This window comes from Lactuca sativa, chromosome 4 (assembly GCF_002870075.4).
Source record: "Lactuca sativa cultivar Salinas chromosome 4, Lsat_Salinas_v11, whole genome shotgun sequence".
Classification (NCBI taxonomy): domain Eukaryota; kingdom Viridiplantae; phylum Streptophyta; class Magnoliopsida; order Asterales; family Asteraceae; genus Lactuca; species Lactuca sativa.
Window position 1 is genome coordinate 107,591,481 of NC_056626.2, and position 72,089 is coordinate 107,663,569.

At 35.8% G+C, this 72,089-nt stretch overlaps 3 protein-coding genes across 3 annotated transcripts; 2 read left to right on the plus strand and 1 right to left on the minus strand.

The window, feature by feature from the left end:
- Positions 1-30,843: 30,843 nt before the first annotated feature.
- On the plus strand, positions 30,844-31,685 carry LOC111886259 (25S rRNA (cytosine-C(5))-methyltransferase NSUN5). The gene is made up of 4 exons (XM_052771374.1): positions 30,844-30,971; positions 31,062-31,150; positions 31,231-31,329; positions 31,410-31,685. The coding sequence occupies exons 1-4, from the start codon at positions 30,950-30,952 to the stop codon at positions 31,470-31,472; spliced, it is 273 nt and encodes a 90-aa protein (XP_052627334.1). The 5' UTR covers positions 30,844-30,949; the 3' UTR covers positions 31,473-31,685.
- LOC111886212 (bZIP transcription factor 29) lies at positions 31,500-32,413 on the plus strand. The gene is made up of 3 exons (XM_052770957.1): positions 31,500-31,605; positions 31,690-32,197; positions 32,308-32,413. The coding sequence occupies exons 1-3, from the start codon at positions 31,500-31,502 to the stop codon at positions 32,411-32,413; spliced, it is 720 nt and encodes a 239-aa protein (XP_052626917.1).
- Positions 32,414-61,549: 29,136 nt separating this feature from the next.
- Positions 61,550-65,795, minus strand: LOC111886240 (uncharacterized). The gene is made up of 3 exons (XM_023882474.3): positions 65,301-65,795; positions 62,514-62,629; positions 61,550-62,060 (listed from the first exon to the last, which is right to left on the minus strand). Exons 1-3 carry the CDS (start codon positions 65,478-65,480, stop codon positions 61,661-61,663), a joined length of 696 nt encoding a protein of 231 aa, XP_023738242.1. The 5' UTR covers positions 65,481-65,795; the 3' UTR covers positions 61,550-61,660.
- Positions 65,796-72,089: the final 6,294 nt, after the last annotated feature.

A 72,089-nucleotide genomic window follows, 5' to 3' on the forward strand; every position in this document is an offset into this window, starting at 1 on the left:
TCGGGATTTGAGACTTAGTTATTGGTGGTCGTGCATGAAAAAGGAGATAGCCTGGTATGTTGAGAGGTGTTTGACCTATCGGATGGTCAAGGCCGATCACTAGAGGCCGCATGGAAAGCTTCAGCCTTTGGAGGTTCACATGTGGAAATATGAGCAGATCACCATGGATTTCATCACCACGTTACCTCGGATGACTAATGGATTTGATGTAATATTGGTTATAGTGGACCATCTGACCAAGAGTGCCCATTTTGTAGCTATTCGGGAGAGCTCTTCGGATGAGAAATTAGTTGATTTATATGTGCATGAGATTTTCGCTCGACCTGGGTACGAGGTTGCACTTTAGCACTGCTTATCATCCAAAGACCGACGTCCATAGCGAGTGGACCATTCACACACTTGAGGATATGTTGAGAGCTTGTTTCATATATTTTGGTTGGAGTTGGGACTCCTATGTTCCTCTTGTTGAGTTTTCTTACAACAATAACTATCACTCCAGTATCGGTGCACCGCCATTTAAGCTTCTCTATGGAAGGAAGTGTCGTACCCCAGTCTGTTGGGGAGTGGTCGGTCATAGGTTCATTGGAAAGAACAAGGTAGTTTTCCAGATGACAGAGCTTATTCAGTAGATCAGATAGAGGTCACAGACAACTCAGAGTTGGCAGAAGATTTATAGCGAAAGAAGTCGATCTAAGTTGTCTTTACAGGTCAACGATATGGTTTTACAAAAGGTATCAACCTGGAAGGGTGTAATACACTTCAGGAAGAGGTGCAAGTAGGGGCCACGATATATTGGGTCGCTTCGAGTATTAGGCAGGGTATCTTATCAGTAGGATTTGACTAAGGAGTTTAGTCAGATTCACTACACCTTCCATGCTTATCAGCTTCAGAAGTGCGTGGTTGATGATTCAGTAGTTGTTTCGTTGGATGATATTCAGATTGATGATCTTCTGAACTTCGTTAAGAGGCCGGTGCCAATTTTGGATAGGAATATGAAGGCCTTGCAACAACATGGTTTCATTGGTCAAAGTTTAGTGGCAGCATCGGAAGGGTTCCAAATGGATTTAGGAACACGAGGCAGAGATGCGAGAGCGCTACCCTGAGTTATTCGCAGCATCGAACTTTGAGGGTGACGTTTGATTCATGTGGGGTAGAATTGTAAAACCTTGATCCAGGTATTTTCCATTTATACCGTTAGTATGAAATTCAATTGCAAAATTGGTCCCTTGGCTCATTAAGTGAAAATGCATCTTGTACCTAGTACGTTGGGCGTACCCCGACTTACACCGGCCATAAGTGGTTGAGGGTTAAATCCTAGTTTTCAGAGTTTGAGCCCTATTTAAGCATCATTATCATCAAGACCTCTTCCCTCATCAGCCTCCATCTCCCAAATCGTCCCTTGCTAACCCTAATCTATTGTGTGATCATTTTGAACTTGAAAGTGTGTTTTTGGTGATCTTGAAGGAAGAACAAAGAAATGAAATCATCATGGAAGCTTAAGGCATCTTGGATCTAGAAGTATCTCATCCTCAAACATCATTTCAAGGTATAAAACTTAGATCTTGATCTTTTATTTGCTTACATCTGCTAGTCTAGAGTTTGTGTGCATTTTTCTTCCCATAGTTTTGATCTAATGGAGTATGAGCTACCCCATGTCCTTAAAATGTATTTTTGAGCTCATAGATTCATAAAAATGAAAGCTTTGACACTCTCGTTAAGCCATGCAAGAGACTTGGAGCTTTGGAGGAATTTTGGACCAAGGGTTTGAGTTTATACCCTCTTGTATACATGCAGATGAATAAAGTCAGAGATTTTATCCATTAAGACGTTCATTTTTACCTGGATCTAAAGTTTAGTGCTTTATTTTAACGAAATAAGAGCTTAATAGTGATTTATGGATTTAGCTCTGCTATGTTGGGCGTACCTGGAGGTACACTGCGCGTACCAGGGATCAAACCCTTGCCTAGAAAGGCACCGTCTATGTTTGTGGTAGAGGGGAGTACGTATGGCATACTCAGTCTAGGAGGAATCATTGGCTTTTTGAATTGTCATTTACCAGGATTTTGACCAAGTTTGACTTTGGGGTATTTTGGGTATTTTGAATTACAGTTTGAGACTAGGTCATTGTTTGTTGTATAGGTGACCTGTAGAGTCAATAGGTGGAGTTGTGATCTATTCTACTATCTTTTCATACAGTGAGGTTTATTTTCCTCACTGTGCTTGTGGTTAGAAGACACCAATGTCGTCCCTTTGGATTATATATTCTGTTATATTGGATTGATATTGTGACTGGTTATATGATATATTGGTATATTTGTATGATTACATGTGTTCACTGAGTGTGTGTAACACTAGTCAAAATATGTCAATAGACAATCACATGTGATTATGCCAATCATGTAATGTGATTATGTTAACCTAGTAATGTGGTAACAGTGTTATGTAGTTCATGATAAATTCTAATACAAATATGAACTTTCTTTATTATACGACTCAAAGTATACGTCCATACGATTCCAAAAATATAGAGAACGTCTGAATCTGACTTCGCATGAAGAACTTATGATAAACCGAACACAATAAATATCTATAATAAGAGGAATTTAAAACAGACTTAGAATTAGCTATTTATGTCTTAAAGAGAGTTGTAGTACTCATAAATACCTACACGTGCATATAAAGAACGTCAAAAACGGAGTTCGTATGCAAAAGTTATGGCCTTCCGAACCCAAAGTTAACTAAACTTACAATGTGAACAAGGGTTTATTTATGACGTGGGGAGTCATTTTGGCACATTTTCAGAATCTAGAAGGTGTGACGAGGCTACGAGGGGACAGGATCCAAACTCACGATGTGAACAAGGTGTTTTTCACGACATGAGGAGTCACATGGCCACCTTCCGAAGCTAGGGACACAAATGGCAAGTCTACGGGTTGATCATGCAAGAATCACGACGTGAGCCTTATGAAACTCATGATGTGAGAATTCAAAATCCATACTATAAATAGCAGGTCCGACATCAGCCATTCTTACACAAAAACTTCTTCCCTTTCTCTCCTTTGCTGAGGCCATTTTGCATCCCGAGCCCCGAAGATCTCGCACGCTAACCGTTTTGCTTAGATAACATAAAATCACGCTACTAGGGTGAGTTTCACGACCCTACTTTCTAATATTTCGGGGGAAAACGCATGTTAGTTATTGTATATATGTTATTATTATGTATATATGATAGTATATAGTTATGATAATCGAGATATGATTGTTCTAAATATAACATTTTGAATACATACAACTATTATTAACTTATCAGTATGTTAATTTACTAATGTAGATCTTGATTTATACTTAGGATTCTACATATATGTTGTGTGCGATATAATACCGAAGTAATATTCAAAAGTTCTAAATGTTAAGTTATATAGTATGTTGCTATTAATAGTTTTATGTCAAGATAAAATTGGATATGTTATATGTTGTTATTTTTACTTTTATGTCAAGATAAAACTGGATATGTTATCTGTTGTTATTGTTAGTTTTATGTTAAGATAAAATTGGATATGTTATATGTTGATTTGTTAGTTTTATGTCAAGATAAAGCATGGTATTGTTATTGATAGTTTCATGTTAAGATAAAACTAGAAACGTTATATGTTGTTATTATTGGTTTTAGGTCAAGATAAAACCTGATTTTTACTTCAAGATATAGCCGTTATACTGCCTAAATATTATGAAGTTAGGAGTAATGTTTAAACGCATAGTCTAGTAACTTAAGGTGTTAGACATGAAGATGCTTTTGTTGTTAGAGCTATAGGAAGTCGTCAAAGTCTACATGAGTAACTGTATTCATCAACTAAGATTGGGGATCTTAGCGGAAATCCTCTGAACTGTAACTGTTAATCCCGTGTGAGCGAGGAAGTCGTGTATAATTAGTATACGGGCTGACCACCCCACTTGTGACTGTTAGCTACAGTCAACCAAAAACAAGTGATGAACTATCCTTTTATTTGTTATTATTCCGGCGTCGATGAAGCATACGGTGTTGTTTCTCATGGTAAATCATGAGTGTGTTTGTTTCTCATGGTAAATCATGAGTGTATTGTTCTATCAGAGGTATTATGTCATAACAACGGTTACAGGCTCATGGTAGAAAATTGTAGAAATTTTATACCTTGTCGTATACAAGTATTAATGTTATGTATAATTTTTCCTCTACTTATACCTTAAGATTAAGAAATGTTTAGGTATAACACTTAATTGATAAGTATACTATTATACCTAATGTTGGAGAGTGAAAATGATACTTTCAAAACAATACTTTTGAATGTGTAAAAATGTATTATATTATGGAGTCAAAACCTGTGGACTCACCAACTTTATGTTGACGTATTTTAAAATGCATGTGTTTTTAGAGACTTGAAAAGTTGGTATATATTCGAACAAGAGAAGTTTTACTATTATCTTTCTGTTTATTAAGAAGTATGTCATATTCGGATTTTATGTAATAAATAGTAGGAAAGCAATAATGTAACTTTCAATCATCAATAAAGGTATGTATTTTCTTTAAGTATTGTTCAATGTATGTTATATAACTGTGATAAGAAAAATGACGTTACACTACCCGGTGTTTCCGCCGACGGCCGGGGTGTGACATATTGGTATCAGAGCTATTAACTATAGTGAACTAGTACTTTCTTAGGAAAGCACGTCTATAGTTTAGGACTTACTCTATTAGGTTTAGGTATATCCCTTAGCCTATAAATAAAAAATATTATTAATTATACTACTGAAGGACTACTTACGGGAGCGGTGACAAGGATAGACATGTCAATTTGGGATGCTGGATTTCAGAACGGCTATATGCTAAAATGATCCTGCCCTTTCGACAGTCCTGACTGGCCGGAGCCTTATCAGATAGACCTGAAGTAACAAACAATAGTAAAAGCGTGAATACAATAAATAAGAATATAGAGTCATATATAAAGACTCAGACCCGCGATGAGAATACACCTTAATACCCGGAATGTTTTTGATCTCAAGGATTTAGATCAAATATTCCAACTAAAGTTAATATGTGCATAGATCCTATCACAACTAGGTGTAGGTGCGCAACTACATTTTATTATGATCAGATCATATGAACTATTTAATTTGGGAGAAATATTTGATAGACTAAACTCTTGGAGATCCAAAATGTATAGGAATCCGGCAGGGCACATTCACGAAATGGATAATCATCGAGGATACGGATGAAGAAGATGAACTTTAATTCCCTATGATGTTAGGCGATCCTTACTATATTGTAACTTCAACCACCTTTCATACAATACCTTCTGACGATGGAGCACCTTTACCCTCCAACGAATGGGAAGAGAGTGAGCCAATGGAAGAAAGCGAATCCATGGAGGAGACAGAGTCGGTGGCATCATCTCTACGACCACTGAACACTCTTTACGGTAAAGTTCCAGGAGGAATAAAAATGAAACGCACTGCACGTAAATCTATACCGATATGCCAAAAGCTTAAGAAGAGTCAGAAGGCAACATCTTCAAGAAGTCATAGAGTTCAAGATGAACCTGCACGGATCGTACAAACAGTTGATAAATGGGTGGCGGAAGAAAAAGTTGCCAAGATGTATGAGACTGGTCATTCATCTCGACTACATCTCCCACATTCTTCTGAAGATAACACTTCGTCTAAATTGTTTGAGAAAAGTGTGAAAATTGAAGATAAGATGGAAATTTTCAAAGGGAGGGCTACTCATCTCTCTGGAAGAGTGCGAAGGCTAGAAGAACAATGGACACGAGATCAGGAATCAGTGATGGATGTCCATCATCGTATAAATTTTGCTTATAATGACATGATTACTCACGATGCCAGGATTGCAGAGTTAGAGCTCTACAATCAAACCTCAAGAAATGAAGAACGCACGGAAGTCTTGAGCAGAGAACTCAAGCACTTGAAGAGCAAGTGGTTATTGTCACTGACGTGCTGGGTCATCACTTAGGTTTCTGGTAGATAAGCTACAACTAGTGGTTATGTAAATAGAGAAAACCAGACTAGTTAAGGCGAAAAGGGGAAAGTTTATAGCAAGGATGTAGAAAACCTTGCAAATTTTGCAATGTTTATAGAAAATTTTCTCTTATAAACCTAAATAAACTGATGTAATCACTGGTAATAATATGAAGCATACGTTATAGTAATCATTATGTTCTCTATTATGTTTTACGCTGTGAATAATAACTAGAGTATTTAGTACTCGTTTATTAAATGATAAACAACACTCATAAAAATTCTTATTATTTATAATAGGAACTAAAACAAAATGCCTAGAAGGAGTAATCGGCTAAACCCTAACCGACCATCAGCACCACAACAACAACCACAACCACCGCCAAAAATAAACCCCTCAATAAGTACAGTGTAACTTGAAGAAATCATAGCTCCAAGAAATGTTGCGGCTCTATCGAATGTCACAAGAGATGGAGTTAGAAATAAAGGCCATGTAAGGACCGCTAGAACATGTACCTACAAAGATTTTATGAATTGTAGGCCAAAAATCTTTCATGGAAATGAAGGGGTAGTGAATTTGACAAGGTGGATAGAAAAGACAGAATCTGTCTATCAAATAAGCTTTTGTCCATATGATTGTAAAGTACGATTTACAGCATATATTTTCGTTGATGCAACACTTACATGGTGGAATATTCATGTGAATACAATGGGAATTGATACTGCAAATTCCATGAAATGGGAGGAGCTAAAAATGATGCTAGTAGAGGAGTATTGTTCTAGGGAGGAAATACATAAACTGGAACAAGAACTGTGGACCCTAACCATGCAGGGTTCAGATATAAAAGCTTATACCGCTAGATTTAATGATCTTGTTGTAATGTGTCCAGCACTTGTGACCCCTGAATATAAAAAGACTAAGTGATATATATGGGGTTTAGCATCGCAAATCAAAGGCATGGTGATCGCATCAAAGCCTACGACTTATGAAGGCACCAAGAGGATAGCTCATCAGCTAACCCTCACAGAGATCCAAGGAACAAAAATGGTCTCAAAGGCTGAGTCTCCCAAAGCTAGAACAAACAAGCGCAAGTTTAATAAGAAGAATCCAAAACAATCATCTGAGAAAAAACAAGAAGTGGCAACCAACTATGCAGCCACAACAGTAGTACCTACTCAACCAAAGTCTGCATGGTGCAACCACTGTGTGACAACCCGATATTTCAACTCTTTGTAATGACCTAAAAAGTCAAGTATTGTAACCACTTTTGAGTTAATGAAGTTAACTTTGATAATAAAATGTTCAAAAAGTTTCTATTTAATTTCCTACTATGTTTGATATCATTAAACCGTAATCGTACGTAAAAAGAATGCCCAAATCCGGCTTTGTATATTGAAGTTATGATTTTTCCAAAGTTCGGCTTAGCAACAGACAGCTAAAAACTCGAATCGGAGATCGAGCGACTTTTGGCCGGAAAGACCTAAACGAGAATCGAAGGTCTCGACAATGGTATTTCAGCGGTAAAAAGTCTGGCAAAAACCAACGTCAGATAAAGAAGTTACGAATTTCTCAAGAAATTCCTTAAACACGACATTTTAAAAATAAATAATAAAAATAATTTCGGAATTTGCCGACAGAATCTAAAGGAAAGTTGTAGAGCGTAGTCTCACCTACGCGTGGATATAAAGACCATCGGAAACGAATTTTGTATGAAGAAGATATGAATTTTAGAAGTTTATTAATTAAATAAAATATAAATTTAATTATAAATCTTTGGTATTATCCGAAGGGAGTCATCAGATAGGGCCGAGTTACGACCCGCGTAAGCTCGTACGCCCCGCGTACTCAAGGTCTCGGCCACGTCTCGGCCTATGTGAAGCTAGCCCCTGTCCCATCCGAAGTCCGAGGCAGTCGAGGATTCGGTCATGCATGACGTACGCGTACACCCTGCGTACCCTCGTACGCCCCGCGTACCGAGGCAGTTCCCAGCCCCTATAAAAGGGATGCGAGGGTTCCGAAGAAAGGGCTCCATTTCTCTCATTTCTTTTGAGTTCTTGCCTCGTTTTCTGTGCCCGTGCTAACCCGAAGCCTTGGTCATTTTGCTCAAGTCCCGAAGATCGTTTGTACTCCCGAGATTCCCGAGAATCCCGAGAAAATCCGTTTTCCCGAGACGAAATTCTGCCCGGTTTCCATCTCGCTTTCTTCAAACCTCCAGGTGAGTTCATACCCCTACAACCACACTTTAAATGCTGTTTAAATGCTTTTTAAACACTTTTAAGGGTGGGAATACAAGTAAACACACGACTAAAATCATGTGAAACATCGATATTTTGCTATACTTTTCATACTGTTGTTTTAACTATCTTATGAAGTCATTATCATGCAAAACACCTCACAACACAGCTTTACCCTCTTGGGATACAATATGTTTTATAAATACAAATAATGTTTTATTTATACGTTTACATACAAATACATCATATCAAGGTAACATTATTTACTAAATCATTTTATGCATTCAAAGAACTTATGATTTATGCTTTGTCAAACATTGTGAAAAAAAGGATAAACTTTGCATAAAAAACTACTACTTTAATACAGACTTAGTTGAGAATCCGTGATACGTGTACATCTTCAAATAATACCTTTTTGCTAACAGGTACCGCTACAAGTCCTGTCTATAACCAGAGTCTCCCATTCGGAGAACATGTCAAATGTGTATAGATCTATACGGGAAGTCATGATCCCGCGCCCTAACTGTAAGCTACAGTCCGTTCTTTGGGGTGACAGTTTTTCATAACGCTACGATGCCTGAAGAACGTCGCTACAGGCATATTATGTTTAGTATGGTTATAAAACTCTTCGGGTATAAAATTATTATAGTACTTCCGATTGATGAATGAGTAGCTATTAAAACTATTCTTCATCTAACAAACTGAAATCTTCTAATAGGTTTTATTAAATAAATCTATGCTTCAACCTTCTAAAGCATGTCATTTGCTTTCGGTTTTTAGTCTGGGACATTAGACTAACTATTACTTTAGGAAAATATGGGATTTTCCTGTATACAAAACAAACAACTAATAGGAAAATAAGGGATTTTCTTGATTCAACTATCTACATTTTTCAATACAAATATTCTCATGCATTTCATACTTCTATAAGAGAATAAGGGATTTTCTTGGAAAACATACACTCAATTTGGAATGGCATACAATTTTTCTAAACCACTTATGAACTCACCAACTTAATTGTTGACACTTTCTCTTTGAAATAACTTGTATTCTCAGGGAACCGCTAAGCAGGTTTGGAAATCAACTTTTGGGATTAACGCGCTGGCGTTAATTACTTCTTTTGAAAGATGTTTATGTATTTATCTTTTGAACATGTAATGAATACAATTATGTAAACATTTTTAAAACCTTTATATATGTATGGTGGTGTGTACTTTCCTTTCTATGAACTGTTATGATACTGAATATGACGTCCTCCGCCCCCGAAAGTTTCCGCCGTTCTGGTTTGGGGGTGTGACAGATTGGTATCAGAGCATTGTTTATAGGGAATTAAGTATATCAAAACCATTTTTTTGGTATACAACTATAAACTCAACTAGGCCAAAACACTCTGAGAAGATTCATACTTTTGAAATTAAATTTATTTAGTTTTTGTAAAATAGGCATGCACTCATTTCATACTAATAACATTTTCATATCGGATCATTTTAGAAGTATTATAAATAAATTGTGCAGTGCAGGTACACCTTGAGACATGTAATCGGAACTGGGAAGAATATAGCCTGATCAACTATATTTGTCTGAGAGCCGACTAACGTGTGCCAAGGAGTGTCTGCAGTGGACAACAAATTTAAAACTTATCAAAAGCATATCGTTAAATAATACTAAGGGAGTATTTAAGTATCAACAACCATTAAACTTAAGGGTAAATTTCATGTGCTCTAGCTTATAGTAAATTCTTAACCCTATTCTCGTACAGACTCAATGGCTGGATTCCATCACCCCGATGACCCCTACTACCCCAACCAAGGTAATGGAGGATGGATCGAAGAAGATCCCGAAGAAGATGAAGAACCTATAGAGTTGGATGAAGGAGATGACTCTGGTAAAGATTCAGAGCCAGAGGTTATCAATCCACCGGCCCCACAACCTCCCGGTTATGTGAGGAACTTCCAAGGACCCACTCCTATATGGGGGAGTCACCTCCACCATTGGAGCCAACAACAAAACCCAAGCCCTCCCTACGACATGTGTCGAGACTTCTACGATGTCCGCGGCGGAGGTTCAGCTGATCGGGCACTACCAGTAATGGTGGGCAAGCTAGCCAATCAGTCCTACCAATCCGGAGTTCATGCTAGCCGGATTAGGGATGTCAATGTAGAAGTACAGGTTCACACTTCTGACATTTGTAGGCTGGATAGAATTCAGGACAATGCCCAACTCCAAACCGAGGCATTCCAAGCACAAATGATTGTAGCCCTAGCCAAATTAAGAGAACAACAAGCCACTTTTGATAGGCTTCTAATGGAATCGAAGCAATCGGATGTGGAGTCAAGCTCCAAGCGCAACCTACGTCGCAAGTAGTGCTTGCCAAAATTTCGAATTTTGTTATAAATTAGGACTTCGGATAAGAGTATGATTTTCTTTAAACTTTCTGTAATCGGAAACCTTTAGAAAGGTCAAAAACTTTTGTCTAAACTCGGATGTAACACAACTATATGTTTAAAATATATAGGACATATCTCTGTCGTATGTTAATTATGTGTAGTTCGTTCAATTCATAAGTATATCTATTCAAACTCCATTTGTAAATCAAGCTCAAGACCCTGTGTTGGTCAAACCAAATTCTTGAACTATTAAAGAAAGTTAACTCAATATTATTCAACTCTCAACCACCAAAACTTATAATCTCTCATTTTCTTTTGGCAGCGCGATGCCTCCTCGTCTAAACCTAAGGCCCAGACCGGGCACGGTGCCACCACCACCTCGACCACCAACGTATGATCCGGCCATGGTCCAGGCTGCTATCACAGCAGCAGTAACAGCAGCTCTCTCGCAAATAAACTCCAATGGAAATGGAGGTACAGGAAGCAGCACGAATCATCCCAATCGTGGCACTAGTCATGGTCAAGTAAGAGACTGTACTTACAAGGAGTTCTCCAACTCAAAGCCAAAAACTTTTAATGGCATTGGGGGAGTCATTACACTAATGCAATGGTTCGAAAAGACCGAAACAGTCTTCGAGATCTGCTCATGCCAAGAAACAAGCAAGGTTAAGTGCGCTGCTTGCACCTTCATAGATCGAGCCCTCACTTGGTGGAAAAGCCATGTGAATTCTGTGACTCTCACTGTCGCCAACGCCATGAGTTGGGAGGATCTGAAGGTTCTACTACTGGAAGAATACTGCCCAAGGGGCGAAGTGCAAAAGCTTGAGCAAGAGCTCTGGAATCTGAAGATGACTGGGTCTGATCTAGTCGCCTACACAGCTAGGTTCAACGACCTCGCTGCATTGTGCCCTACCATGGTCAACCCAGAATCAAAGAAAGTTGAAAGGTACATTTGGGGGGTTGTCACCCCAGATTCAAGGGCATGTCCTAGCTTCCAACCCTATTACCTACAACAGCGCTAAACGCCTGGCTTAGCGACTCATCGACCACGGGGTAAAACAGGGTACCATTGCAGCTACCGCCAATCCATCTAAGGAGGCACAGGGCCAGAGTAGGCCTTGGAACAAGAGAAGGGGACAAACCCTACAGGAGAACCCCAAGAAACAACAAGTAGTAGCGATCCACGCTATTACTGTACCTACCAACACTGCCCCCACAAGCTCATACAATGGGAAACTTCCGAAAATGCAACCAATGCAACTTCCACCACCATGGTCTCTGCCGTGACCTCCAATGCACTAAGTGCAATAAGAAGGGGCATATAGCACGCTATTGCAAAGAGCCGACACAACAATCCGCCCCCGCTGCTAATACCGGAGTAAGTCGCGCCTGCTTTGAGTGCGGAGACACGGGGCACTACCGCAGGGACTGCCTGAAGGCAAACAACAGGAATACCAGCGGAAGGGACCGAGTAATCGCAACGGGACAAGATGAAGCCGTTGCGGACCCCACTGTTGTTACGGGTACGTTTCTTCTCGATAATTCGTATGCATGCATTTTGTTTGATAGTGGAGCGGAGAGAAGTTTTGTGAGTCACGATTTTAAAGGCCTGCTAAATCCATTACCACAATCATTCAGTGAACCGTTTATAGTAGAAATGGCCAACGGTAAAACCGAAGGCACTAAGGAGATATACTTAAACTGTACCCTAACTCTATACGATAATCCCTTTCCAATCAACCGCATGCCAGTCTCGATTAAGAGTTTCGATGTCATCATTGGCATGGATTGGCTGAGTTCTCATCAAGCTGACATTTTATGTTACGATAAGGCTGTTCGCCTTAATCTGCCAACCGGCGAAACTTTCTTTGTCTTGGGCGACAAACCTAGTACCACTCCTCGTATTATCTCAAACATCCAAGCTCAGAAGTGCCTACGCAAAGAGTATCATGCATTTTTGGCACATGTCGTGGATGTTGTGACAACCCGAAATTCCATTTGTACGAACCTCATCTATTCAATAGAAGCTAGTTCAGTTTCAGTGATTTTCAAGCTTTTCCGAACAAGTTTGTGTACATTAGGGTTTATGTTTTAGATGATATTAGGAGAGTGGATGCTTCTGGTCTTGTGAAATTTGGTCATTTCAAGTTTCATAATGTTACAGTCCAATATCAGGAATAAAAATATTTTCTGCCAAAATCTTCCAGGACTATAAATAGTTTCTGAATGAAATTAATTCATTATTTACAATTCCAAATAGAGAAAAGCCATATTCTCTCTGACGGATCTTCGGGTTTTCATCCCATATTGTGAGTTTACTTTTCTAAATGTGTTTCAATACTTGTTAGATGCTTATTAACACAAATTACATGTTTAGATTCCAAGATCCGGGAGTTTACCGCCCAAGAACGTTCTTGGGGAGTAAACTCCAAAATGGAACATAAAGGCTTCCTAGTCCCGATTCCTTGTTAGACAACGTGTTTAGGAGTTAGGGTATGATCTTTATAGGCCAAAAAGCTTCCAAGAAACACAAGTTCTAGGAGTTTACGGCCAAGGAACTTCCTTGGGCCGTAAACCCCTTTTCAAGGGCTTAATGTGCCCTAAAACTTCCCCAAATGCTTAAGGACTTTAACTACTAGTACTTGTGCTTGTTTAGAACATCAAAAGCTCATCAAAATCACAAGTTAGTAAGAGTTTACGGCCAAGAACTCCTCTTGGGCCGTAAACCCCTTTTTGTAGGGTAAAAATCATTCCAAGCAACCCTTAAGCCTTTAGACAATTTACCTTGAACCCTTGGGACTAGAATGGAGAGTTGAAAACATAAAAACCACTCCTTGAAAGGAGTTTACGGCCAAGGAACATGTCTTGGGCCGTAAACTCCAAGTGAAGGCACTAAAGTGTGCCTCTTGTCCCCATTAGCCTTAGATAAATTCATGGAAGCCATCCTTGATGTTTAAGTGCCTCAAAACAATTAAAATCCAAGAGTTTACGGCCGTAAACTCTAGGGTGAAGGACTTTAGGCCGTAAACTCCCATATGGAGTGTTCTAGAGCCTTAAGCTACTTCATGTATTATTCCAACAAAGCTAGGAGTGTTCTAGATGCAAGATAACACCACAAAACACCCAAAACCACCCTTTGAGGAGTTCACGGCCATAAACCTATGAGTTTACGGCCGTAAACTCCAAGGTGTGGGGTTTGTTGGGTGGTGAACTCCTATACAAGGCTATTTGATGTTTCAAACCCTTTTGCCTTGTCCCGTAGCAACTTAGATGCAACCATTTGGACCATAAACACTCATAAAAGTGTTTAAATGTTTCCTATGTGTATTAACTTATTTATTAAGTTATTAATTGTCTAATTAGTTATATATATGCTTATTATATGATAACTAGGCTCGTGCGTGTAAACCAGTCTCCGTTTGCCACCTAGCACGGTAGCTGACACTGCAATTCAAACGACTCACCACAAGTGAGTTCATACCCCTTGAATCAACCTTTGAAATGATTTTAAATGTTTTATAACACTTTATGGGGGGGGAATACAAGTCAAATACTTATAAGTTATTGCTTCAATCACATGTGATTGTGTTTAATCACATGTGATTAATAACTAGGAAAACAACGATTTTCACCACTGTTCAAACTGTTTTTCAAACTGCTTTACTATTGAAATGTTTTACAAACTGTTTTACTATCCAAACTTACTTATAGACTGTGATTCAAACAAATGCTTCTTATACTTAAACTGTTTTATCAACTTATGCCTTCAAAATGTTCTATAGATCGACATCAAGTCAATCTTCCCTTGAAATTATAATTATGCTTAAAATGTTTTATGAAAACTTGTTTATGCTTTTATATATCCAATTGCATGCCCATATATGTGTAGGTATATAAATAATGTTCAAAAGGCTTAGGAATGCCATCCGCCCTATTTCCTTTTCCTCGATTTGGATGTGGTCTAGTGGGATTTCGGGTGACCCTCCGAAGGCCATTTCCATATTACTTATATATCATATATACATGTATAGACATAAAAGTACTTCCATAGTCATACTCATCAGTACCTCATTAGCTGGTTACCATCGGGGTAATGCAGGATCAATACATATACAGATATACTAGAAACAATACATATACAGATATACTAGAAACAATACATATACAGATATACTAGAAACAATACATATACATATATACTAGAAACAATACATATACAGATATACTAGAAACAATACATATACAGATATACGAGAAACAATACATATACAGATATACTAGAAACAATACATATACAGAGATACGAGAAACAATACATATACAGATATACGAGAAACAATACATATACAGATATACTAGAAACAATACATATACAGATATACGAGAAACAATACATATACATGAATACGATATCAATTGTGATCCACTGTATCGGGCATGCCTTAAGTGTCATGGCCCGAGTTGTAGCCAGAATTCTCCTGGAGGGAGAGTGTGAGTTTGCGTATAGATCTATACTGGATTGACTATCCTACACCTTGCTGCTAGCTACAGCCGGACCTGCAGGTCTGCGGGTGCCAAACGTCATTATTTTATTACGACCATTCATTATGTCGTTGTTACCAGTCGATAGCATGGTGCAATTTATCACAATATACCTTAATATAAATCCGGTTTAAGGTAGTAATAATTAGTACAGCAGTAGTCTTAATATACAAAGCTATAGTACTACAATGATTTACCCATTACATATTTTAGTGATAACCTCACTTAAGCATAAATGTACATACTATATTTTATCTAATGATAGTTACACTTGGGGAATCACATACTTTTACAATGAGCAAGTATACAAAATATCAAAGCCTTGGTAGAAGGTTACTTTTATAGAAAATATAGGATTTTCTGAGGGATTCAAACTTTTACAAACACTTTCAAGCATTTGCTTACATTTTTACAAACTTATACATTGAGTCAGATTCAAACGTTTTTACAAGAAACATTAACACTAAAATACTTATGAACTCACCAGCTTAATGCTGATAAACTCTTTCAAAATAACTTGTATTCTCAGGTCATCAGTAGACAGGTACAGAGGCCAGCTTTTGAGAAGATGGAGTGCATTCAAGACTCATCTCATATTATTTTGTGTTTCATTATTTTGGTGTCTATAACTGTACAGAACACACTTGTATTAAAATTATTTATTTAATGCAATGGATGATGTTGTTTGCTTATTTACATTTACTGTGTTGTGATACTATACATGACGGCCTCCGCCCCAGAACGTTTCCGCTGTTCTTGGTTTTAGGGTGTGACAGATGTGAAACGCGAAGTCCAGGACGTCAAGAATGTGCCTCACGTATGCTATTTTCCCGACGTTTTTCCTGAGGACCTTCCAGGAATACCACCCGCGAGACAAGTCGAGTTCAGAATCGATCTGGTTCCCGGAGCTACCCCAGTAGCCAAAGCGCCCTATCGGTTAGCCCCGGCGGAGATGCAAGAGCTATCCAGCCAACTGAATGAGCTACTCAGAAAAGGATTCATCAGGCTGAGCTTCTCGCCTTGGGGAGCACCCGTATTATTCGTGAAAAAGAAGGATGGATCATTCAGGATGTGCATCGACTACCGAGGACTCAACAAACTTACCATCAAGAACCGTTATCCCTTACCCCGAATCGACGACTTATTCGACCAACTCCAAGGAGCCAACTACTTCTCCAAGATCGATCTGAGATCAGGATATCACCAGCTGCGAGTCCTAGAGAGTGATGTTCCCAAGACGGCCTTCCGAACGAGATACGGACATTACGAGTTCGTAGTGATGCCGTTCGGACTAACCAATGCCCCGGCCGTATTCATGGACCTAATGAATCGGGTATGTCATCCATTCTTGGATAAATTTGTGATAGTATTCATAGACGACATAATCATTTATTCAAAGAATAAAGAAGAGCATAGTCAACATCTGAGACAAGTCTTAGAGACGTTACGAACTGAGAGACTTTATGCAAAGTTCTCGAAATGCGAGTTTTGGATTAGAAGGGTGGACTTCCTCGGTCACGTGGTCAGCAAGGAAGGAATCCACGTGGACCCATCAAAAATCAAGGCTATCAAAAATTGGTCTGCACCAACTACACCAACAGAGATTCGCTAATTTCTAGGTCTTGATGGTTATTATCGAAAGTTCATTCAGAACTTCTCCAGCATCGCAAAGCCTGTTACCACCTTAACTCAGAAAGGGGTGACCTACAACTGGGGAGAAAAACAAGATGCTGCATTTCAAACTCTGAAACAGGCCCTTTGCAGTGCGCCCATTCTTTCTCTTCTAGAGGGGACCGAAGACTTTGTGGTGTATTGCGATGCTTCGAAGCAAGGGTTGGGCTGTGTACTAATGCAGAGAGGAAAGGTTATTGCATATGCCTCACGACAACTGAAAACGCATGAAGTCAACTACACCACTCATGACCTAGAACTTGGAGCGGTGGTCTTCGCTCTGAAAATCTGGAGGCACAACCTATACAGGACCAAGTGCACCATCTTTACAGACCACAAGAGCCTTCAACACATCTTCGACCAGAAGGAGTTACACATGAGACAGCGACGTTGGGTTGAATTGCTCAACGACTACGAATGTGAGATTCGCTATCATCCGGGAAAGGCAAACGTCGTGGCCGATGCCCTTAGTCGTAAGGAGTACTCTGGTCGAAGAGTGAAGTCATTAACCATGTCGATCCATTCGCACCTGTCAGCACAAGTCAAGGAGGCTCAAATAGAGGCCTTGAAACCCGAAAATGTGACAGGTGAGACCCTTAGGGGGATGGACAAGAACCTAGAAATCAAGAGTGACGGAGTATGCTACCTCATGAACTGAATCAGGACACCCAATTTTGGTGGGTTCAGAGAGGTAGTTATGAGCGAAGCACACAAGACTCCATACTCCGTGCACCCAGGGTCAGATAAGATGTATCAAGATCTCAAGCAACTCTACTGTTGGCCAAACATGAAAGAAGAGATTGCTACCTATGTGAGCAAGTGTTAGACTTGCGCCAAGATAAAAATAGAACACCAAAAACCCTCAGGTCTACTCCATCAACCTGAAATACCTGAGTGGAAATGGGAACAGATTTCCATGGACTTCATAATAAAACTGCCCAAAACTTAGGGTGGCCAAGATACTATTTGGGTGATCGTCGACAGACAAACCAAGTCCGCTCATTTCTTGCCAATCAAGGAAACAGATAAGATGGAAAAACTATCGAGAACCTACATCCGAGAGATGTACGACTTCATGGAGTGCCGATGTCTATCATCTCAGATAGAGACAGCAGATTCACTTCTAGATTCTGGCAATCATTGCAAAAATCCATGGGAACAAGGTTGGATATGAGTACAGCATACCACCCACAAAATGATGGACAGAGTGAGAGAACGATCCAAACCTTGGAAGACATGTGGCGAGCATGTGTAATCGACTTTGGTAAAGCATGGGATGTTCACTTACCTTTAGTCGAGTTCCCTTATAACAATAGTTATCATACTAGTATCAAGACTGCTCCATTTGAAGCCCTTTACGGCTGTAAGTGCAGATCACCTATGTGTTGGACGGAAGTAGGTGACACGCAGTTGGAAAAAGGTCTAGTCCCTGATAGCACCCTCACCGGTCCGGAAATCATACGGGAAACGACAGAGAAGATCGTTCAAATTCGTGAACGGTTGAAAGCCTCTAGAGACCGACAGAAAAGCTACGCTGACCAAAGGAGGAAACCTTTGGAATTCCAGGTAGGAGACCACGTTTTATTGAAGGTCTCACCGTGGAAGGGCTTAATACGCTTTGGAAAGCGTGGAATACTAAATCCAAGATACGTAGGGCCTTTCGAGATTCTTGCTAGAATCGGCCCTATGGCTTACAAGCTTAATCTACCGCGTGAACTTAGTAACATACATCCAACCTTCCATGTCTCGAACTTGAAGAAGTGTCTGTCCGATGAGACTCTTGTTATTCCTCTCGACGAGATCGAGATCAACGAGATCCTCAACTTTGTGGAAGAATCGGTAGAAATTATGGACCGAGAGGTCAAACAAACGAAACAAAGTCGCATACCCATCGTGAAGGTTCGCTGGAACGCCAAGCGGGGACCTGCATTCACATGGGAATGCGAAGATCAGATGAAACAAAAATACCCTCATCTTTTTCGTATTCACTAGTATCTTTACTACTTTAAATTTCGGGATAAAATTCCCTCTAACGGGGGGATGATGTGACAACCCGATATTTCAACTCTTTGTAATGACCTAAAAAGTCAAGTATTGTAACCACTTTTGAGTTAATGAAGTTAACTTTGATAATAAAATGTTCAAAAAGTTTCTATTTAATTTCCTACTATGTTTGATATCATTAAACCGTAATCGTACGTAAAAAGAATGCCCAAATCCGGCTTTGTATATTGAAGTTATGATTTTTCCAAAGTTCGGCTTAGCAACAGACAGCTAAAAACTCGAATCGGAGATCGAGCGACTTTTGGCCGGAAAGACCTAAACGAGAATCGAAGGTCTCGACAATGGTATTTCAGCGGTAAAAAGTCTGGCAAAAACCGACGTCAGATAAAGAAGTTACGAATTTCTAAAGAAATTCCTTAAACACGACATTTTAAAAATAAATAATAAACATAATTTCGGAATTTGCCGACAGAATCTAAAGGAAAGTTGTAGAGCGTAGTCTCACCTACGCGTGAATATAAAGACCATCGAAAACGGAATTCGTATGAAGAAGATATGAATTTTAGAAGTTTATTAATTAAATAAAATATAAATTTAATTATAAATCTTTGGTATTATCCGAAGGGAGTCATCAGATAGGGCCGAGTTACGCCCCGCGTAAGCTCGTACGCCCCGTGTACTCAAGGCCTAGGCCTCGGATCGTCCACGTCTCGGCCTATGCGAAGCTAGCCCCTATCCCATCCGAAGTCCGAGGCAGTCGAGGATTCGGTCATGCATGACATACGCGTACGCCCTGCGTACCCTCGTACGCCCTGCGTACCGAGGCAGTTCCCAGCTCCTATAAAAGGGATGCGAGGGTTCCGAAGAAAGGGCTCCATTTCTCTCATTTCTTTTGCGTTCTTGCCTCGTTTTCCGTGCCCGTGCTAACCCGAAGCCCTGGTCATTTTGCTCAAGTCCCGAAGATCGTTTGTACTCCCGAGATTCCCGAGAATCCCGATAAAATCCGCTTTCCCGAGACGAAATTCTGCCCGGTTTCCATCTCGCTTTCTTCAAACCTTCAGGTGAGTTCATACTCCTACAACCACACTTTAAATGCTTTTTAAATGCTTTTTAAACACTTTTAAGAGGGGAATACAAGTAAACACACGACTAAAATCGTGTGAAACATCGATCTTTTGCTATACTTTTCATACTGTTGTTTTAACTATCTTATGATGTCATTATCATGCAAAACACCTCACAACACAGCTTTACCATCTTGGGATAGAATATGTTTTATAAATAGAAATAATGTTTTATTTATACGTTTACATACAAATACATCATATCAAGGGTAACATTCTTTACTAAATTATTTTATGCATTCAAAGAACTTATGATTTATGCTTTGTCAAACATTGTGAAAAAAAGGATAAACTTTGCATACAAAACTACTACTTTAATACAGACTTAGTTGAGAATCCGTGAGACGTGTACATCTTCAAATAATACCTTTTTGCTGAAAGGTACCGCTACAAGTCCTGTTTATAACCAGAGTCTCCCGTTCGGAGAACGTGTCAAATGTGTATAGATCTATATGGGAAGTCATGATCCCGCGCCCTGACTATTAGCTACAGTCCTTCCTTTGGGGTGACAGTTTGTCATAACGCTACGACGCCTGAAGAACGTCGCTACAGGCGTATTATGTTTAGTATGGTTATAAAACTCATCGGGTATACAATTATTATAGTACTTCCGATTGATGAATGAGTAGCTATTAAAACTATTCTTCATCTAACAAACTGAAATCTTCTAATAGGTTTTATTATATAAATCTATGCTTCAACCTTCTAAAGCATGTCATTTGCTTTCGGTTTTTAGTCTGGGACATTAGACTAACTATTACTTTAGGAAAATATGGGATTTTCCTGTATACAAAACAAACAACTAATAGGAAAATAAGGGATTTTCTTGATTCAACTATCTACATTTTTCAATACAAATATTCTCATGCATTTCATACTTTTATAAGAGAATAAGGGATTTTCTTGGAAAACATACACTCAATTTGGAATGGCATACAATTTTTCTAAACCACTTATGAACTCACCAACTTAATTGTTCACACTTTCTCTTTGAAATAACTTGTATTCTCAGGGAACCGCTAAGCAGGTTTGGAAATCAACTTTTGGGGATTAACGCGTTGGCGTTAATTACTTCTTTTGAAAGATGTTTATGTATTTATCTTTTGAATATGTAATGAATACAATTATCTAAACACTTTTAAAACCTTTATATATGTATGGTGGTGTGTACTTTCCTTTCTATGAACTGTAATGATACTGAATATGACGTCCTCCGCCCCCAAAAGTTTCCGCTGTTCTGGTTTGGGGGTGTGACACACTGCTACCGTCATCACCCAGGTGACTGTTTTGTTTGCACGAAATGCAAAAAGAAGGGGCATACTGCTAGTTACTGCAGGAGCACAACACCTGCAATAATCAATCAACAAACAAATACTGGAACAGTTTGTGGTGAAGAAAGAAAGTGTGGAGAGGGCGTGGCAGGGCATTTTTGATCGGAAGCAGAGAGGCTGTCCAGGACCCTTCGGTTGTATCTGGTATGTTTCTCATAGATAATTTATACGCTAGCATACTCTTCGACTCTGGAGCAGATCGGAGTTTTATAACTCCGACATTTAGAAAATTGTTAAGTCATAAGTCTAGCATATTAAAAGAAATCTATGAAGTAGAAATCGCTAACGGTCAAACTGAGAAAACACATGAAATTCTAGAAAACTGTCTATTAACTCTTAATAACTACCTTTTTCACGTCAACCTCATGCCAATGCTTATCGGTAGTTTTGATGTCATAATTGGCATGGATTGGTTATCTTCACACCGCGCCAAAATTCTATGTCATGAGAAAGCCATACGACTACCCTTACCAAATGGCGAAGCCCTGACTATCTATGGTGATAAGTGTGGGAAAAACCTCAAAGTCATTTCTTGTACCAAGACACAGAAATATCTACATAAGAAATGTAACGCATTCTTAGCCCACATTGTAGATAAGAGAAGAAAGATAAAAGAAATCAAGGACATACCTCAAGTATGTGATTTCCCTGACGTATTTCCTAATGATCTACCTGGAATACCGCCCGTCCGACAAGTCGAATTTCGAATCGACTTAATTCCAGGAGCAACACCAGTAGCGAAATCTCCTTATCGGTTGGCTCCATCCGAAATGCAAGAATTATCTAGTCAACTACAAGAACTTCTTGACAAAGGCTTTATCTGACCAAGTTCTCACCTTGGGAAGCACCAATCTTGTTTGTCAAGAAGAAGGACGGATCCTTTCGAATGTGTATTGATTATCGGGAGCTGAACAAGCTAACGATCAAAAATCGTTATCTGCTTCCAACAATTGATGATTTATTCGATCAACTACAAGGATCTAGCTACTACTCAAAGATAGATCTTATATCAGGATACCATCAACTCAGAATACAAGAAGACGACATTCCAAAAACAGCATTTAGAACTCGTTATGGTCATTATGAGTTCTTAGTTATGTCTTTTGGAATAACCAATGCCCTAACAGTGTATATGGATCTCATGAATCGTGTTTGCAAACCATACTTGGATAAATTCGTGATCGTATTTATCGATGATATATTGATATATTCAAGAACCAATGAAGAACATGGTCAACACCTGCAAATAATCTTGGAACTACTATAAAAAGAAAAGTTGTATGCTAAATTCTCCAAATGTGAGTTTTGGATTTGAGAAGTACAATTTTTAGGTCATGTAGTTAGCAACGAAGGAATTCATGTTGACCCATCCAAAGTTGAAGCAATCGGGAACTGGGAAGCACCAAAGACGCCCACAGAGGTGTGTCAATTCCTAGGACTTGCTGACTATTACTGTAGATTCATAGAGAATTTCTCCAAAATAGCCAAGCCGCTTACAACACTAACCCAGAAGGATACGAAGTTTAATTAGGAAGACAAACAACAAGTTGCTTTTCAGAAACTGAAGCAAATGTTGTGTAGTGCACCAATCTTATCCCTTCCAGACGGGACAGAAGATTTTGTCGTATATTGCGACGCATCAAATCAAGGATTGGGATGTGTGTTGATGCAAAGAGGAAAAGTTATCGCCTATGCATCACGACAACGTAAGGTGCATGAGAATAATTACACTACCCATGATCTTGAATTGGGAGCTGTAGTTTTTGCACTAAGAATCTGGAGCCATTACCTATACGGTACTAAGTGTACTATTTTTACCGACCACAAGAGTCTCCAGCACATCTTCGACCAAAAAGATCTTAATATGAGACAACGACGATGGGTCGAATTATTGAATGATTATGAATGTGAGATTCTTTATCATCCTGGAAAGGCAAACGTGGTAGCAGATGCCTTGAGCCGGAAAGAATATATTAAACCCTATCGGGTACGAGCATTAACCATAACTATCCATTCTAACCTTGCCGCACAAATTAGAGAAGCCCAACTTGAGGCTCTAAAAGAAGATAACATCAAGAACGAAGCCTTGCAAGGAATGGAAAAGCAACTTATACAAAAAGATGACGGAACGCGACACTTTATGAACCGAATTTGGACGCCTAAGTTCGGTAGAGTCAGGGAATTTGTCTTAGAAGAAGCCCACAAGTCCGGATATTCCGTGCATCCAGGTTCTGACAAAATGTACTTAGACATAAAAGTACATTATTGGTGGCCAAACATGAAGGCAGAAATTGCTACTTATGTGAGAAAATGTTTGACTTGTTCTAGAGTGAAGGCAGAACATCAAAAGCCTTCAAGTTTACTTCAACAACCGGAAATACCTGAATGGAAATGGGAGCAGATATCAATGGACTTCATCACTAAGTTACCTAAAACTCCTAGTGGGTTCGACACTATTTGGGCAATAGTCGATAGATTGACTAAGTCTGCCCATTTCGTACTAATTAAGGAGAACGACAAGATGGAGAAGCTGACTAGAGTTTATCTTAAGGAAATTGTTAGATTGCATGGAGTTCCAAGTTCTATTATTTCTGACCGAGATAGTAGATTCACTTCACGATTTTGGCAGTCTCTACAAAAATCCTTAGGAACACGTCTAGACATGAGTACAGCTTACCATCCACAGAATGATGGTCAGAGTGAGAGAACCATTCAGACTTTAGAAGATATGCTCCGAGCATGTGTAATAGACTTTGGAAATGCGTGGGATACTCATTTACCGTTAATTAAGTTTTCCTACAACAATAGTCATCACACCAGCATCAAGGTTGCACTGTTTGAGGCTCTTTATGGACGAAAATCTTGTTCCCTAGTATGTTGGGCAGAAGTTGGAGATACGCAGATGGCCAGAGAACGTACAGGCGATACCTTACGTACTAGACTAGAAACAATCCACGACACAACTAAAAAGATCGTGCAAATTAAGGCTCGATTAAAGTTTGCATGCGATCGTCAAAAGAGCTATGCTGACGTAAGACGTAAGCCTTTAGAATTCCAAGTTGGAGATAAAGTAATGTTGAAGGTCTCTCCTTGGAAATGTGTAATTCGATTCGGTAAGCGAGGCAAACTAAACCCACGGTATATAGGACCTTCTGAAATTCTAGCTAGAATTGGTTATGTCGCATACCAACTCAAGTTGCCTCAAGAACTAAGTAACGTACACGATGTTTTTCACGTATCAAATCTCAAAATATGTCTATCCAATGAAAATCTTGTGGTACCTCTCGACGAGATACAAGTCAATACCAAACTCAACTGTAGAAGAACCTGTCGAGATCATGGATCGAGAAGTCAAACGATTAAAGCAAAGTCGTACTGCCATAGTAAAAGTTCGATGGGACTCTTAGCGAGGACCTGAAGTTACTTGGGAACGTGAAGATCAGATGAAAGAAAAATACCCCCAACTTCTTAACAAAACCCTATGCACAAGATAAATTTCGGGACGAAATTGTTCTAACGGGGGGAGAATGTAACACTAGTCAAAATACGTCAATAGACAATCACATGTGATTATGCCAATCATGTAATGTGAGTATGTTAACCTAGTAATGTGGTAAGAGTGTTATGTAGTTCATGATAAATTCTAATACAAATATGAACTTTCTTTATGATACAACTCAAAGTATACGTCCATACGATTCAAAAAATATAGAGAACGTTTGAATCTGACTTCGCATGAAGAAATTATGATAAATCGAACACTATAAATATCTATAATAAGAGGAATTTAAAACGGAATTAGAATTAGCTATTTAAGTATTAAAGAGAATTGTAGTACTTGTAAATACCTACGCGTGCATATAAAGAACGTCAAAAACGGAGTTCGTATGCAAAAGTTATGGCCTTCCGAAGATTTAGCTTTCAAAAACCCTAAGTTAACTAAACTCACGACGTGAACAAGGGTTTATTCACGACGTGAGGAGTCATTTTGCCACATTTTCAGAATCTAGAAAGCGTGACGAGGCTGCAAGGGGATAGGATCCAAACTCACGACGTGAACAAGGTGTTTATCACGACGTGAGGAGTCACATGGCCATCTTCCGAAGCTAGGGACGCAAATGGCAAGTCTACGGGGTGATCATGCAAGACTCACGATGTGAGCCTTATGAAACTCACGACGTGAGAGTCCAAAATCCTTACTATGAATAGCAGGTCCGACTTCAGCCATTCTTACACCAAAACTTCTTCCCTTTCTCTCCTTTGCTGAGGCGATTTTGCATCCCGAGCCCTGATGATCTCGCACGCTGACCGTTTTGCTTAGATAACATAAAATCATGCTACTAGGGTGAGTTTCACGACCCTACTTTCTAATATTTCGGGGGAAAACGCATGCTAGTTATGGTATATATGTTATTATTATGTATATATGATAGTATATAGTTATGATAATCGAGATATGATTGTTCTAAATATAACATTTTGAATACATACAACTATTATTAACTTATCAGTATGTTAATTTACTAATGTAGATCTTGATTTATACTTAGGATTCTACATATATGTTGTGTGCGATATAATACCGAAGTAATATTCGAAAGTTCTAAATGTTAAGTTATATAGTATGTTGTTATTAATAGTTTTATGTCAAGATAAAACTGGATATGTTATATGTTGTTATTATTAGTTTTATGTCAAGATAAAACTGGATATGTTATATGTTGTTATTGTTAGTTTTATGTTAGGATAAAACTGGATATGTTATATGTTGATTTTTTAGTTTTATGTCAAGATAAAACTTGGTATTGTTATTGATAATTTCATGTCAAGATAAAACTAGAAACGTTATATGTTGTTATTATTGGTTTTAGGTCAAGATAAAACCTGATTTTTACTTCAAGATATAGCTGTTATACTGCCTAAATATTATGAAGTTAGGATTAATGTTTAAAAGCATAGTCTAGTAACTTAAGGTTTTAGACATGAAGATGCTTTTGTTGTTAGAGCTATAGGAAGCCGTCAAAGTCTACATGAGTAATTGTATTCATCAACTAAGATTGGGGATCTTAGTGGAAATCCTCTGGACTGTAACCGTTAATCCCGTGTGAGTGAGGAAGTCATGTATAATTAGTATATGGGCTGACCACCCCACTTGTGACTATTAGCTACATTCAACCAAAAACAAGTGATGAACTATCCTTTTATTTGTTATTATTCAGGTGTCGATAAAGCGTACGGTGTTGTTTCTCATGTCAAAATCATGAGTGTGTTTGTTTCTCATGGTAAATCATGAGTGTATTGTTCTATCAGAGGTATTATGTCATAGCAGCGGTTACAGGCTCATGGTAGCAAAATGTAGAAACATTATACCTTGTTGTATACAAGTATTAATGTTAAGTATAAGTTTTCCCCTACTTACACCTTAAGATTAAGAAATGTTTAGGTATAACACTTAATTGATAAGTATACTATTATACCTAATGTTGAAGAGTCAAAATGATACTTTTAAAACTATCCTTTTGAATGTGTAAAAATGTATTATTTTATGGAGTCAAAACCTATGGACTCACCAACTTTATGTTGACGTATTTTAAAATGCATGTGTTTTCAGGGACTTGAAAAGCTGGTATATATTCGAACATGAGAAGTTTTACTATTATCTTTCTTTTTATTAAGAAGTATGCCATATTCGGATATTATGTAATAAATACTAGGAAAACAATAATGTAACTTTCAATCATCAATAAAGGTATGTATTTTCTTTAAGTATTTTTCAATGTTTGTTATATAACTGTGATACGAAAAATGACGTCACACTACCCGTTGTTTCCGCCGACGGGCGGGGTGTGACAGTGTGCGTTAGATTGGTAGATATTTATGATTACTTGTATTGTTGTTTATTGATTGTTATTGTATATGGCGACGTGTTATGGTTTGTTGGGTTGATGCGGTCCTGATTTGTGCTGAGAGCCAAGATACCCAGGGCGGTCCGGATAGACTAAAGGCCCGAGAGGCGGTCCAGTCAAGTCGAAGCCCAGAGAATGGTCCAGATAGGTTGTAGGTCGTGCAAGGTGGTCCTGTCAGGCTGAAGGCTCATATATTCATGTTGTTATGAGTATTGGTTGTGTGTGGTACTTTGGAGGAACTCACTAAGCTTTGGCTTACAATTTGATGGTTACGGTTTCAGGTAATTTAGAGGACAGTGGAAAGGCGAAGGCTTGATCATTCACATCGTTCTGGATTTATGATGTTTGATTTTGGAATACTCTGATTGTGATTATTATTTTTTAGAACTACATTTTGTAAACAACTATGGTTTTGGTTGGGTTTTAAAAATGAAATTTTTTCCTTAATTTTTGGGATGTGACAAATTGATGTATTGTTGTGTTGAGACGTAGGTTACTAGTGTTGTGTGGGACGATCTGATGCGAGCTCCGATATTTATTTGAGCCAACATATGTTCTAGTATATTTTTGGCTTCCCTGTCCTTGTGAAATCATGAGAAAAAAACACGGCCTTTCCCAATTTGGGAGATGTAAAAAATTTTGCTATGGGAAAACCTATTTCCTGGGTCCTTTCTGCCAAAACAAAGTGAGTCAATTTATCAAGTTTTTCTGTTTCCTTTTCTAAATTTTTGAGTTTAACTATTATATAAATAACATAACCTTTGGTACTTGGTCAGTATTCCACGCAAGATGTTTTATATCTGTCCACTTCTAGTACATTAACGCGGATCGAAATAGGAAGAATGTCGCTACACGGGTTTCATCAAAAGTCATGGGCTCCATTACTGATCTAAGGGATTCTGAGTACTCCAATGAATCTATTATTAAGTCACAAACTATAGTATTAGTAAAGTTGCAACTAAGTTTATGTTATTTATTTGCTATTGTGTGATAATTGAAAGATAAATCATTCAAAAAAGATAAAGATAAATAAATTAATATAAAATAAAATAAAGAGAAAAAAGAGAAAAAAGCTCTACAAAAAGATATAGTTGAAACAATAAAAAAATTTGTAGTTATAATTTTATGATAATTATATTATATATTATTTTACGTTTTTGTTGAGTCACTTGGCATTTGACAATAACTTTTGAGATAAAAGGGGGTAAATAAAAATGTATAGGAGGTAAGAATGCCAAAAATAAATGTTGTACAAATTGACTAGGACGTGTTTATGAGGATTGCGATTATTTAGGAATGGATAAGTTCTTAGGAAAATTAGACACAAATATATGCATTGAAGTCTTGATGTAATGGATAAGCTCAAAATGGATTGTCTTGTGCGATGTTGGTGGCTAGGATTTTGATGTGATGGTATGATAATAATAAAATCAATTTTGCTTACGGGCAAGCAAAAGTCAGGTGTGCGGTATTTTGATATGTGCATATTTAATCACATATTTTGTGCATTTTCTTAAATACTATTAACTACAATTATGCTCATTATAGGACACATTGTATTTAATTTGTTTAAATTCTGTTTTGGAACCACGAAGACATGCTTGGGATGAAAAGGAAGCAGTTGTAGGGATAGAAGTTGGAATTTCAGACCAAGTCAATCGAAATCAAAAGGAATCTTGGAATCTAAAGCCCATAACATGGGATACCTAGCCACGCCGTGGCGAGATGGTTTTCCTCGATCTGATGATGTGTTGTTAGATACACGTTTTAAGAAATCGCCATGTCGTGGAGCTTATTTTCCACGGCGTGGGAGGGTTTATATATATATATATATATATATATATATATATATATATATATATATATATATGTGTGTGTGTGTGTGTGTGTGTGTATATATATATATATATATATATATATATATCAATTTGGGTCTCAACCCTAATTTATGCTGGAACTTTTTGAAGACTTTTGGAGGCCAGAAACATCCCTTGGAGGTTTGGAATGTAGAAATCGAATTCAATATTGATTTTGAAGAGATTTAAAGGCAACATTTATCTTAATCCCTTGGAGACTTTTGTTTTTACTTGTTTGTTTCCAGTAGTTATGGGCTAAATAGCCTAACTTTCGTTTAGAATAGATGATCTTGCATACTATGTATTAATTAAGTGGATTTGGATTATAGCTAATTGCTTATATATTATAGATCACTACAAGAAAAATAGCCTTTTACGACGCGCAAACAACGACACTCATTGATTTATGTTACGCAATGGAGAGTGACGTTAAAAAAGTGTCATCTCTTCAAAAAATTTAAGGATTTAGGTCACGCATTATTGCGTGCCCTTAAATTAGCGTCATACGAGAAAAAATTAAAAACACGGAGGGCGCTGTATCTTAAATGGGCGTCCTCTATGAGTGTCGCTTTATAATTTTAATGAAAAGCGCGTTTAGTAGATAGGGGGAAAATGAAATCCCTAAAATTTTGAACACCCGCCTTCATTTTTATCCTCCTCTTTTGTTTCCTTCTTGCCCTAATTACGATCCTTCCCCCTCCATAGATTCGACTGCCGCCTTGCCTAGTTATCAACACTCCTTCCTTCGTTCATCACTTGCCTTCTTCGCCTGACAATATCTCAAGAAGTACAACTCCAAAAGCGTACAAGTCGGACTTATGTGTCGGAACTCCGGTAGACTGAAATTCAGGCAACATGTAGCCTCGTGTGCCCTAAAATTTCATGAATCTTGAATTTGGCTTACTTGAATCTCGTTCCAAGCTGCTATCGGTTTCGCCACAGAGTTTCGCCGTTCCAAAAGCGCATATTTTCGTGTTGAGTGACTATGATTGGGTTACAATTATGCTTGAGCCGACGATTGGGTTACAATTATGCTTGAAAGTGTGAAGAACTTACATGCTCCATCTAATCATGTCATACTTCATGTTTGTATCACAAATATTGAAGGTCTATCCATTTCTTCTGACATATGGGTTTCAAAATTTGGGGTTTTTATGGGATTTGAAGTTATGGAGATGCAAGGTGCCCTCAAGGTGCTTGATGAAATGCCAGACTGTGTAAGTATATTTTTTTTCATATTTGATTAGAAAAAGCGATAACAAAAATGCTTCCTCATCAACTCATCTTATGGGTTGTGCTTCTTTGTTTAAAACACGATTACAAATTGGGGAATCCTCCTCCTATCGCATCCTTCTCTAATTTCTTTCTTCTAATTTCTTTGTTTAATGATTTTTTCTAATTTCATATTGATTTCATCTCTTGTTTCTCTATTCACAGATCTTCCAATCATCAAGGATGTATTGGAGATTGCTAATGTATTAAACAGCAAATGGAAGGTAAGTAATACCTTAAAAAACATATTTGATACCTGATCTTCATTCCATACTCACCATATATATTCGAATGTTATTATTTTTTTTAATCTCCCGTTACTATTTATTTGAAATTTATTGCTTCTGTTATTCGTTTTGTAACAGAGGCAAGTGGAATTAATGTACATAATCACCTATGACATTCTTTTCGGACAGGTATCTTCAATTTCTAGGATGCCACATCATATAATATTTTCTTTAAATTAATCATATACATAATTTTAACATTTCTTCATAGGATTCATCTCTAACAGGAGATCCAAAAAAGTACCTTATTTTGAGGAAAAGTCAACTACAGTCAGCTCTTGCAAAGATCTTATTAAAGAAGGGAGCAAAACGTATAGAAGATTTAATGTCCCAATATAAGATTCCCGGTTTGTTCTACCAATAACATTCCACTTTATTATTTATAATTTACACAACCATATTTATTAAACGAGATCTATGATTTATCATTTATGTAGCAGATGTTAAAAAACCTCGCTATGTTCGTGTCAATACTCTGAAATTGGATGTTGAAACTGCTGTGTCTGAATTAAGCAAAGATAATATGGTAACATTAATATACATTATGGTACCCTATTTAATTTATCTTTTTTATTTTTCTGATTTTAGTTATAATAATCTTTATAGGTCGAGAAGGATGACATGATTCCCGATTTATTAGTGCTTCCACCAGCTACTGATTTGCACAATCATCCTTTGGTCACAAACGGAAGTGTATTTATGCAAGTAAGATTTAGTAATTTTTTCATTTTGGTTTATTTTATTTCAGCCATAATTACTTTAATATATATATATATTTTTTTTAGGGTAAGGCAAGTTCCATGGTGGCAGTTGCCCTTGGGCCTAAACCAGGGTGGGAAACATTGTAACTAGAGTTCATGCATGGGTATGCAGGAATGATGATGGGCATGAGATGGGTTCGATCACCGAACCATTTACGTGGGTCCCACATGTTAAATCCAAGATCATCCTGTTCAATTGGGCATAGCATGACAGGGTTTGGCAAACACCAGTTGGTATAGACTCTGAAAAAACAGGAAACTAGCATACTAGGTATTGCATTGGGATAAAGCTGGCATACCTGAGCAACTAAAAGAGCCTCCGAAGGGGAAGTTGTTGACGATTTGTTTTCTGCTTATATGAATCTTGAAAATCTTGACACATTAGACTCTTCTGGAACTGACGATAAACAAGGAACTGAGAATCGTGAAGATTTAGATAGTCGAGCTAGTGGAACAAAAACAAATGGAGGTGATAGCAGTGATAATGAAGCTACAAGTAGTGTTAATGATAAAGGGATTAAACGGAGTGCAGGTGGAGACATTGCTCCAACAACAAGGCATTATAGAAGTGTGTCAATGGATAGTTTTATGGGGAGGATGAACTTTGCTGATGAATCACCTAAGCTTCCTCCTTCTCCTGGAGGGCATATTGGTCAATTATGCCCAAATAATTCAATCGACTCAAATTCAAATACAAATACGTTTAGTTTGGAGTTTGGAAATGGTGAGTTTACAGGGGCTGAGCTCAAGAAAATCATGGCTAATGAGAAACTTGCAGAGATTGCTTTATCTGATCCCAAACGAGCCAAAAGGTATGTAGCTTTTTTCAAATTCATTAATATTTACATTATAATTGGAGAAATCTGAATATTTATTTTGATATTTGAATAAACAAATATATTTTTTATGTGATATGTTTTAGGATTTTGGCAAATCGACAATCTGCTGCAAGATCAAAAGAGAGGAAAATGCGTTACATTATAGAATTGGAGCACAAGGTTCAAACTTTACAGACTGAAGCAACCTAATCAACAAACAAAAATCTCACTACCATCCTTAAGTATTATATCATTATACAATACATGACTAAAAATTACACTTTTCGTCCCTGTGTTGTATTGATTATCAGTGTATGTGTTGGCGACTCTGTTGCTGCTGAGGTTAGAAGATCACTCATTCGTAACATGTGGAATGAACGTATTAAAGGCACAAAAAGAAATGTTGAGGTTTGGCAAGCTCTTTTGGTAGTTAGGTCACTTGTATTTCCTCCTACAGACGAAGATAGTGAAACCTGGTTGAAATTTGCTTCACTTTGCCGAAAAAGCGGTAGGATTAGTCAAGCCAAATCCACTTTAATTAAACTCTTACAGGTTAGTTGGTATTTAATTTTATTTATTTATTTAATCTAAATCAGCTTAGGAAGGTTTAATAATTTTCACTTAAGCTAATTGTATTAATTATAATTTATAAGTAATAATCAGCTTATTCTTTTTACTTCTTTTATAGGATCTAGCAATAGAGCTTTCAAGTTCTTCTGGTCTTCAAGTATCTACACCAACTGGCTTTGGAGGTGTTCCACATGTATCTCTTATGGCACGTGTATATCTGAAACTCGCTGGAGAATGAGGCTTGAGGTTCCACGTGCTGAAATTGCTGAGATACTTCCACTTGCTAGGCTTGACTTTCTTCCTAATATATTTTTTAGTTTGAACCTATGGTGGCAAGATGGTGCAATTGATTGGATTCCACTTTATTAACTTACCATTTTTTTCTGGTATTGATTGTCATTGCTCATAAAATTGATCCATCAAACTTCTTCCTTAATGGTGTATAGTTAAAAAAACACAAACATTGACCCCTTAAAACATCATGTTTATGCTTCGTGTGCTCCCAAAATAGTTGTTGATTAATTATTTACTAATCAAATTAGACACCTTTAAGCATTTAAGAAAGTGAAACTTGTTTACTTATTTCAAGTTATTCTTAAAATCCTCTTTTCAGGGCATGAGTCCATCAGCTGTAGTTGAAGGTCAAGAAAAAATGAAGAAAATATTCAAGGAGTAAGTAGTTGTCCATGTTCCTTATTGTGTGATCTGTATAAGTTGTTCATGACATGATATTAGTTGTTACTTACATGGTTAGACAATGCTTATAATAATAAATTTAACATTTTTGCAAGCATGGTGTTAGTTTTTTTTGCAAGCAAATGCAATATGTCCTTCGGATCCACTTGTCATGAACAAATTCATTGGGCACACAAAAGATGTCATGGGTTTGATCAACTGGTACTGGCTCTTTAGTCTTTCTTTTTATATCTTTTTATGAAATCAGCTTATGATATGAGCTCTGTTTTTCACATGGTCTAGGACCACTAATTGCTTAGGATGGTAACTGGGTTGTCTTTTCGCGCCCTCCTTTGATACACCATAAAGGCATGAAGATTCTCTCTCTCTCTCTCTCTCTCTCTCTCCAAATTCTAAAACAAACAACAACAGGTAAATAGATGCCAACATTTTGCTTAAAATTCTGTGAACATTGAAAAAAAACGAGGTCGATAGTGCCTTTTTCATGAGATTGTCAAAAGTTGAATAAAATAAAAAAATAAACAAGGGTAATATTGTAATAGGGAGGGTCTTAATACATAAAGTGACCAACCTCTCACTTAGCACGACAAGTCATTTTGATTTTATTAAGTAAAAAAGAAACAACCTTATCAATCTACATGCATTTAGTCATGTACTGCTGTCCCACAATTTGTCATCCTAGAAGACCCTGCTGTCCCACAAGGGTAATATTGTAATAGGGCTGCTTTATATGTCATCATAGAAGACCCTGCTGTCCCATAATTTGTAACAATTTGTATTATCATTATTTGATTTTAATAATAATTTGTTTTGTTTTATTGTTGAGGTTATAGACTGATAGTCTTACTTTTCATGTCATTATTATTTATTTCTTTTTTTGTTTGCAGTTTCTTGCAGAAACTTTGGATGTTGTTCAAGACATTGATTGGGTCATTTCTCTTGGAAATGCTTTTGCAAAGCAGTATGAGCTTTATACATATGATGATGAGCATTCTGCACTACTTCACAGGTATGAACTCATTATCATTATCATTACATTTTTTAAATTAAATTATCTTATTGAGAGTATTCTTCTCCTACAAATGTCTTGGTATACTTCTTCAGAAAGTTGATAACATGACTTATGTTCGTGATAAAATCGTCTGGATGTACAAACAAGCAAATAATCTAGATTTCAAGTATTCCAGCACCTTGATAATTATTACATTGCTATGTTTCACATTTAACCCGGTTTTCTAATATTGTTTTGGTTGAACATGTTATTCCTCAAATTTTAACAGATTCTTGAATTGTGACTCACCCCTACAGCTTTCTGAATGCAGGCTTATTTTGGTGCTGGATTAAGTGGAGTTCTGGCTTGGTGTGTGCGAGTAGGAAGGAACCAACCCAATGCCCCCGGAGTTCTGGCACCTTCCATCTTTACTTCCTATGTATCCAGGTTAATCTACTCGTATTTATTCATGTCTCAAAGTGTGTATTCCAATATCAGGTATCATGATTTGTGTATTTATAAAATTTTGAAATAGGGTCTTGTTCAATGCTTTAGCTGTGTTTGCTCTAAGGGAGATCAACTTATCAAAAGTAAGTTACTGTTTCACCCTTTTATTTAATATTTTTGTGATTGAATGAAAGTCTTAATGAAAGTAATTGACAACCCTTTCTCTGTAAATGATGTTGTGATTGTGGGAGAGGTGTTGTGTTTTTCTCTGTTGCTAGGTAACCTTCTCAACAACAACATTCTACTTAAGAAGGTGAGTAATCAAGATTAAGGGAGACTTGTAATCATGTTTGACATTCCTTTCCAGTAAGAAACAGAGTTGTATGATTATTTGTTAGCAATGTATAACCCATGTTAGCAATGTATTATTTTTGTTTAACATTTGAATGATTCTTTGTATGACATTACAATTTGTGCAATTTATTTTATTTTTTGAGTATGAAATTTTATTTTATATTATGCAATGGATTGTATTTTTTGTATATGGTATTTTATTTCTATTATGAGAAATTAAATGCAAATTTAATTTGAAAATTAATAAATATATAAATTTATTTTTTTTAAACATTTAAATTTACGATACGCAAAAATGTGTGTCATCTTTATTTATGACATGGCCTTTCTTGACAGGGGCTTCCTTGATACGCATTGCGTGTCATAAACACGCGCGTCGTAAGGTTACGACACGCAAATGCGTGTCGTCTTCTTTTATGACAGGGCCTTCCTTGATACGCATTGCGTGTCATAACCGCGCGTCGTAAATGCGTGTCATAAATGCGCGTCGTAAATGCGCGTCGTCTCTCTTTATGACAGGGCCTTCCTTGACACGCATTTGCGCGTCGTCTGAGCCTTTTACGACGCGCAATGAGCGTCGTAAAAGGCCTTTTTTCTAGTAGTGGATGTTTGTTAAAAGAACATTTTATGTTAATGACAAGTTCTTTTCGATTTATTGCTAAGTTTAATTGAGATTTAATGAACTATCTTTCTTAGTTGGCTTGAATCTTATGATTTTGTGAGTAACAAGGTTTTAGGACTATTTTTTGACCAAAAACCTAGGGTTAAAGAGAAAACTTGGTAAATTGATATGAAATTTAATGTATGAAGAACAATCATATATTATATTGATGTTTTTAAACTTATTATATCAATCAAAAATACAAGTCTTCCATAACTTGAACTTCACACTAGTTTTCTTGTTAACTTGTTCGCTTGATCACTAAACGAATGAGTTTGTTAAACGAAAGGATTAGTCTTTTGATCATAATTCTAAGTTATCAACACAAGTCACAGTTTCATAGACTCCATTACAAGGTACAACTTTAAATATAAAAACACCATTTTTGAAAGCAGAACTTGAACTAATATCATTATCAAAAGAATATTTAAAACCTTTTCTGAACAATACATGAAAAGAAATAATGTTTCGTGTCATTTCTAACGAGTAACAACAATTTAATAAGTCAATTAATTTAACATCAATACTAAGCACAACCCATAAGTCCCAATCCTGGTAACATGTGAAGTGATGGGTTTTGAGCATTCTAACACTTCCTAAGTGTACATGCAACAATAATAACCTTGGATCTATGTTTGTCTAATAATTATGCAAAGTTGTTTTCCAAGGTTATGAAACTATCTAGCATATATGGGGTACAATTTTCTTTGTATAAAAGATAGAACTACATACCTTGTTGTTGAAAGTGTTCCTTGAAACCTTGTGAGCCTAGCACCTCAAGTGTGATGCCTCAAATGCTTCACACAACACCAAATGCAAAGAATAAACTTGATAGAATACTTTAACACATGCAAAATCGGCCAAGCCCTCTTGTTTCTTAGTGTAGTCGATTTTGGGGAGAAACACATTGCTTATATAGTGTGTTGCATTAGGTAAACCCTAATGTAACATGACTCTTCATTTCTTGATCCATGGGTTAACTCCATGGAGCATCCATTGGGTGGAACCCAACTTGACAATCCATGGAGCCTCTTAGCCCACTATATAAGATATGGAAGATTTACATAATCTACCCATATATCTAATTAGTTATATTTTGATCACTTAATTAATTCTTGATCAAAACTAATTAAATAATATTATTAATATATTAGAACTTATAATATATTAATAACCATAAGTGTTATTTCTCTCATTTAGTTTATTCAATTGCATGATGCCATGCAACCCAAATGGACCATGCTGGGTCGGGTCAAGTACATACCAAAAATAGTTGTGGACTTAGACACCTTATCCAACAGTCTCCCACTTGGATAAGTCTAATAACTATAACTATAATACTTCAGGAACCGATCAGCAATCGTAGCTCTTTCAAGGTTTCTCGGAACTGAGAAAATATTGATACACCATTTAAGATAAGTGATCACATAATCCTCTGTTCTAGATATCAGCTGGACAAATACATGGAACAATGTCTTACTTATTGTCCAGCAGTTTGTTTCCCGATTTCCGATTTGTTTGACAAAGAACTTAATTGAACACATCAATTTAGTTCTGACCGGGCCCGGTACATAGGTCAAAACAAAATCATCGAGGGGGCCAGATATCAGCTTCTAATCCAAGAAGGAACAGATAAACTTCGACTCATATGTTTGTTCTACTAGTAGTTGAATTCTACACAAAAGCACGTTTTATAACATCGAGTTACCAATTCGTTTTTGTACAATCAATGCATAATAAATTCATAGAAAACAAATCATATCTCTAGGTTTGAAGACTTATATGATATTACCGTCTCATGATCACTCGAGATAAATTCCATGAAGTGATTCTAGTGAGCGTGGGTTGATTCCAGTACTCAGAACTTATGAGTACTCATGAAGTGTTTTCCTTAACCTTGACACCTACAACCAACTTCATGACAGTCTTAATTCATATCTACTTCCAACATATGACTAACTGTGGAGATTTGAATAATATGTAGACACATAACATAATATTCTGGAAGTCCAAATATGCAAAAGAAATTATAGTAAATGATTGACAAAAGATAGTAACACTTTACTCATAAATAAACAACCAGCTATTATTTATCATCAAATGTCAATTACACTTTACAAATTTCATAATTTATCTAACTACTAAGACTTATATCATCCTTTAGCCCTATGCTCCGAGCATGCTGAAGATGCTTAGCCCTACTCAGTCCCTTCGTGAGGGGATCTCATGGATTGTCATCTGATGATACCCTCTTTGCAACGAGGATTCCTTCTTCTATGCGATGTCTGATAAAATGATATTTTCTGTCGATGTGTCTGGATCTCCCGTGATCCCTTGGTTCCTTAGCTAAGGCAACAGCACTTTCACTATCACAGAAAATTTCCATAGGCTTCTTTATAGCTGGTACAACTCCAAGGTCTCCAATGAAGTTCTTCAGCCATATTGTCTCTTTTGCTACTTCGCTCGCTGCTATATACTCTGATTCACAAGTGGAATCAGCCACTGTCTCTTGCTTGGAACTCTTCCAAGTGATTGCTCCTCCGTTTAGGGTAAAGACTCAGCCCGATTGAGAGCGGAAATTATCCATATCAGTCTGGAAGCCAGCATCATTATACCCTACAACTCGCAAGTCATCACTCCCGCCGAGGGTAAGGACCCAGTCCTTAGTCCTCCGTAGGTACTTGAGGATATTCTTTACCACAGTCCAGTGTGCCTTGCCAGGATTCCCCTGATACCTGCTAACCATGCTCAAGGCAAAGGCTACATTAGGTCGAGTACACGTCATAGCATACATGATCGATCCTACAGCCGAAGCATAAGGTACTTGACTCATTTCTGCTATCTCAGCCTCATTACTTGGGCTCTGAGCTTTACTTAATTTGGTATTACTCTGGATAGGTAACTCTCCTTTCTTGGAGTTCTGCATGCTGAATCTCTTCAGCACCTTGTCCAAGTAGGTACTTTGACTAAGTCCAATTAGTCTTTTACTCCGGTTTCTCAAAATCCTTCTCCCTAGAATATAGGCAGCTTCTCCTAGGTCCTTCATAGAGAAACACTTCCCAAGCCAGGACTTGACTTCCTGCAGAGTTGGGATGTCATTTCCTATGAGTAGTATGTCATCCACATACAATAACAAAAAGCTAACTATACTCCCACTAGCCTTGACATACACACAAGATTCATCTTCACTCCTAGAAAAGCCAAATTCCTTGACTTTCTCATCAAAGCATAGATTCCATCTGCGAGGTGCTTCCTTTAATCCACAAATGGATTTCTCAAGCTTACACACTCTATTAGGGTACTCGTTGCTGACAAAACCTTCTGGCTGACTCATGTAAACATCTTCAGTCAACTTTCCATTAAGGAAAGCGGTTTTGACATCCATTTGCCATATTTCATAGTCATGAAATGCGGCTATGGCTAACATAACCCTAATAGACTTAATATTGGCTACTGGAGAAAAGGTCTCATCGTAATCCAATCCTGGAGTTTGAGAGAAGCCCTTTGCAACCAGTCGCGCCTTATAAGTGTGTACATTACCATCCATGTCGGTCTTCTTCTTGAAGATCCATTTGTACCCTACAGTCTTACGACCTGGTACATTCTCAACCAAGTTCCAAACTTGATTGTCATACATGGATTGTATCTCGCTGTCCATTGCCTCTTTCCATTTAGCAGACTCGGGGCCTGCCATGGCTTCTGCGTAGCTGTTAGGTTCATCCAGACCTACTAGTGTCTCATCACTAATAAGTGTCTCACCTTCCGCAGTAATATCGAAACCATAGTAATGCTCAGGTGCATTCCTAACTCTCGTGGAATGCCTCAGAGGTACAGACTCGTCAATTGGCTCAACAGGAGTTTCCTCCTCAAGTTGAGGGCTAGGGTTTTAAAGTTCCTTCACCACTTGACTCTCAAAGTTCTTCAAGGTCAATTTGCTTCCCACTATCTCCTTGGCTTATAAATTATCTCTCTCGAAAGACTCCTCTTCTTGCTACAAATACCACATTATCACTAGGTATGTAGAAGAGGTAACCAAAGCATCTTTATGGGTAGCTGATGAAAATACACCTCTCGCTTCAGGGTTCAAGCTTATCATGAGTCTCACATCTCACGAAAGCCTCACAACCCCAAATCTTGATGTGGTCTAGTTTGGGTACTTTACCTATCCACATCTTGTGAGGAGTTTTGGCAACTTTCTTTATAGGGACTAGATTAAGGTTATGGACGGCAGTCTCTAAGGCATACCCCCAGAATGAGATTGGTAGCAAAGCTCGACTCATCATGGAACGAACCATATCCAACAAGGTTCGATTACACCTCTCAGCCACACCATTCAACTGCGGTGTTCTGGGAGGTGTCAATTGTGAGACAATCCCACATTCCCTAAGATAGTCGAGGAACTCTGAACTAAGATACTCACCACCTCAATCGGATCGTAGCATCTTAATGTTCCTGCCCAATTGATTCTCGACTTCCTGTTTAAATTCCATAAACCTTTCGAAAGTCTCTGACTTATGCTTGATTAAGTAGACATATCCATATCTACTGTAATCATCAGTAAAATTCAAATAATAATGATTAGCATCCCTTGTGGCATGTTTGAAGGGTCCACACACATCCGTGTGTACAAGATCCAACAAACCTTCACCCCTCTCATAGGAACCTGTGAAGGGTGACTTCGTCATTTTTCCAAGTAAGCATGATTCGCAACTATCATCTGATTTTAGGTCAAATGACTCCAAGACTCCATCCTTTTGGAGTTGGCCTATACGTTTCTTGCTTATATGTCCAAGACGACAATGCCATAATGATGCTTTATCCAAGTTATTATTATTAACAGAATCAATACACAATACATTATTCCCTAAGTTATCAACCACAAATACAGTTTCATACACGCCATCACAAGGTACTGCTTTAAAATAAAGAACATTATTAAAGAAAGCATTAATCGAACCAACTTCATTATCAAATGAAAAAGGTGAAACATTGTTTATACAATGCATGAAAGGAAATAATATTTCTTGCCATTTGTGGCGAATAACAACATTTATTTAAATCTAAACTAAACCCACTACTTAGCGATAAAGTATAAACTCCAATCTTGGTGACAGGTGAAGCTTTCATGTTTCCCATGATCAAGTTTATTCTTCCTTGCTCCACATTCTCACTTCTTATTAGTCCCTGCAAATCAGAACAGATATGAATACCACAACCGGTATCAAGGACCCATGAGTTAGAATAGGGTGAGTTATTAGATAAGATAGTGTAAATACCTGCATGGTTGGGTTTAACTTTCCCATCCTTCACATCTTGCTGGTACTTTGGGCAGTTCCGCTTCCAATGTGCCTTTTCATGGCAATAGAAGCATTCAGCCTCTTTTGGGTCAGAAGAAGGAATGATGAAACCTTTCTTGGTTCTACTTGAAGAAGAGCCATCAAGGGTCCTAGCCTTGTTACCCTTTGAAGAAATCTTTCTCTTCTTCCCTCGTCCTTTCCCGATTGCCAAGACAGGGGCGGAGTTGGTAGGAGTAGGAGTAGTAACAACCGCCTTACCCTTAAGACCACTTTCCACGGTCTTTAAGAGTCCTTGAAGTTTGCTGAGAGTGACCTCTTCCTTGTTCATGTGATATGTCATGCGGAATTGATCATAGAATGATGGTAAGAAGTGCAAAATGATATCTATTGCAAGCTCCTCGGGGAAGTTCACATTGAGCTTCAGCAACCGGTCCACAAATCTTTGCATTTTCTGCATGTGGCCCGTGATGGGTTCACCATCCTTCATTCGGGTTGTTATCATGGAGGAGATGATTTCATACCTCTCTTGTCTTGCACTTTGATGGTATCTTTCCATCAAATCTTGGTGCATTTCAAAAGGGTAGAAGTCCTCGTAGGACTTTTGGAGATCGGTTGTCATAGTAGCCATCATGATGCATGCCACCTTGGTGGCATCCCTTTCATGTGCCCTAAAGTCAGCGATTTCTTGAGGAGTAGCAACTGTCTCATCAATCTCCTTAAGCTCCTTATCGAGGACATATTCTTTGTCCTCGTAGCGGGTAATCATTCGAATGTTTCTGATCCATTCATTAATGTTGGACCCATCAAAAGTGACTTTCCCACACAAGTTCATTAGAGAAAATGAGCCATTAGGATTAAATCCAGAAGCAACAGTGTTTGCAGACATCTGAAAAGAAGAAAAGTTTAGTTTAGATATTGAGATAGTCCTTAATAAAACACCCAAATGTAGTATTAATGCTAGGACCCAATCACAATATATTATACTTAGAAGAGGTATGTCGTAATCTAAGTAATAACATATTTGAAAGGTAGGTGAATGACGATTCACCAATTTCCACCAAAGATGAAATATTAAAAATATTTAATTTGGTTCTTAGAAACTCCTAGATTCTATTGAGATTCAATGAACTTTTCAAAGGCATATTTCAATCTCAAGTGTGCCCTCCAAGTTTTGTGACTGGGATTCCGAGGATCACAAAACGAGGTGTGAAGTAACAATGCAAATCACATGGTACCCTTAATTTTTATCACTCAATCGATGTGTCGGTTAACCACACACGCTCCACCGATACTATGATAAAATTTAAGTCACCCTTTACCTACCTTGTTAAGTCCAAGTTAGTGTGTCGGTTAACCACACACACTCCAATAACGACTTAGACAAAGTGTAAAGTGTAATTTCAAGGATTAGCACCTTATTCACATTTTCCTAAAGTAACTAAGATTGGGAATTTAATGATAGCATTTAGTTACTTTATAATATTCATCATACTTTTAATGAGAATTTATAAGTCCTTGTCTACTCGTTCGGCTAACGACCCTCCACCGATCATGGAAGCGGTGGGTGAGAGTGGACACCCATTAAGTTGTCATTATATAGGCAACAACCTTATACCCCCCCCCCCCCCCTTATAGACTAGCTTCGTGAATGAGGCGTACTAGCGGTAAGACGACTTGATCTTATACATATATATATATATATATATATATATATATATATATATATATATATATATATATATATATATATATATATATATATATATATATATATATATTATTAACTTATAATATTATGAAGTACAAGGGTTGAATTTTAACTTTTAAAATTCTAAGGGTTGGAACTAAAGTTTTGTAAACTTTCAAAACTTTTCAATTCTTGTAACTTATGAGTTAATAGAGTATTAAAAATGAAGACTCTTCATTTCTATAACTCATGTGCTCTTTTAATGGTTTTTTAACAAAGTGACTTTTGGTTTTCCATAAGTTGAGGACAAGTTATGGACTCCATTAAAACACATAATGATCATGAATTAATCTACCACATAGGTTACACACAATTCCTATGATCATCTAAACATCATAAGAATAAGAACATGAATATGAACACTTTCAAGAATCAAAAATTACACTTAAAAACTTGTAATTTTGATAATTGTCAATGTAAATGGATTAGCATAAACATCACACCATCTAATACATGTTTTTCAAGTACCAAACAATTTAGGGTAATGTTTCTAGTCCATTTCCAGCAACAAAAATCGAAATTCTGAAAACTACAGCCTCTACTCGTCGAGTGCATGAACTGACTCGACGAGTAGCTTGCATTTGGTCATGGAATCGTCGAGTCCCCCCATGGACTCGGCGAGTTTATACGGGCAGAAATCAGAAAACTCAATTTTTTCAAGCAGTTTGCACAAAATCAAACAAGCAAGCCTAGGCTCTGGTACCACTGATGGGTTTCGAGCATTCTAACACTTCCTAAGTGTACACGCAACCCTAATAACCTTGGATCTATGTTTGTCTAATAATCATGCAAAGTTGTTTTCCAAGGTTATGAAACTATCTAGCATACATGGGGTATAATTTTCTTTGTATAAAAGATAGAACTACATCCCTTGTTGTTGAAAGTGTTCCTTGAAACCATGTGAGCCTAGCACCTCAAGTGTGATGACTCAAATGCTTCACACAACACCAAATGCAAAGAATAAACTTGAGAGAATACTTTAACACATGCAAAATCGGCCAAGCCCTCTTGTTTCTTAGTGTAGCTGATTTTGGGGAGAAACACATTGCTTATATAGTGTGTTGCATTAGGTAAACCCTAATGTAACATGACTCTTCATTTCTTTATCCATGGGTTAACTCCATGGAGCATCCTATGGGTGGAACCCAACTTGACAATCCATGGACCCTCTTAGCCCACTATATAAGATATGGAAGATTTACATAATCTACCCATATATCTAATTAGTTATCTTTTGATCACTTAATTAATTCTAAATTAATTCTTGATCAAAACTAATTAAATAATATTATTGATATATTAGAACTTATAATATATTAATAACCATAAGTGTTATTTCTCTCATTTAGTTTATTCAATTGCATGATGCCATGCAACCCAAATGGACCATGTTGGGTCGGGTCAAGTACATACCAAAAATAGTTATGGACTTAGACACCTTATCCAACATGAAGATCGCCTATTCCCCATGATCAAATTGAGCTTCCTATGCTCCAACTCCTCACTTTTTCTTAGTGCCTACAAATCAGAACAAATGTGGAAACTACATCCTGTATAAAGAACCCATGAATGAGTAAGTTGTGTGTTATTGACTTGGATAGTGTAAATAACTGATAAGGACGTCTTTATCTTTCCATCATTTAAGTCCTGCAAGTATTTAGGGTCGTTTCTTCTCCAATGACCCATTTCACCATAGTGTAAGCAAGTGGCCTCTTTTGGATCACTAATCGCGGGAACATTAAAGTTAGTCTTCGTCTTAGATCCACTGCTAGACCCTCCAACATGGACCTTCCATTTTCTATTGGATTAGGAAGGATCCTTGCTCTTTATCCCTTTTCCAAATCCAATGGCTAGGACAGGAGCATTTGTTGCAGTAGGAGCATGATTTTTCTTCATCCTCGACTCAACAGTTTGTAACAAATTATGGAGTTGGGTCAATGTCATCTCCGTGTTGTTCAAAGGATAAGTAAAGACAATTTGGTCATAACACATTAAGCCTCTGGAGTTGCTCCACTTACCATTTCATCTTTTGTACATGAGCACAAACTGATTCTCCTTCCTTAATATTGCATGTCATAAGAGACTTGACACTTTGTAGTGCTCTTGTCTCACCTTCTTGTGGAACTTTCCAGAAAGGTCAAGAATCATCTTATATAGCTAGTAGTCCTCATAGAACTTGGCCAGATCTAGTACCATAGTGGCCACCATGATGCAAGCAACCTCCGTGGTGTCATCAAAATAATCATTATATGAAGCAATTTCCTCAAGAGTAGCGGTGGAATGGTCGATTTCAAAAAGAGACTTTTTGAGGACAAATTCCTTGCCCTTATATCGAAGATTCATCTTCAAGTTTCTCATCCAATCCATGTAGTTGGGACCAGTGAGCTTCTTTTTTGATAAAATCAAGAGTATGGAGATGTTTGGGTTGTAGGGGCTGGTTTGAGTAGTTGCAAGTTCACCGTTTCCAAACATCTATATAAAGAGACATGGTTTTTAGTTAGTGATAAAAATCCTTAATATTTAACCCAAAATGAATATTCGAGGTTGGGATCCAAAATACAATTCACAACAAGAAGAAGGATTTTGTAATCTAATTCCGAATTTAATAAGGTAGGTAATACAAATTTACTAATTTCAATATAACATGAAATTCCTAGATCTTCTGAAATTCATTGAATCTTATCAATGGCATGTTTAATCACATATTATGCTCTTCAATTTGTGACTAGATGTCGAGGAACACAAATAAGATGTGAATAACCATGCAAACCCGCTTGACAACATCTATGTCATTTATCTTCTCAAATGAATGTGTCAGTAAACCACACACGCTCCATTAACAATGATAATTTTCGATTTGTCCATCACTCAAATTTATAGTCCCAAATTAGTGTGTCGGTTAACCATACACACTCCACTAACGACATATAAAGAGTGATGTGTGTTTTCCTGGATTAGCATACATTTCACATTTTTTCATAAAGTAGCTAGAGTTGGGATTTTTATAAAAGGTTCTAATACCTTAATAGCATCATACTTTTAAGAGATTATGTAATATCAACCCATTTAGCTAACGACCATCCACCACGTAAGGGAGCGATGGATGAGAATAGACACTCATTCAACGGTCATTTTATAGGCTTTTTCCTTATACATGCCTTATAGAATGGCTTTATGAATGAGGCCTACTATTAATTGACTGACTTATCTTATACATAATATATTAATCTTTTAATCATAGATAGTATAAGGTGTATTTTAATTTTTTTTCTAAGTACAAGGTTCAAACATTAGTTATCTAAATTATCATATAATTAATTAATTAATTCAAACCTAGAATGAATTTATAATTATCGGTTAATTAGTCTTATAATCAAACTAATTATTAAATTCATAAGAGATAATTCAATTTAATTTATCCAATTAAAAATTATCAATTAAAGAAATCTCCTAATATTTAGGGTTTTATGGATTATCACACGGGGCATTCAAAATTTGGAATCTAACAAAATTAATACATGATAATTACCAAAAATAACATCATAAATTTGATTAGGAAGATAATTACCGTAAATCTGGAAAATCGGATCTCACGTCATGACAGATGCACTGTCATGTCGTGAGATCAGTGTTTTGCGAGAAACATGTTCAGTTTGATTCAACTCATTTGCAATTAATTTTTGACAAGCCTAAGCTCTGATACCACTAATGGGTTTTATAGAAAATAGATTTGTACAATGCAGAAAACAATTAACAATTAATAGGGTACATGCATCCTATAAAAGATCTATGTCATACACCTTGATAGCAAAATACCATGACCAACTAAACTAGCATAACCCTAGTGTAATTGGAAATTAAAAGGTTTAAGGTTATATACATTTTGATTTTTTATTGTAAACAAACCACACCAATCCTTGTAGTTGTGAGGTTTGGAAGGACTTAGAAGAAGTAGTTGAAAATATAAATCCTTACGGATCTATTTATAGGTGATTGAGGTATCCTTGGACAACCCTAATTTGAATATAATAATAATATCTCAAATAAGGCGTGTATCAAATCCCTTTACATATCCTCCAAGCCTTCGTAGAAGCCCTAGAAGACTTTCACAAAACCTTCCCCTTATGGGAGGTTCTAGAAGCTCTCCCTTGTACAACGTTTGATCAATGTCACCTTTAGTCCCTGAACTTTCATAAATTTAACTAAACCCAAAATTAAATCCAATTAATTTATAATTAATTCTAAATTAATTATAGGTATTTCTAATTAATGTATTAATCATATAATATATTAATAAATTATCCTCTCTCTAATTGTAATTCTTGTCAGTTGCTAGTTTTGAGGAAAACCCAAAAAGGACTTTGATTTTATTTCAAGAATATACCAATTTAGTTATTGGCTTAGAAACTTTAATCTAACACATAATACTTTCCACAACTACCTGTACATATCCCAAGAATTGTCTCAAAGTTCCTAAGTCACTACACATGACCGCTACTAACTGTCTAATAACATATACCCGCACCCGAACGAGTAGATACCACTAATCTTCCTAGATTCTCATTCGGGGATCTCTCTCTCTTATGCAAGAGATCAAAATAGCACATTCTAACATTATGTTGGGTTTTGAGCACTATAACTCTCCAATGGTGCACATCAAACCCTAAATGCTTTGGATCTATGTTTTCTCTATTATACATGCATATTTTCAATTTTTCCAAAGCATTGTCCTAACTAGAACACAAATTGCCAAATGAATAAAACATCTAGTTAGATGAGATAAATTTTGAAGGACTTGTAGTTCTTGACCCTTAAAAGCTTGAGCACCTCAAGTGTGATGCCTCTAATGGTTAACAAACACCAATATGCAAGAGGATGATTTAAGAGAATAATATATTTATATCAAGGAGAAGAGGCAACCGATTTTGGTCTATAGAGGGTTCTATTTATAGTGTTGGACATGCTAGGGTTACACTTAGTAAACCCTAATAACCCAGTACTTACCACATTCTCATGCTCCATGGGTTTAACCTCCATGGATTAGTTTAGCCCATAATCATGGATCATTGGCCCACACTACAAGAATGATTGATTTACATAATCAATCCCCATATATTTAATTAGTCTCTTTTGATCACAAAATTAATAAATTAATTCTTGATCAATACTAATTAAATAATTTAGTATTAATATATTATGCATGTAATATATTAATATACCATAAATAACCTTATTCTCAAAATTCATCCTATCAAATTGCACTCGTGAAGGCAACCCAAAAGGCCCATGTTATAGTCGGGTCAAGTACATATCAGTTATAGTTATGGGCTTAGACACCATATCCAACAGTCTCCCACTTGGATAAGTCTAATAACTATTACTGCTTATACACTTCAGGATCTGACTTAGCAATTGTAAGCTTTCAAAATTCGTTGTCGAACTCTGACCTAGTCAGTGACGCATCCTTCAGATAAGTGATCATATACTCCTCTGTTCTTAAGATATACATGCAGACAAACACATGGAACAGAGTCATACTTATTTTTCTCCAAGTTGTTTCCCGATTTGTGATTCATCTGACATAGAACATAACTGAACACATCAATTTAGTTCTGACCGGGCCCTGCACATAAGTCAAAATAGAATCATCGAGGGGCCCAAGATATCGCTTTTAATCCTCTTAGGATAAAGGAAAAAATAAACTTCGACATTATATGCTTATATTAACTACTCATCAAATCATGCACAACAATACGTTTTGTGACATCAAGTTACTAATGCGTTTTCATGCCATCAATGCACAACGAACTCGCAGTCAACAACTCATATATCTTGGTTAGAAGATTATATGATATTATCATCTCACAATTACTCGTGATAAATTCCATGAAGTAATTCAGGTGAGTGCGGGTTGAATTTAATACTCAAATCTTATTTCAGGAGCGCTCATGAATGGTGTAGCACACTTTTTCTATGTCTAACTCCTTAGACAATCTACAAGCCAACTCATGATAGTCTTATTTCATAGTTACTTACAACGTTTGATCGACTGTGGATGGTTTGAATAATAAAAATAATTATAATTTTTATTATTCTGTAAGTCAAAACATCCAAAGTGAAACAATAGTAAATAATTGGCACAAGACAGCAACTTTACTTATAAATTAAACTCCTTTTATTCAATCATCAAATGTCAATTACAACTAGCTATTACAAGTTTCTATTTATCTAATTGCTAAAACTATTATCCTCCTTTAGCCTAATGCTCCTTGCATGCTGCAAGTGCTTAAGCCTAGTCAGTCCCTTTGTAAGGGGATCTCCTGGGTTGTCCTCTGACGATATCCTATTTACCACGAGGTGCCCTTTTTCTACTTGATGTATTATTAAGTGGTACTTTCTGTCGATATGTCTGGATCTAACATGATCTCTCGGTTCCTTGGTTAAGGCAACCACCCCTTCATTATTGCAGAAAATCTTCTTAGGCTCCTTTAAGGATGGAATAACTCCAAGGTCTCCGATGAAGTTTTTCAACCATATCTCCTCTTTCGATGCTTTGCTAGCTGCTATGTACTCTGATTCACATGTTGAATCAGCTACAGTCTCCTGCTTGGAACTTTTCCATGTCACTACTCCTCCATTTAGGGTAAACACCCAGCCCGAATGACAGTGGAAATTATCTCTGTCGGTTTGGAAGTTGGCGTCGCTATACCCTGTCACTCTCAAGTCATCACTCCCACCGAGGGTAAGGATCCAATCCCTAGTCCTCTGCAAGTACATAAGAATGTTCTTAACTATAGTCCAATGATCTTTACCAGGATTCCCTTGATATCTGTTGACCATGCTCAAAGCAAAAGCCACATTAGGGCGAGTACAAGTCATAGCATACATGATCGAACCAACTGCAGAAGCATATGGTATATGACTCATTTATGTTATCTCAGCCTTTGTACTCAGAGTCTGAGTCTTACTCAGTTTGGCATTGCCTTGGATAGGTAAGTCAACTTTCTTGGAGTTCTCCATGTTGAAATGTTTCAACATCTTGTCCAAGTAGGTACTTTGACTAAGTCTTATTAGACTTTTACTTATGTCTCTCAATATCCTTATCCCTAGGATATAAGCAGCTTCTCCGAGGTCTTTCATAGCGAAGCACTTCGCAAGTCAGGACTTAACCTCCTGCAAGTTTGGGATGTCATTTTCCATGAGTAGTATGTCATCTACATACAATACCAGAAAGCTCACTATACTCCCACTAGCTTTGACATATACACATGACTCATCCTCACTTCTCGAAAATCCAAACTCTTTGACTTTGTCATCAAAACAAATATTCCATCTGCGAGATTCTTGTTTCAATCCATAAATGGATTTCTCAAACTTACACACTCTATTAGGGTACTTTGCATTGAAAAAAAACCCTTTGGCTGACTCATGTAAACATCTTCAGCCAACTTTCCATTAAGGAAAGCTATTTTGACATCCATTTGCCATATTTCATAATCATGAAATGTAGCTATGGGCAACATAACCCTTATAGATTTAATCTTCACTACTGGTAAGAAGGTATCATCATAGTCAACTCTTGGAGTTTGAGTAAAGCCCTTCGTAAACAGCCACGCTTTATGTGTGTGTACTGTGTACTTTCGTATCCATGTCGGTCTTCTTCTTGAAGATCCATTTGCACCCGACTGTCTTACGACCCGGTACATTGTCAACCAAGTTCCAAACTTTATTGTCATACATGGACTAAATCTCACTGTCCATAGCCTCTTTCTATTTTTCAAACTCGGGGCCTGCCATGGCTTCCTTGTAGTTGTTAGGCTCATCCAAATTTACTAGTGTGCTATCACTGATAAATGTATGACCTTCAATAGTAATATGGAAACCATAAAACTCAGGTGTATTTCTAACTCTACATGAATGCCTGAGAGGTAAGGACACATCAATCGGATTAACTGGAGTGTCCTCCTCAGGTTGATTGCTAGTCTTTGAGGTTCCGTCACCGCTTGACTCTTGAAGTTCTTCAAGGTCAATTTTCCTCCCACTGTTTCCTTGGCCTATGAGTTCTCTCTCGCGAAAGACTCCTCTCCTCGCAATGAAGACAACAGTGTCACTCAGTCTGTAGAACAGATATCCAAAGGATTTATGTGGGTAGCCGATGAAAATACATCGCTCACTCCGAGGTTCGAGCTTGTCGTGAGTTTCTTTTCTCACAAAAGCCTCGCAACCCCAAACTTTGATGTGGTCTAATGTGGGAACTTTCCCTGTCCACATCTTGTGAGGTGTTTTGGAAACCTTTTTTGTAGGGACTAGATTAAGGATATGGGAGGCAGTCTCTAAAGCATACCCCTAGAATAAGATAGGTAATGAAGCTCGACTCATCGTGGAACAAACCATGTCTAGCAAGGTTCTGTTGCGCCTCTCAGCCACACAATTAAGCTATGGTGTCCTAGGTGGCATCAATTGTGAAACAATTCCACATTCCTTAAGATAGTCAAGGAACTAGATACTAAGATACTCTCCTCCATGATTGGATCGTAGAATCTTTATCTTCCTGCCCAATTAATTCTCCATTTCTTGCTTAAACTCTTTGAACTTTTCAAAGGTTTCTAACTTATGCTTCATTAAGTAAATATACCCATATCTACTATAATCATCAGTAAAAGTCACATAGAAGCGGTTAGCATCCCTTGTGGCAGTTCTGAATGGTCCACACACATTAGTGTGTATGAGATCCAACAAACCTTCACCCCTTTCACAAGTACCAGTGAAGGGTGATTTGGTCATCTTTCCAAGTAAACAAGATCCGCAAGTGTCATGTGACTTTAAGTCGAATGACTCTAAAACTCCATCCTTTTGGAGTTGGGCTAGGCGCTTCTTGTTGACATGTCCAAGACGACAATGCCACAAGCATGCTTTATCCAATTCATTGGAAGAATCAATATTCAACACATTATTTCCTAAGTTATCTACAATCATCACAGTTTCATATATACCATTGCAAGGTAATGCTTCAAAATAAAATACACCATTACAATAAGCGTAAATACGCCATTTTCATTAATAAAGGAAAAGGTAAAACCTTGTTTATACAAACTGTGAAAGGAAATAACATTTCTCGCCATATCGGCCGAGTAACAACAATTATTCAAATCTATATTTAAACCACTACTAAGAAATAAAGAATAAACTGCAATCTTGGTCACAAGCGACACTTTCCTATTTCCTATGATTATGTTTACCTTCCCGTTCTCCACATCCCTACTTCCTTTTAGTCCCTGCAAATCAGAATAAATGTGAATACCACAACGAGTATCAAGGAACCAAAAGTTAGCATGTGATGGGTTATTAGATTGAATAGTGTATATACCTGCAAATGAGGGTTTGATCTTCCCATCCTTAATGTTCTGCAAGTACTTAGGGCAGCTTCGTTTTCAGTGCCCTTTATCATTACAGTGGAAGCACTCTGCTTCCTTCGGATTGGAAGACGGATTAACAGAACCATCCTTGGTCCACTAAAAGAAGATCCATCAAGAGACTTTCCCTTGCGGTTCTTGTATGGAGCCTTCCCCTTCTTTCCTTTTCCATGTCCGATTGCCAAAACAGGGGCAGAAGTAGTAGTAGGAGTAGACACAACCGACTTGCCTTTAAGGTTGCTTTTTATAGTCCTAAGAAGGCCTTGAAGCTTGCTAAGAGTGACCTCTTCCTTGTTCATATGATAAGTCATACGAAAATGATCATAACAAGAAGGTAAAGAGTGTAAAATGATATCTATGGCCAACTCTTCATCAAAATTGACATTCAAATTAAGCAAGCGGTCCATAAATCTCTGCATCTTCTGCAAGTGGACCGTGATGGGTTCACTATCCTTCACTTTGGTTGTGATCATGGAGGCAATGATCTCATAGCTCTCCTGCCGAACACTTTCATGGTATCTTTCCATCAAATCATGATACATTTCGTAAGGATAGTAGTCCTCATAAGACTTCTGTAGCTCTGTAGTCATGGTTGCAATCATAAGACACGACACTTTTGTCACATCCCTCTCATGAGTAGTGTGTTCAATGATTTGTTCAGGAGTAGCAGTGGTGACATCAATCTCCTTGAGCTCTTTATCTAGGACATATTCTTTGTCCTCATAATAAATAGCCATCCTGATGTTTCGAATTCAGTCATTAAAGCTCGAGCCATCGAAAATGACCCACACACATAGGTTCATGAGGGAGAAAGAGCCTAAAGGGATTGGGTTGGAAGCATTGTTTGGGATAGACATGTGTAAAAGAAGAACAAAGTTTAGATTAGATGATAATCCTTAATATTATACCCAATATGAAATATTAATGATAGGACCCAACACAATATTCTACAATTGCGAGGAGGGATGCCGTAATCCAATTGTAAAATATTTAAAGTTAGGTAAATGACGATTTACCAATTTCCACCATGAAAAACAAAATAGATTATTAAGTTTTAATTGGATTTGAAATTCCTAGATCTTTGAGATTCATTGATCTTTTTCAATGGCATGTTTAAATCTCGATTGTGCCCTTCAAGTTTGTGACTGGGATGCCGAGGATCACAAACAAGGAGTGAATAACCATGCAAATTAACTTGGTACACCCAATGTTACAGATCACCTAATCAATGCGTCGGTTAATCACACACACTCCATTGATCTATGATTAACGCCAAGTTACCCTTTGCCACACATTGTTAGTCCCAGATTAGTGTGATGGTTAACCACACACGCTCCACTAACGACCTAACAAGGTGCAAAGTGTAATTTCATGGATTAGCACTATTTCACATTTTTCCTAAAGTAACTAAGATTGGGATTTTTAATAAAAGTTTAGTTACTTTATATTTTTATCATTATACTTTTAATGAGGGAGAATTAATGTCCTATCCTACCCGTTTGGCTAACGACCCTCCACCAGTCAAGGAAGCGGTGGGTGAGAGTAGACACCCATTAAACTACCATTTTATAGGTAGTACCTTATATTCCCCATATAGACCAGCTTCGTGAATGAGGCCTACTAACGGTAGGACCGACTTTGTCTTATACATATACATATATATATATATATATATATATATATATATATATATATATATATTATTAAACTTATAATGTTATAAAGTATAAGTGTTGAATTTTAACTTTTAAAACTCTAGGGTTTGGAATTAAAGTTTCATTTAAGGAGACTTTGCAAATTCCAAAACTTGAGGGTAAGTTTTGAAACTTGTCAAAACTCTTCACATTCATAACTTATGAGTTTAATTTGATTTTAATGAAGAGACCTTTCATTTTCCATAACTTGAGGACAAGTTATGGAGGCCATTAAAATGCATTTTGATCATTATTCTAACAACTAAAATTATCACATAATCTATGATCTAACTAAACTCATAATCAAGATAATTTATAGTCAACAATTTGAAAGCAATTTTGTTTATCATATAAAAACAACAATTATTTTAAAACTTTTACAACTATCTTGTGGTTGGATGAGTAAAAGCATTACCATATCTTACAAAACATTTCTAGTGATCCAAAACAATTTGTGGTAGTGTTCCAAATCCAAACCAGGCCAAGAAACTCGAAATTCTGCACACAAAGCCTTCAACTCGTCGAGTACATAAACTGGACTCGACGAGTTGCTCTGGTACTGAGTGGACTCGTCGAGTCTGTTCATGTACTCGGCGAGTTCACTAGTTAGAGGAAAAATTTTCGACCTTTTCAGCTTTGAAAAACTAGCAAGCATCAAATATAATTGAAAACAATCCTAGTCTCTGATACCACTTTGGGTTTTGAGCACTATAGCACTCCTATGGTGCACTTGCAACCCTAAATGCTTTGGATCTATGTTTTCTTTATTATATATGCATATTTTCAATTTTTCCAAAGCATTGTCCTAACTAGCATACAAATTGCCAAATGAATAAACATCTAGTTAGATGACATACCTTTTGAAGGACTTGTAGTTCTTGACACTTGAAAGCTTGAGCACCTCAAGTGCGATGCCTCTAATGGTTAACAAACACCAATATGCAAGAGGATGATTTAAGAGAATAATCTACTTATCTCAAGGAGAAGAGGCAACCAATTTTGGTCTCTGGAGGGTTCAATTTATAGTGTTGGACATGCTAGGGTTACACTTGGTAAACCCTAATAACCCATGACTTTCCACATTCTCATGCTCCATGGGTTTAACCTCCATGGACTATCCATGGATTAGTTTATCCCACAATCATGGATCATTGGCCCACACTACAAGAATGAATGATTTACATAATCAATCCCCATATATTTAATTAGTCTCTTTTGACCACGAAATTAATAAATTAATTCTTGATCAATACTAATTAAATAATTTCGTATTAATATATTATACTTGTAAGATATTAATATACCATACATAACCTTATTCTCAAAATTCATCCTATCAAATTGCACTGGTGAAGGCAACTTAAAAGGACCATGCTACAATCGGGTCAAGTACATACCAGTTATAGTTATGGGCTTAGACACCATATCCAACAGTCTCCCACTTGGATAAGTCTAATAACTATTACTACTTATGCACTTCAGGATCTGAATTAGCAATTTTAAGCTTTCAAAATTCGTTGTTGAACTCTGACCTAGTCAGTGACGCGTCCTTCAGATAAGTAATCATATACTCCTCTGTTCTCAAGATATACATGCAGAAAAACACATGGAACATAGTCATACTTATTTTCCTACAAGTTGTTTCCCGATTTGTGATTCGTCTGACATAGAACATAACTGAACACATCAATTTAGTTCTGACTGGGCCTTACACATAAGTCAAAACAGAATCATCGAGGGACCCAAGGTATCGCTTTAAATCCTCTTAGGATAAAAGGAACAGATAAACTTCGACATTATATGCTTATACTAAGTACTCATCAAATCATGCACAACGATATGTTTTATGACATCAAGTTACTGATGCGTTTTCATGCCATCAATGCACAAGGAACTCGTAGTCAACAACTCATATATCTTGGTTTCAAGATTATATGATATTATAATCTCACAATTACTCGTGATAAATTTCATGAAGTAATTCAGGTGAGCGCGGGTTGAATTTAATACTCAAATCGTATTTCAGGAGCGCTCATGAATGGTGTAGCACACTTTTGCTATGTCTAACTCCTTAGACAATCTACAAGCCAACTCATGAAAGTCTTATTTCATAGTTACTTCCAACGTATGATTGACTGTGGATGGTTTGAATAATAAAAATAATTATAATTATTATTATTCTGGAAGTAAAAACATCCAAAGTGAAACAATAGTAAATAATTGGCGCAAGACAGTAACTTTACTTATAAATAAAACTCCTTTTATTCAATCATCAAATGTCAATTACAACTAGCTATTACAAGTTTCGATTTATCTAATTGCTAAAACTAATATCGTCCTTTAGCCTAATGCTCCTTGCATGCTTAGCCTACTCACTTTCATGCATCTCTAACCATTCACATATCAAGCATAAAAAGGAATCTCCCCTTGGCAAGCATTCTAGCATGCAACCCCAAGCAGATCCTTATTCTGAATTCTAGTATGTATATCATACTATAACATATATAACATATCATCATGTATAGGTATTATAAGAATCACTTACTTGAGAACCAGATGATTGCACACATCATATCTTTTTCTTTTTAGAAAAACAATTTTCAAAAAGATTTTCTCATCCCTCAGTTTGAGTTCAGATGCACCAAGTGCTAGCATGAATCCCTCAAAGCGAGGCTCTAATACCAATTTGTAATGTCCTTAAAATATAGAGTAAAATTTCCACTTTTACATAAATCAAACCAACCACAACACATTTCGTAAAAAGGGCAACATAGTTTCTATGTCGCTTTCAAAACAAGACATCAGAGTATCATAAAATGATAGTGCATAAATTCCAGTGGATGCGGCGCAATCACATCGTGCTCTTCCATGTTTTGATAAAATACCTACAATGTTTAAACTTACAACCTTAAGGAAAGCTCAGCGAATTTCCCAAGATACCACATACCAATATGGTCCCCGTTCAACATGCATAATGGACTCCGCCCAACATACATCACGGGACCCCACCCAACATGCATAACGGGCCCTACCCAACATACATCACCGGCCCTGCCCAACTTGTATCACGGGCCCCACCCAAATTGCATGATGGACCCTGCCCAACATCCATAACATACATGAAAGAGTCACGAAGACAGTCTAGCATTCTACACAGTATAGTGATAAGACTCACCTTAACTACTCAACAAAAGCTCAACCACTACCTCAACAACAAAACAACTAAAAAAAGCTACCTAATTCCAAAACAAGACCATTCCTTATACAAATACTTGATTGCCAAAGTTTGATCAAAACACAAACTAGTCAAAACGTCATTGGTCAAAGTCAACTCAGCAGGTCTCTACACCGTAGCCAACTGTTGGCCTTGTCATGGTTGACAAACAACAAAACATTCACAATGAGTCTTGCCACCACGTCGTGGGCCTTCCTTAGCCATGCCGTGGTTTCAATCCGAAATACTTTTCTTTATTAAGAGCTTAATCCATAAAGACTAAGGCTTATAACATTAGATATGGTTCCGATTAGCTTCATAATGGATAAAGTTCCCGACTTTATCCATTAGGATGGTCCAAAGAACTAAGATCTACACTTTAATTCTCAAAGGGACCAAGAATTCATCTTTCTCAGCTTAATCCATTAAGTCCAATCCTCCAACTTTCATATCCAAATCAACATGATGTTTAGATGGATAAAGTTTCCAAATTTATCCATAATAATGCCACAAACTTCCAAGATCTAAAACACTAAGTTACAAAATGTACAAAAACCCACTTTCTTCATTCATGGAGTAAATATAGTTCTTGTATACACTCTTTACTCCACCAAATTACTAGAACTTAACTTTAAACATGAACCAAAGCTCATTGAGTTCTTAAAACTCCATGGAAGTAGTCACAAAGGGGAAAAAATTCATAAAATTGACCAAAACACCAAATACTCATAAATTTAATGATGAAACATAATAAAGCAAGGATCTTTGCAAATCACAAGCATCTAGAAGGTGAATGGAGCTTGAATACTTCAAATACATAGCTTCAAGGACCAATATTTCTCGTTCTTCTTCCTTCTCAAGCGTAATACCACCAAAGGAAAGAACCAAATAGACAGTAAGAGGGTACCAAAATGGATTTAGGAGACATGATGAGTTCTAAACACTTCAATGGAGGCTAGGGTTTCATTAGAGGTGTTTTAGAGGAGATAGAGGCTAAAAATGAAGAAGTCCTTAGGGTTAATGGCCTTTAAATAGCCTAAAAAACGTGCATCCCATTAGGTGGAGGGCGCGCCGTGTTTTATATGGGTGTTCCACACTCCTCAGATAAATTTCTGATTATTCGATTTTTAGCTTCAACTTCAAACAATCATAACTTCTTGATTCTAACATTGTTTTTAGTGATCTTTATATGCATGTGAAGGTATTGAAAAGCCCCATAATCATATCTAATTATTTTTTACTCAAAACATACCTACATAAATTTATTAGTTCATGCAAGAAGCCTAACATATACTTTTCCCAATTTACCCTTTGGCTCCAAAGCATAATTAAAGGGCTTCAATCACTTAAACAAGATTATCATCATTTAATAGGGTCTAAACTCTATCCCCTTGAAGCATAAGGCATATATTCAACCAAATTATGGTTCGCTATCCCAAAAACAAAAACATCCATAAACAGGATGTTATAAAGAATATGGCACTTTATATGAGACTTGAGATGTTGACCATTGTGATTAATAGAGTATGGTTGATTTTGAAGGAATTATATCAAAATTTCTATTTAAGAGGGGTAATAGAAGTAGGTTCCTTCTCGGTTTGTGTGAGCTCAGAAGGTTATCCTTTAGAAAGAAATAAATGAAGGGATTTGATTTAGATGGATAGGTGGAAAAGTTACATGTATTTGCTTCATTTGCAGTGTAAGTATCGACAAATGATTTTGTAATCTAAGAATAAACTTCTTCTGTTAGAGGTGGCTTACCAAGTTCATGCGTCTCTTTGAATATATTTTGAGATAGAATTGGAAAAATATTGGTGGCATTGACTTCTACTATATAATTCTTATAGACCTTCATGATAAATTAGAGCTTAAAAAAGAGATAAATCTAAAATAGAACTTAGAGATATATCATGGAATAGCTGCTCCAAGAGTTAAAAAAAATTGTAAAAAGGTGTTAATATAGTCAATATTTATATTCAACCATTTAGTAAAGTATATTCATGTTTGCTCATTTGGACAATCATAATTGTCATTGTTTGACCCATGGAATTGAGTGATACAGTTCAAAATGAAACACCAAGGGGGTGAATAATGATTTTCCACAAATCTCAGTTCCTTCAGTCTTGTAACCTAATTTAGGAAGGGTGTTTATTTATCCATCTACTAGTTGTGAGACTCATATATTACACAGGTTGATTAGAAAAAAAAATTAAATATGAAGGTTTAAGCATTAATGATGAATAAGTACTTTAATCTATATAAATAAAAACTATTGACATATTTTAAAGAATTGTCATGAATTACAAAATTATAAAAACTTCTTTGAATTTGGGAATTTTGAATTTATAAGGAAAGTAAGTCAATTACTGAATTTATAAGAAAAATGAGTCAATTACTGAATTTTTAAATTGAAAGACATTTATTACATAAACACTAAACAAAGAAAATAATAAAAAGAAAAAAAAAACTCATAAAATGTCATGTGGAAAAAATTTAATTAAAGTAACTAAAAAACGGCATGTGGCGAAATCACCAAGAGTGGAACATATGACAAGAATGGTTTTCATTTATTAGTATAGATTGATTGATACTTCATCTTCAAAATGATTGTTGACAGTGACAAAAGGAAGACGAAGTAAATCTCCATCTGAAATATGAAAGATTTAAATATTGAAGTTCCATTTATAGTGTTTCTAGTGCAACCATTTTTTGTAAACTTGCATGTATACCAAAATTCACAAAATATATATATATATATATATATATATATATATATATATATATATATATATATATATATATATATATATATATATATATATAAAAGGAAGAAGAATGTTGCCGAGGTAAGGAGAATAAAAGGGGAAGAAGAATGCAAAAAAAAGAGCTCGACAGAACTTTACTGAGTTTGGCCACCGAACTCGGCATGCCGAGTTGGTGGCCCGACGTTCCCCGAGTCCAAATCAGCTTTTGTCAATGAGTGTCAGTCGAGACCACTCTGCCAAGCCTAATGGGATTGCAAGAATCAAAAAGGAGTACAAAATTTTAGCTATTTTTAGAGTTATAAGCGGCTGAAAAGTTACTAAAAGAGAAACTTTATGGAATGAGAGGGAAGTTTTCTAGAACCAGAGGCTTACGGGTTTTTAGGGATACTACTAAAGTAGTTGTAAAATAAGAAAGTGGCCTGGTTTTTTGAATATATAAATATTTCTTAAAATTAAAACAGATTTAATTTTCGAGAAATTAAATATCCTCCTACATTTTTAATCTTACCAATCATTCTACCTATTTAAATTATGACATGTGTCATATTAGTATCATAAAATATCATTAAATCTTATTAAATGAGCATTAAATATTACACATGTCACCATTTCATTGAGTAAAAGGATATGTAGTAACAAAAAGTAGAAGGATATTTAATTTCTCTTAATTTTCAATCATTCGCAAAAATGATTTTTTTGATGAGAAAAAAGTTGATAAGTTGAAAATACATTTGTTGTCATTATTACACTCCAATATTAAAATTCATTATTAGATGAAAACTCTTTAAATAGTCGATGGTTTGTGAGAGTATTTTATAATGGTTGGAAATGTGAAATTAGGGGTGACAATTTATAACACGACGCGACAAAAATACACGAAACGAAACGAAATTTAGACAAAACTGAAATTTGAATTCGTGTTCATGTTAACTGTAAAAAACACGATATCGTGTCGTGTCATGTTCGTGTTCAAAATTTGACACGAAGTTAACACGATTTAGCAGTTCTTTATCTTGTTTTTCGTGTTTGTCATGTTATATTTGATAAATTATTCATTAAATAAACTAGTTTTTAGTATATGTTATATTTTTCGTGTCGTGTCGTGTTTGTCGTTTTTTAATTCGATCGTTTTCGTGTTAGTTAAAAAAAACACAACATCGTGTCGTGTCGTGTTCGTGTTATATAAAACTTTGTCGTGTCGTGTCAGACAGAAATACGAAACGATAGCACGATTTGTCACCCCTATATGAAATAGTATAATATATATACATCTTCACATGAAATTATGCACGATGAAGAACTCTAATAGACTATAAGCTCACTAAATTGATTAAAATACGTCTTAGAGTTTTTACTTAGTATATGAATTTTGTACTTTTGAAACAATTCGAGAACATAACATTTCGTAAAAATATTGTGAATGACATATCTATTTGTTAACTCTGTATATGATGAACTTAGTTCTTCAGTATTTTGTCACTTTCTTGCCTTGGATGATTTACCAATTGAAAATGTACTCTGAGTCTTATAATTTCAGATTTAAAATTCAAAGTTCAGACACATTACGATTTACATTTCCTATGTCTATCATATGATCTATTATATGTATTAGTGAATTGTAATTTTTCCGTTACGCCTCCTTACTAACTTCTCAAAATATTTATCAAAACCATCATTTTTTGAACTTGTGATCGACATATCATCCGTCTCCAACACCGCATCAACTACAATTTTAGTCTTTTGATGAACACCCACAAAGGAATTGGAAGTTTGGGATGTTTTGTGTTCATTTTCGAAATAGTAGCTACTTTCTTTACGATAAACGGACATTTCCAAGCTTTCACTAATGTCATTCCCATCATTTGGCTTACTTCCATAATAGATTCGGAAATTGTTCATGCATAGTGAGTTGTCAAGTTGACAATAAGCTGATAACTTCAACGACTTGATTGAATCAAACAAATCAGAATGTGTATCACTGTCACATATCACCACATGTTTGGTTGATCTGCAAGAGAATCTACATGATAAGCTACTCCGTACATCATTAATAATGAAAGGTTGTCGATTCAAGATAACATTGGTTGCATTTGTTACATTGGATAAGACTATACATACTACACATGCCTTTTAGGACTAATTTTCAAAATATAATGTTTTGATAGAAAAAAAATAAGAGTAAATGTGCCTTTTAAGACTGCTTTTCAAAACATAATGTTTTCATAGAAAGAAATAAGAGTAAAGATGCAATAACAAAAAATTTAATAACGAGATGGACCATTTCTTCATAATATCACTTACAATAGGGTTATAAGTGTTGCTCGAGATAAATGTATTGTTTAGGAGTAAATTAGACTCTAAAGGACGCTTTTGCTAGTCGTTTTGAAAAAATAAGCAAAAATAACAAAAGTAAATAATTGTCGTCTTCATTTAACTCTATAAGTAACACAAGTATTATTACCTGTTTGACATTATTGGGGATGGTGAATGTTTCCCTCGTAAAGGTATCTTAAGAGACTTTGAAGCAAACATTTGTTGATCTGCTATCAAGCCATTCATCCTCTTAATATCAACCACCTAATGTTAAATGTAAATGAATAAATAAATAAATGATGTGCTTTTATTCTAGAAAAGAGTCAATAATTCGCTAACTTAAGTCTTATTTGTTTTATACTGAATGAGGACAATATCAATATTTTATTTTAAATTAATGTATACATAAATATATAACTAGAGGTGTATATGCCTGTTACACAAAATAAAATTATATAGTTAAATTTTAACAAATACATTTTGAAAATAGTTATCTTATGGATACCAACTATGAAATAATAGTTTCTTACATTAACTTGTTATATAAAATATAATGATTTTAAACCATATTACGTATTGCTTTTAAATACTATATATAAAAATATCAAACACATATGAGTTTAAAAAATAAAAATGTTTGAGCTTAAAAAATAAAAATGTTTGCGGATTTAAAGGAAATTCACTCTTTCTTATGGATGCATCTAAATACAAGTAAAAACTATTTGAGGTTATTTTACTGTAATGTTATTGTATTCTTTCTATCTAATATGTTGTATTATTTTAATGTAATATTACTGTATTTCTTAAGCCTCACAGACGGATTTATTTTATTATGATCTTAGGATGTATGATAGAGTGTATTATCTATGACATTGTGTATTATCTTAACGTAATCTTGATGTATTTTTGATAATTGTTTTTCTTAACTTTCTAATTAAGATGTTTTTTAATATAACTATTTTTTGTAGCAGTTGATCAAGGTTTTAAACATGCAATAATACAAGACTATAAGAATGAGATAATATTGTAAGATCAATGTTGTAAAATCATACTAGGCAACCAAATAATCGACACCTAGGCATTTGGCATGCATTAATCAGGAAACCACCTACGATTTAAAAGGTAATATGGCGAACTCCATCTATGTAAGAAAAAACTCAAAATGTTAAAAATATCAAAAATGATAAATAAGTCAACGATAAAAGTAAAAAAATAATCAGATACTAATATAATAATATAGTAATACATAAACTATAAATAATTAGAAACTGGTATAGTAATTCCTAGTTTGAAATTCATGACTTTATGTCTCTCTGCCTTTCCCTTATTTGCTTCTTTTTTTCTTTCTTCCCTCTCATGTCTTCTTTCTTTCTTCTTGCATTTGTCTCTCCAACTCTCCCTTATTGCACTCATGTTAAACACTAGAATATGACCTTTTATGGTTAGTTGTTACTTATTTTATTTAGAACTACAAACTATTTTAGATCTTTAAGGAAAACAAATAAAAAAACCCTAATAATAAATTGTTTTAAAATAAAAATAGTCTTAATGAAATAAAAGATAAAAATTAGGGGTGGGCATGGTCACATACCCATCCTATTTTCTTACAACTAATAAACCCCCAAAAAACAAAAGATTTTTGAATTGGAAAAATAAAATTTTGTTAAACATGGATATGAGCCAGTATTTGTCCTAATTTCTAGGAATTGAAACCGTGACCGAAGCTTCTTCGTTTGCTAGAATCCAAATAATGTTTGAAACAGAAACAAAAAAGAAAAAAATCGAAAAACACCTAATTTAATCAGAAATATAATCTAAATAATAAAACAAAAAACTAAATAAATATAATAATAATATAAATTAACTAATACATTGAATTTAAATAATTGATGTAAAAACTATTAATAATTATAAAGCAAATTAAAACAAAAAAAGAAGAAGAAAAAAACAAAAAAAATAATATAATATAATATATGGCTTTTTTTTTTAAACGAGGGGATTTTTTTTAAGAAACATCTTCTTTAAAGAATTTATCGACGGTGTGACATTCAACGTCTTTCCTTTTTTTTAATTATTATTTTTTTTAAAAGTCGAGGTTCTATATTTTTCTAAAGTTTAAATCCAAGATCATCGCTCAAATGTTTGAGTATTTTGTTTTGTAAATAATTGTTTTTTTTTTTTTTTTTCAATAAAATAAAGCTATAAAGTTATGGCTTTATTGCTATATGATCTTGTAAATAAAAAGTCTTAAAATTTCCAAATATAGTATATGAATCTAATCTAATAAATAAAAGATTTTTTTTATCATATGTCAAAATCACATTCTATTTGTCAAATGTTATTTTATAGTTATTTTAAATTAATTTTTTCTCACATGTTATTTTATAAGTTTTTCTATTTTATTAAATTGAATATAATATTTTAATGTAATAATTAAATAAATATAATAATAAATTAATATCAATTTTATTAATGAACTTATCTTTAAATTTCAAAATTCTCAAATTACAACTTATTAGTTTCTTTTGCTTATTTATTTAAATTTAAAAGATAAAAACATTTTAAATGTAATAATTCATTATTTTTCTTATTTTCTTATAAATTTAAATTTCTTAAATATTTTGAGATTTATATTTATTTTTTATTTTTAAAATAATTCATATGATACATAGGTCTCACTATATATATATATATATATATATATATATATATATATATATATATATATATATATATATATATATATATATATATATATATATATATATATATTCAAGTACTTACCAAATTTCAATTTATTACCGAATCAATACGAAAAATTGAAAATAAAATGTAGATTAACTTATCAACTATGGTCATGCATTCATGTTAAACCATTAATTATAGTAATGTAATTGGAAAACATAACAAATGGAAGATTAACTGAATATATTACCTCGACACCATACTTTATTGCGACACCAACAAGCGTATCAAATTTGGAGACAGTATGCTCAATATAATCCAAACCACCACCACCACCACCAGATGAGAAGGAGCCCGGCGGCAATGCCACCGGAGACGAATTTTTGGAATAGCACTTTACAGGTGGTGTCCGTAACACCATCGGCCCCATAATTCTCTGTTAAAAACCAAAACTAACGCCGGAATTCTGGGAAATCAAAATAAAAAATGTAATAAAAACGCAACCAAAACCAAAATGGTAAATCAACAGATGATTATGGAGGAAAAGTAAAACCCTATTTCAAGATCTTGTTTATGGCATATGCATTGGTATATTAAGTAGAAATAAATAGAATCGAAGTAGTGATGAAAACTGAAAAGGATGATGAATGTATGGATGATGGTGATGAAGTACTTGTATCCCTGTTTTGCCTTCAATCAAGGCGTATGAGTCAACTAGCCGCGTTAAAAGATTCTCCCTTCCAACAACAAAACAAAATACAGCATCTTATAAAACGTTATAATTGAAATTATTATTTTATTTTTTAGTACTTATGGATTCATGTTTTTAGTCAAAACGTAGATGTCGGCATTTGGATCCTGACCGTCAGATTAGATGGCAGTGTATGAGACTAAATAAATAACGCCGAATTGATAATGTAATATATAAAAAACATGTATATTTAGAAAAATAATCATTATTTAATTTAGTATTTAGAAAAATAATCAAATATTTTGTATTTTAGAAAATAGTAATCGATCTGAAATGGATCATTCATTACCTGATATCTATGTGTTTCCCACCCGGGCGAATAGAATTGGAAATACGGTACCGAGTACTTTAAAGCATTCTGAAAGCTCTCGATTTTAATGAAAATGGACTCAGATAATGAAAAATATGGTGTCCCATGTATTTTCTTGTTTTGCCATGTATTAGTATAATAACCTTAAGTCACATGTATTACATAAGACACATGTATTATATATATTAATTAAAGGAAATTAAATATTAATGTTTAAATATTTAAAAACTTTGGATTTATAAGAAAAAATAATGAATTATTAAAATTGATTCTTTTTTATCTTTTAAATTTAAATAAATAAACAAAATAAATAATGAGCTTTAATTTAAAATTTTTTAAATAATAAGGTAAATTTATTAATGAAATTGATATTCATTTATTATTATATTTATTGTAATATTTACATTAAAATATGATGTGAATTTATTAAAATAGAAAAAACTCCTTAAATGACATATAAAAAAATTAATTCAAAATAATCATAAAATGACATTTAATAAATTAAATGACAGTCATGTGACAAAAAAAAATCCTTCATTTGTTAGAATAGATTATTAGAGTAGATGTTTTCTTAACTTATTATTGTGTTGTGTGTTTTCCTTTTGACAAAACGATGTTGAAGCATGTTATTCTAGTAGTGATAACAACAATTTATCCCTAATAATAATAGAGTTATAATATTAGTAACTAATTTTTTTTTGGAACCGGATTAGTAACTAAATAATAATAAACAACAAATAATGATAATTAAAAATAACATAATTATGATTGAGCAATATTACCAATAATTCAGCAAAGCAACAGCGAAAAGCAAGATTACCAATAATACTAACCAAAAGGGTAAAACCTATATTATTTATGTTTTGGATTTAAATTAGGATTTTAAAATGCATGCAATAAGAAAGAAGAAAAGGATTTATATAAGGTAAGCACGTTTTTTAACATAACCCATAATAACATGATTAGGAAAAGGATAATTATAAAATCCACTTATTGCATGGAAGTGGAAAGAGATTCCTTCCCAAAAAAATAATCAGAAAGCGATGGCTAGGGCCACAATTGAACATCGGTCTCTTCCATTGGCCTTTGCCCTTTGTAAAAAAAGTCAGCAAACTCTCATGTGTAGATGACTAAATGGGTTTCTTTATTTTCCAGTTCAGAAATATGCCACCGACAGATTTCTTATGGGTGTTTTTTTATTACAATAAATTTCATGAACCCGGTCCAAGAAACGTGTTCCACGTATTGAGTATTTTTTATTCTTTCCATTCCATGACAATGGTATGCAAAAGTCTAATAACATAAAAAGAAATTTAATATCCTCGTACATTTTATTTTTATTTATCTTACTACCATATCAAATATCAAATGTCGATAACATTTAATGAAATTGATATTACTTTAGTCCACTTGTCACCATTTAATATGTAATAGGAATAAAATATAGAAAGATATTTAATTTCTCAAATATACTTTCAATACTTTTACTTTTTACATTGTAAAAGATGATTAATATAATAAAATTGCGACTAATTATGTATTCATTTTTTGTTGTCTAAGTCATCGATTTTTTAATTATACCCAATAGATTGGAATGGTATCCTATAGGTTCTGCTTCAATTATAAAGGTACCTTATTATATTTCGGTTTAGTTATTTGATTATAATTTTTTTAAATTTTGAAGAGCCTCATATTTACTTTACCACCAGATTCAAATCGGTTTGGACCGGGCTTGGGACACAAGTAGGTATATAAATCATATATGAAAAAAAATATATAACTTAATTTTTATTGGTGCATATATCGATTGATACTATTTATTGCATTTTCGATTTTGTATGATGGCAGACATTTAAATCATGCCACTTACATCATCTAGAGAATATATTATTTCTAAAAAAACATTTTGCACGTGAAAGCCTTGAAACGGCAACCTCGAACTGATATTTTACGTTTCTGGAGATATGTGAATCAATTTGCGAGATAACCATGAAGTTTGCAAAACTGGAGAAGTTTGAAGGCATTTATTTCAGGTACTGGAATAATAAGATGCACTTCATGTTGACCACTCTGAAGGCAGCATATGTGCTGACTACTCCAAGACCACTTAAACGGAAGGAAGGTGTTGATAAGACACTAAAAGAGACCAGGAAGAGGCAAAAGTGGGACAATGACGATTACATCTTTAAAGGTCACATCTTGAACGGTATGTCTGATGCTCTATTTGACATCCATAGTGATGTTTTAACTGCTAAGGATTTGTGGGACACCCATGAATTGAAATATATCACTGAGGATGCTTCTAGCATGAATTTTATGGTTAGTGACTTTAATAACTTTAAGATGGTCGATTCAAGGTCTGTCACTAAACAATACAATGAACTCCTTGCTATTTTGTTGTCAATTTAAACTGCATAATATGAATACAGATGAACCCATTTTTGTGTCAAGTGTAATTGACAAACTTCCACCATCTTGGAAGGATTTCAAACATAACCTAAAACATCAAAAGGAGGAATTGTCATTGATTCAACTTGCTAGTCATATTCGTAATTAAGAATCTCTTCGTACGAAGGAAATTGTAACATCTTGTTTCCCGTCATTTTTTATTTTAGGGCCTTGGGCCAGAAGTCGATTGAGTAAAAGCTTTGGGCCTTAAAGAGGTAAACATTAGACCTTGTGGAAGGAGGTAATGATGGTTGAGAGATCTAACCCTTGAATTTTGCTTTGGGCCGAAGGGTAAAAAAGAAAAAGTCAGAAGTCGGGTTCTTGCATGAAATATGGATTTTTTTTCGAGAAGTTTTTTGTGACATCCCCAAAATCACGGCCAGAAAAAGACCGGTTTCATTTATGATTTTAAAATAATTTCAAAGTAAATCCTTTTGATTTAAAAGAGTTGCGGAATTTGTTCCTAAAAACAAAATATGATAGAATAATATTTACCAAAGCATTTCATAAAGAAATGTATTTTCATTATATAATCAAAACTCGGGATGTCATGTTCCGATACAGACACAAAAGCATAAACAACAAAAGATAGACCATAACACAGTTACATATAACAACTGGTCTAATAAACAAAATAACTTGATGATTCATCCATCTTATGCCCTCGCGCCACTACATGTAATACAAATAAACTAAGAGGGTCAGGCTTGGGAGCCTGGTGAGCAAATAGGGTTTTCAACCCGCAATAAATAATTATATTTACTTTTACCAACCAACTATAACTCGATTACCCATTCCCGTTATCCTCACTTTACGTCCCTAAAACAACATCTATCTCAAGGGACCTAATCTAGGATTTTCATCGGGACGGACATTATTTCTAAGGGGTTTCCTCAACAATAGATTTCCTAAAGGCAACCATGAGAGGGATAGAGTACACCGGTGAACACATTATTCACAACACCTACAGGTTATGAGCCTGCTAGCGTTCCACATGAATGTCTAGAAAGAGTCTATGGTCGTTATCCATACTCTGTTGAATAACTAGATCAACAACAACAACATCGAGGCCTCTCATCTATTTATCACACATCAACTATCTACTCATGTTCTACCCCACATATTAGTAGATAAAAATATATATTTTTATACATAGTTTAAAACCTGTATAACATTCTCATTTAATACATATTCCAACCAACAGATGAGACACATACACATAATACGTATTTCATAGAGAATAAATCATATCTATAAGACAGAAGAAAGTGAATATAAATTCACACATATAACAACAAAATATACACATAACACGTATTTCGTATAAAATACTTTGTAATTATGCGTTAGAAGAAGGTAACTACACACTCACTTGATTAGAAGATGATCGGACAACACTACGACTTGTAGAAGTAGTATTCTTCGGTAGATCTGGAAGATCTTCACAAAAACTGGGCTCCTTGCGGGCAAAGCTTCGGCTCGGGAATCTCACTTCTTGGGATCTTCGGAGCTTTGGGACTTGCTTCGGGGCTCGGGAATGATACCGGGGCTTCGGGATATAAGTTGCATGCAAAACGATGTAGAACGAGAGAGAGAGAAGAGAATTTGGGCAAAAGAATCAGTTGCCCTTGACTTCCTTTTATAGGGGCTGAAAACCTCGATTACGTTGGGCGTAATCTTGGTTACGTTGGGCGTACTTCGATGTCATGGAGTGCGTATGGCTCGAGTGACGTCACTGCATGCGTAACTGAGGCGGTTCCAGGTACGCTGGGTGTACTCCATTACGCTTAGTGTAACCCGATTAATCAAACTACAAAATTACGTAACTTTCGCATACGAACTCTGTTTTCGACGTTTTTTATATCCATGCATAGGTGATACTACGCTCTACAACTTTCGTTTAGACTCGGTCGGCTAATTTTGACTTTATTTTTATTATTTGTTTTTAGTAGGCCGGGATAGGAAAACTCCGTTATAAATTCATAACTTCTTCATCTGACGTCCGTTTTCATCTGTCTTTTCACCAATGCACTACTATCAACGAGATCTTCGATTCTCATTTAGATTGTTTCGACCAACAATCACTCAATCTCGAATCGAGTATTCGTGCGCATATTGCTAAGTCGAAACTTCATAAAATCATAACTTCCTCATACGAAGTCAGATTTGGACGATCTTTTTATGCACGCTATCGGTCTAACGAACTCTTCGACTCTCGTTTAGATCGCTAAGGCTAAATATCATTCTAACGTAAATTTCATTTTTTACGTCATTCAACGTTGTCGGTTCTATCGCGAAACTTCGACATGTCATAACTTCTTCGTTATAACTCGGATTTCGGCATTCTTTATATATACGGAAACCTCGTTTCAACTACTACAACATTATCCATAGATATCGACTTTATCTAATATTTCATTTTGACGCTTATTTTATATTCTTAATTCAATTAAGACACACAATTAAGCACAAGACACATAATACTCAAATAATACACTTCTATTATTTCAAAATGGGTTACAAAGGTTAACCTAGACTATTACATCGCTATTAATGACAAGCCCAGAAACACAAACGTGAAGATTCTCTCCACCATAAAATGATTCCGTCCCCGGAATCACACATCAATAAACAGATGCGGGTAGCGACTCATCATTTCACTCTCCGTCTTCTAGGTGAGATTCGGCCCATTCGTATGTTTCCATCATACAAGTACTAACTCGGCCATCTTGCTTCGCAACTTCTTAGTCTTTCGGTCAACGATTGCCTCTGGTTCTTCAATTAACCTTTTGTTCTCATCAATTCTCAACTCCGAAAGTGGAATTATGTCAGGAAATTCTCCCGTAAACTTCCTCAAATAACACATATGGAGAGTGTTATGAATTCCATTCAGTTCTTCTGGTAGTTCAAGCTTGTAAGCTTGGTTCCCAATCCTCTGAAGAACTTTAAACGGTCCAATAAACCTTGGACTTAACTTTCCCATTTTTCCAAATCGTATAAGTCCCTTCCACGGTGAGACTTTAAGCAAAACCGAATCTCCAACTTCAAAAGCAATCGGTATTCACTTGTTGTCAGCATAGCACTTTTGACGATCCTGAGTTGCTAACATTCTTTCCCTAATTATTTTCAACTTTTCCGCAGTCTGATGTACTATCTCCGGTCCCATAAACTGCTTTTCCCCAGCCACAAGCCAACAAGATGGCGTACGACACTTCTGTCCGTACAAAGCTTGATAAGGTGCCATCTTAATGCTCGAGTAGAAACTATTATTGTAGGAAAATTCTACCAAAGGTAAATGTTCATCCCAATTACCTAGGAAAATTCTACCAAAGGTGCCATCTTAATGCTCGAGTAGGGTACATGTTCTCAGCATATCTTCAAGTATTTTTATTGTTCTTTCGCTCTGACCATCCGTCTGTGGATGGTAAGCTGTACTTAAACACAACTTGGTACCCAGTTCCTCTTGTAGACTTTTCCAAAATCGTGAGCTGAAACGGCTGTCACGATATGACACAATCGTTAACGGAACA

Excerpts from the sequence above, each read along its gene's own strand:
- LOC111886259 (XM_052771374.1), top strand. The coding sequence starts at position 30,950 with ATGTCCCAATATAAGATTCCCG. Across the intron at positions 30,972-31,061 it reads GTCCCAATATAAGATTCCCG|CAGATGTTAAAAAACCTCGC; the intron begins GTTTGTTCTACC and ends TCATTTATGTAG. Across the intron at positions 31,151-31,230 it reads AATTAAGCAAAGATAATATG|GTCGAGAAGGATGACATGAT; the intron begins GTAACATTAATA and ends TAATCTTTATAG.
- LOC111886212 (XM_052770957.1), top strand. The coding sequence starts at position 31,500 with ATGATGATGGGCATGAGATGGGTTCGATCACCGAACCATTTACGTGGG. Across the intron at positions 31,606-31,689 it reads GCATAGCATGACAGGGTTTG|CAACTAAAAGAGCCTCCGAA; the intron begins GCAAACACCAGT and ends GGCATACCTGAG. Across the intron at positions 32,198-32,307 it reads GATCCCAAACGAGCCAAAAG|GATTTTGGCAAATCGACAAT; the intron begins GTATGTAGCTTT and ends GATATGTTTTAG.
- LOC111886240 (XM_023882474.3), bottom strand. The coding sequence starts at position 65,480 with ATGGGGCCGATGGTGTTACGGACACCACCTGTAAAGTGCTATTCCAAA. Across the intron at positions 62,630-65,300 it reads CAATAAAGTATGGTGTCGAG|GTGGTTGATATTAAGAGGAT; the intron begins GTAATATATTCA and ends ATTTAACATTAG. Across the intron at positions 62,061-62,513 it reads TCCCCAATAATGTCAAACAG|ATCAACCAAACATGTGGTGA; the intron begins GTAATAATACTT and ends ATTCTCTTGCAG.